This window comes from Juglans microcarpa x Juglans regia, chromosome 6D (genome assembly GCF_004785595.1).
Source record: "Juglans microcarpa x Juglans regia isolate MS1-56 chromosome 6D, Jm3101_v1.0, whole genome shotgun sequence".
NCBI lineage: Eukaryota > Viridiplantae > Streptophyta > Magnoliopsida > Fagales > Juglandaceae > Juglans > Juglans microcarpa x Juglans regia.
Window position 1 is genome coordinate 13,512,647 of NC_054604.1, and position 72,089 is coordinate 13,584,735.

Below are 72,089 nucleotides of genomic sequence, written 5' to 3' on the forward strand. Positions count from 1 at the left end.
GCTGCAATCTCAGCTAACATGGCATCTCTCCAATGAGAGTGCTTGACAGCTTGATGATAGAACTCAACCTCAGTATCGACAGAGATGGACGTGACAAAGGATTTATGTGAAGAAGAAAGATTAGCATAAGATAGAAAATTGAAAATATCATATTTAGGAGAGGAAGACAAAAGGGAAGAAGAACCTGATGAATCAGAAATTGTTGAAGGATCTGAAGTGGAGTGTGTAGAAGGGGAATTGCAATGAAAGTTCTGCAAATAACCAGGTACCTTTTTGATTCTAGAAAATCTTCTAGGAAGATCAGAAGGCATTGGTACAGTGACAGAAATTGGGGAAGAAGAAGACTGAACAGATGAATCATTTGAATGAGAAGGTGAAGAGGAGTTAAGAGTAAATCAATAGAAAGTGCTATTGAAGGCACAATTAAAGAATCTAAAGTTGAACATTCAACAGGAAAAATAGAAGGTATGATAGAAGAAAAATAAGTAGTATTTTGAGAAGTAAAAGGAAAAATATGTTCATGGAAAATAACATTTCTTTATATAAAAGATTGATTAGTTTTAGATCAAGAAGTTTGTAACCTTTTATGCCAAAATGATAACCAAGAAAAGTACAAGTTCGAGCCTTAGGATCAAATTTGGTTCGAGATCTTTGTAAAGTTGAAGCAAAACAAAGGCAACCAAAAGTTCTTAAATGATCATAAGAGGGAGAAGTTTTGAACAAAAGCTCAAAAGAAGATTTTTGTTTTAAAAGAGAAGTAGAAAACCTATTAATGAGAGAAGTTGTTGTTAAAACAACATCACCCCAAAAATGAATAGGCAGATGAGACTGAATCATCATTGTTATAGCTATATTAAGAATGTGCTGATGTTTTCTCTCCGCAAGATAGTTTTGTTGAGGAGTCTCTGCATAATTGTGCTGATGTATTATGCCTTTAGAATGCAAAAAAGGAGCAAATGAAAATTCTTTGTCATGATTAGTGTGAAGCGATTTTATTTTTAAATGAACTTGTGTTTCAACCATTTTATAAAAAACTCTAAAGATATGTGAAACTTCAAATTTATGCGTAAGAAGATAAAGCCATGTAGCATGAGTTGAATCATCAACAGTAGTCAAAAAATATTTGTAGCCTTCAACAGTAGGTACAAAATATGGACCCCAAATATCACAATGAACAAGATCAAAAGGAGCAATAGACAAATAAACATTATTAGGAAAAGGTAATTTCCTTTGTTTAGCTAAGGACAAATCATGCAAGGATTGCATGGAACAGTCAATTTAGGAATAAAATTATTCACAAACAGCATCTTGAAATTAGAAGAATGACCAAGTCTATTATGCCAAAACTAATAATTAGAGCATTTGGAAGAAATGGAGCAAACATGTGAAGATATTATATCAGGTAAACAAGCAGCATATGTACTAAAAAAAGAAGTAGGTTTAGAAATAGAAAGGCTTGACTGTTGCAGTATATAAAGGCCTCCCTGTAATCTACCCACTCCAATCAGCCTCCAACGAATCAGGTCTTGTATTAGACATATGTTAGAGGAAAACAGAAAACTATAAGTTAGTGATTGTGTTAACTTGCTAATGGAAATCAATTTGAATTTAAAAGTTGAAACATATAAAACATCATGTAAAACAAGATGTACAGAAATAGAAATAGAGCCAATATGTGTAACAGACATAGATTGACCATTATGAAGTTTCACAGAAGCATTAATAGAACTTGTAATGGAAGTAAAACAATCAATAGAAGGAACCATATGATTAGTGGCTCCAGTATCAAGAATCTAGGAATTTGAATAAAATGTAGCAGACTAAGCAACAGAAAAAACAAAGTGAGTATTATTACGAAGAAAAATAATACCAGAAAAAGAATTTGAAACAACTGCATTGACAGTAAAAGGAACTTCATCAACAGATTTAGAAGGATGAAGCATGGACAAAAGCTGCTGATACTAAGCCTTAGTCAAGGAAAAAGGAGAAACAACCGAGGAATTGTTATCACTAAGGACAACATTATTAGCCATAAACCGTTGCCTCTGTTTCGGTTTGTAGCCTTGGGAAAACCATGCAACTTGTACCATTTTTTAAGCACATGACCAGTAATTTCACAGTGTTTACATACTGTCTATCCTTCTTAGAGGATTTAACAGATTTGGTTCCATCAATTTGAGAAGCAAAAACATGTGAATCAACAGGGGGAAGAGAAACATAAGAGATTTCTCGTTGCTATTCCTCTTGTAAAACAAGAGAAAAAAACTTTATTAAGAGGAGGCAGTGTAACATCCAGACCTCAAAAGTGTGATTTTAATTATTATTTTTATTACGATTACCAATTTTAAGATATGTTTTAAAATAGTGATTTTATTTGAGTGAGTTTCTTCCACTATCTTCACCCGTAAGCCTTAGTGTTTATCTTCTAGTTGAATAAGTTTCCTAACGGGAGAACCAGCTCACGTCAAATCCTACCATAAATCCTCCCTTTTTTCCTCTCTATAAAACCCATGAGACCATTCAAAAACAAAGCCCAAGAAATCTCTCCTACACAGTGAAAGAAACCCACTCTCGCAATAAGCCCCTCGTTGTAGACAACACCACCGAGCCTTTCTCTTCATACCAGCCAACCCAGACCACTTACCTTGCCGAAAACACCACAGTGAGTCATCCATTCAGTTTCCTAGTTGCATAGTTTTCTAATTGGAAACAAACTTCCAATCTCCTTACGATCCACGATTCTCCCTTCTCATTGCTTATAAAATTCCCCTTAGAACTTTAGCATTAAAAAAAAAAAAAAAACCTGGAGAACACCTCTTTCACGCAGTGAAAGAAAACCCACTCTCGCAAGCACCGCCATAGCCTTCCTCCCAACAACCAACAACCACCTCGTTGAAGCACCTCCCACACCACCATAGAAAGTGGCGACCAACCCAACCTAGTCGCACACACTCCCGTAAGCCCACTGTTGTTGGCCACCATTTTCTCTCCCTAGTGTTTACCGGCTTGACAGCTTCCCTTTCTAACTCTCTCACTCTCTCTTGGGTCACACCACCATTCCGAGGAGCCTAGTTGCGTTGCCGGTCACTCTCAGCCATCCAGAGCCGCCGTCGTACTAAGCCCTCTCTCGGTGAGTTATCGCATAACTCTCTCCCACTCTCCCGAGCCCTCTGTTTATTTGCCAGATGAAACTACATTTTAGAATTTTAATGGGCCCTTGGGCCTTAAGCCCATCCGGCCAAGCGCTTCTGATTCCTATGTGAGCTGACTCCTCACATGGGTCTTGTGTAACGCTCGTCCTTGTGGTGGGTCTTTTTATAAAATATTTTGAGAAAAGACGACGGGAATTACCGTCCGATTTAAAACTTTTTGCTTCTTCCCAGGGTGTAAGACTCTACGTTTATAAAATAAAAATATGCTTTTACAATAAAAGAGGTTTACAGCTGAAAACATCAATTTTAATAATAAAAGGCCTCTCTTACATTTAAATGCTCGTGCCTAGACTTCCGTGGTCTTCCCCATGGGCCGTGTCTGTCCGACGCGTGCTTCATTTCCTTTCCTGTGGGGGGGGGGGGAGGGACATGCATAAAAACTAAAATGAGTCGAAGACTCGTAAGCATTACTTCGTGCAGTTAAAATATAACAACGTAGGTTTTCATTCATGCATTCATCATTCGTACATACTATACATAGATGCATGCGTGCATACGTGCGTTCGTTTGAAAACGTCACTGGACGGAGTTTTCCTTTCTTTTCGTAAAACGTGTCACCCGTTAGTGCCTTCATTTCTTAAAGTGCGTTCGTGCATGCGTACATACGTACATACATACATTCTTTCTTTTCACTTTCATAGGCCGGTACACACTGTTACGCCCCGTGTGTTAGGGTTAGCAGCCCTTTGACCTGGATTCTGCCCGTGGCCACAGGTTGGGAATTCCTTTTCATAGGGGGCAGCACTGGGTGCACTACCAGTACTACTTACCCGGCATTGCAATCTGCCCATTCATTGGTACCCTTTCATTCATTCATATGGCCGTTACGTATCTTCATACATTTCATGCTTTCATTCATTCTTTCATTCATTCATTCATGCCAGCTCTGAAGAGCTGGAGCTTCATTCATTCATGCCAGCTCTGAAGAGCTGGAGCTTTCATTCAGTTCTTTCTTTCATTTAACATGAGAAAACATTTCTTTTCGTGAGAAAACATTATTTTGTGAGCGTGGGCTCGAACGTCCTCTTTCATGACGTCCACGAGCATCACCTCGCGGCATTCACAAAAGTATCAGTTCGCACCGTCCATAAAACATAAAGCACGGGCTCAAACTTCTCCTTTTGCGGCATCCGCAAGCATCACCTTGAACGTCGGCCTTCGCGGCGTCCGCGAGCATCACCTCGCGGCGCTCGCGACGGTGTCGGTCCGTAGGATCCACGAAGGCGTCGGCTCAAGCTCGTCTTTCGTGCATTTTCATCAGTTCGTTTCTTTTGAAAATACGTACAATAGATATATCTTATAGTCATCCATTCGCATGCGTACAATTAATAACTTTGGGTGCGTAAAAAGGGGCTTTCATGGAGGGGCCGTACGTACTTATACGTTCGAAAGCATGGCATCTTCTTTCGTAAACATTTTCTTAAAGAGAAGAGCTTTTCGTTTTCGTTTTGTAATTTCTAGAAAACTCAAGAAGGGCATGAACGTAATACTTTCCTGGACTCCATGCTACTTTTATACCATGCAGTCCATTCATGCGCGTGTCAACTGGCAACCTACATGCATACATAACCTTAACGTCATTCTCTATTTAGTGCATAAGCAACTTAACTATAAATAGGACTACATTATACTTGGAACACTCTTCTTTTATCCCGTGCACTAACTTGCTCTTAACTACGTTAAAACCTTCGGAGACCCATTGCGGTCACCGCATCTTCCAACTCAGGTATTGCCTCGAGTGCTCATTCACTAAAGTGAACCCATGATTCACCTTAGGATTAAGACACTAAGACCTCTGTCTCATTCTTCTCATTAACCACGTTCCGACACATGACTCAGACCAACTAAGTCACGCATCCCTTCCTTAGACAGTACACTCGTCACTATCTTCATGCATCTTAGCCCATACTAATCCTCATTCCCATCCATACAAGCCACACGGCTCTAAGCTAACTCTAAGGCTTAATCACCGCGCAACTCTACTGTGGACAGATTACCCATTACATATGATGAATCCGTCTGGTACACGTGTCTCACCAGATTACACATGTACCTTACCCCTTTATCACCTAAGATCAACATATAACATGTTGATCACCTACTCGTAGGGATGAGGGCCATATTCTGATACCAACATTCCCTTAACTCGGCTAGCATGACTCTTCATGCTATCCGTCCCTTCTTACAGTTCATCCCAACACTTAACGCGACAAGACTCCGTTCACAACTACGCCTTGCGTCACGTCACATAGCTCGAGACTACTCTCAAGCTACACCGTGACCTGTCACGTCACCTGACATCCTGTTACGTCACTTCTACGCCAACTTCTTACTCATCACGAGTACGGTTCCTCACGTACTCCCATCACATCATGACATCTCGTCACGTTCCTGTTACGCCATTCCAAAGCTAACTCCTTATCCATCATAAGCATGACTGTCAATAACTACGTCACTTCGTGACGTTGCCCGATCATGCTTCCGCTGCGTACTCTTACACTTGTTCTGCTACTTCACGCATACTTCCAGCCGTAAGTCAATCACGGTGACACTTGTCACCTCAGACTACAGGCTGCACCATAACTACTTCGGGACATTGTTCCACAATTCCTGACACTATTCATCACGTTCTACATCCATCAACTGCACAACCATCCTTATCTCTGCGACACGCCACAAGGAGTGTCGCTGCCTCATGGAGTACACTCCACGTATACTCCCTTCACATATGCCACATCACCACTATGGCATACCCGCCGTATAGTATGTTACTCCGCCATATGGAGTACATTCCACATGTACTCCTTTCATACACACCACACCACATCACCATTATGGCGTATACGTCATATGGTACATCACTCCACCACATAGAGTACACTCCACATGTACTCCATTTACACAGATTATGCCACATCACCATTATGGCATACTCGCCACATGGTGCATTACTCCACCATATGGAGTACATTCCACATGTACTCCATTCATACACACCACACCACATCACCATTATGGCATATCCGCCACATGGTGCATTACTCCACCATATGGAGTACATTCCACATGTACTCCCTTCAGACACACCACGCCACATCACCATTATGGCGTATCCGTCACATGGTACATTACTCCACCATATGGAATACATTCCACATGTACTCCCTTCATACACACCACACCACATCACTATTATGGCATATCCGCCATATGGTGCATCACTCCACCACATGGAGTACACTCCACGTGTACTCATCCCGTTCCACAATACGCCAGAAGGGTATATTTTACATATACTCTCCTTATTTCACACTACACCACACACAGAGTACACTCAACGTGTACTATTCCCACTCCACATGCCACGACATCCATAAAGCACATGCCCCACAACTACACTGCACAGCACAACCACGCCATCATTACAACACAAACTCCACAATCATACTTCACCGCACACTTCACAACACAAAATGCCCAACACTTTACATTCACGGCACATCACATCACCACACTACACATATATGCCCAACACTTCACAGCGCACTACACAGCGCATCTCAATACAACCCAGTCATTCCCCTAATACTAACAACACAGTTCACAACCTAATCAACTAATCAATATCTAACATAATTAAAAGGGATGGAGAGTTATACCATCGACGGGATAACCAGTGCGTTGCTCGCTGATCGTCACAGCCGATGACGTTGGAGAGGTTGTACGTGGTGGCTAACCCACGTACGTTGACTGTTTGGGCATTTGGATAGCTAAGTGTGGTCTTGGAAGGGCTCGTGAAGGCCTTGTGATGGTGGCAAGGAGCGTAACACGGCAGATCTAGCCGTGTACAGTGGCGGTCAGTCACACGCAGTGACTGTCCATCACGTGCAGTGATTACCCACCACGTAAAGTGGTGGTTTGACCCTAGGGCTCGGCTAAGGGAGGTGCGGTGGAACTCGTGGTGGCGTCGAGGTGGCGCCACGGTGGCTCACGGCGGCGGATCTGGCTGCACAGTGGAGGAAAGGCCGTGGGAGAGTGAGAGAGAGTGTGCGTGCATGCGTGACAGATCGGGGCCGTGGGTGGTTGGGTTGGCTTGGTGGTGGCCTGAGGAGGCTGATGACGGTGGTTACCCACCGTGGGTGGTGGTGCAAGGTGTGCAACCCGTGCATGTGAGGGAGAGGGAGGGTTGCGTAACAGGGGCTGGCTTCGGTGGAGGATGATGGCTGGCAGGAGGAGAAGCTGCCGTGGGAGTGGTGGCGCCATTAGGCGGCGCACGGCGGTGCTACGTGCCACTTCCAGCGGAGAGGAGGAGAGAGCGTGAGAGGGAGAGGTTTCTACTGGGAAGCTCGCCGGAGGAAGGGGGAGCTGATGGTGCCTGCGGTGAGAGTGGGTGGCGCACAGCGGCGCCGGGCTGTGCGATGGAAGCTACGGGCGTGGAGGGGAGTTGAGTGCTGCGCACGCCGAAGGAGAGAGGGAGAGAGAGAGAGGGGAGGGAAAAGTGAGGGGAAAGAGAGAGTAGTCTGGGTATTTAACCCAGTCCTTTCGTCTTGGGGTCCTCAAAACGATCTGACGTTGAGATATTAAAATATTGATTTGAAAATGCGTAAACGTTAACTTAATTAAAAGCACTTAGAGGAATTAAGGTAAATATTATTTTAAACTAACTTTAGTTTATAAAATAATATTTCTTCATCATTAATAAATGATGAAGTCTTATTTAATATATTTAAAAGGATGAAACCATTTAATTTAATTAAAGCTTCCAACATAATTTAAATCCCAATAATATTTCAAATAACTGGAATCATTTTAATAATTAATATTAAAATGATCTCTGACAATTATAATATTTTGGAGCTCTTCAAAATATTATAATTGTCTATTTTAAAAACAAGTTTAACTCAACGATATTGGAAATATCTCATATAAATATTTCCAGTACATTTTAAACATTGGGCGTACTTTAGAAGTTACCTAATATCTCAAGAGTCACGTCATCATGGTTCGGCACACATGACGATGCTCGCAGTCACCAGAAAGAATGGCAGACTGTTACAAAATTTCGTCATCGAAATTTGCTTATGTCAGAAAGGAGGAGCCTTACGTAAGAAAAAGAGAAGCTTACGTAAGAAGAGAGGAGCGGGGGTTACACCTTGGGCCTTCCTATTTTATGAGAGGGATGATTTCATAAACTAGTAGTATATTGTTTTAAATGGGCTAACTTCATGTGGGCTTAATGTTTAAATTGGGCCAGGTTGCACTTTTACAAAAAGTATTCTAGTGATTTTAAATGGATTGTTTTCCTCAATTAGGGCTGGGCTGGAATTTAAATCAGGCCAAAGTTTTACTTAAAATAAATATGAGCCATAGACTGATAGAAAGTATTTAAGGGATTTAAATAAATATGAGCCCATAGACTTAAGTTATCTCTATATATTATTTTAAGTATTTAGAATGCTACGACACGTCTTTCTAGGAAAGTTAGTGATGATTAGTGCCTCGTATAGGTCACGAGCTGCCACGTGAGATTGTGGAAGCAACGCTAAGAGGTAATTAGTATGATCATATAATTGCATGTGTACGGTAAATGTTCTAATTGTATATGAAAATGAGATGTTTGTCTGCGTTACGCTACCAGCTAAGTCAAGATTAGATCCCTTTCACGATCTTTGATGAATTATAATGATATGCATGTAAGTGAGCTTATGTATGTTATGCTATTATGGATTACGATTTGATGGATGATATGTCATGAAAATCACATGTATGCCATGCAATGTAATGTCATGAAGTATTCAGATCATATAAGTCATGTAATGTTCATCTAGTTCTTAGATCATATATGCCATGGAATGGTTATGTTCAGATCACATTATACCATGTCATGTTATGTTTTGCTATGTACAAGTATATGCCATGCTAGAAAACTTCAAGAAGTCCAACAAACTTCTCATGCATTAAGAAAGATAAGATATTAAGGGTGAGAAAGGCTTAAGCGTGTTCACCAAAGGCTATGATAAGGGTGACACGGATTTACGCGTGTTCATGACAAGTTATGATAAGTGGTGCCACGGACCTAAGCATGGTTTATCATATGTTAAGTGAAATACGGACATAAGCGTATTTCACTTCATGATATGTTAAAGGGTGACACGGACCTAAGCGTATTCACCACAAGTTATGATAAGCGGTGCCATGGACTTATGCGTGGTTCACCATATGTTAAGTGAAACACGGACCTAAGCGTGCTTCACTCTATGATATGTTAAAGGGTGATACGGACCTAAGCATGTTCACCACAACTTATGATATGCGGTGCCACGGACCTAAGCGTGGCTCATCATATGTTAAGTGAAACACGGACCTAAGCGTGTTTCACTCCATGATATGTTAAAGAGTGACACGGACAGTGTGTTCACCACAAGTTATGATAAGCGGTGCCACGGACCTAAGCGTGTTTCATCATATGTTAAGTGAAACACGGACCTAAGCGTGTTTCACTCAATGATTTGTTAAAGAGTGACTCAGACCTAAGCGTGTTCACCACAAGTTATGATAAGCGGTGCCACAGACTTAAACGTGATTCACCATATGTTAGGTGAAACACGGACTCAAGCGTGTTTCACTCCATGTTATGACAAGTTATGCTGTGCCACAGACTCAAGCATGGGTCACCTTATGATAAGTGAAAGATAAGATAAACAAGGCATGTATGATTGTTAGAAAATGCATGAAGTCAGTCATTTATGCATTCACGTTACATGTTTACCATGATTATGTATGATTCCACTCATGTTAATGATGAATAGATATGCTATGTAAATCTGTGACGATATGTGTATGTATGTAAAGTTTTTCAGAAATTAAGCCTATGTTAAATTAAGTTATGTTTACGGTATGATTATGAATCTGTGATGATGTATGTATGTTATGAAGAGTCTTTTTAAAAATTAAGTCTATGCTAGGCTAAGATGTATTTTAGGGTATGATGTGCTATTTACTGAGTATTCGACTTATTTTTGTTTATTTTTCTGTTTTCTTCTATGTTTAACTGTCATAGATGATGAGTGTAAGGATGCAAAGCTGGAGGGTCAGGAATAGATCTAGTGTAAAGACTTAGAAAGGAATGTGTTATTTACACAAGAATTAGATTAGTTTATGTTTTTTTTTTTACGTTTTCAGTTTCACGTTAAAAAAAAGAACAATTATGTTTAGTTTAGTGATGTTTCAATAAATGAGGTATCTCAGAATATGAATCTCTTTACCAGGCACTATGCTATGAATGTTAGTAATATCTCTATCCTACATGAATGGGGTGTTACAATTGGTATTCGAGCCAAGTTGAGAGATTCTGTAGACTTTTAAAAAGAAAGGATTCTAGGATAGAAAATACCTAGAATGACTCCTGGCCAGCTTGAAATTCAAGAGGTTATTTACGATTATGTTTTATTTATTACGATGTTTTGGTTGATTGCATTATTGATGAACGATTGTATTAGTATATGCTCATAGCGTGAAAGGTGTTGTTAGAATGGTACCGGCTACTAGGCATAATGAGCACCCTGAAGGTTCCACATAACCACCACTGAACGAGTCGGAGGTGTTGACTGCTGCTGCTGCCAGACTTCTTCGATATTTTGCTGATGATCAAGGTTTAGGAGCTAGGACTCCTAGGTTCGGTTGCACCCTAAACCATTTTACACAACAACATCCTCTGACTTTTGACGGCAAGGCAAAAGCACTTGACGCGAAAAGTTGGATCAAAAGAATGGAAAAGGTCTTCAGGGCTCCTTTTTGTACTGATGAACAAAAAGTGGATTATGCCACTTATGAGTTGGCAAGCGAGGCGGATGAGTGGTGGACTTCCACATGGGAACTACTGCAGATCGAACTAGGTGAAAGTGTACCTATCACTTGGGATTGCTTCAAAAGGGCATTTTTAGATCGATTCTTTTCCCCACCACTCCGATAGGCAAAAGCTAGATAGTTTGTTGATCTAGCACAAGGAACCATGACGGTAGAACGCTACGCTGCAACGTTTGTGGCATTGTCGCGTTTTGCAAGTTATCTAATTCCGGATGAGGAAAAGAAATGTGAGAAGTTCGAGCGAGGACTACATCCACAGATTCGAAGTTGTCTTATACCCCTTAGGATCCTTGAATTCACTAACTTTGTTACTCGAGCCACTTGATGGAAGAAGACATGAGAACGAACATAGAGTTACTCAATCAAAAGAAACGCCAACAGACATTGCAAGAGCCTTACCGCAACAAAAAGTTTACTCCAAACGACTGTCCGAGACCATCTCAAGATAGTCAACCTTATCCTATTTGCGAGACATGTGGAAAAATGCATCAAGGAAGATGTTTGTAGGGTTAGAATGTTTGCTTCATTTGTGGAGAACCCAACCATATGGCCCGCAATTGCCCGAGAAAGAACACACTAGTTTCCACGAAAGGAAACAGGCAGAGAGCCACAACACTAGCTAGAGTGTTTGCTCTTACTACTGATGATGTGGTAGCAAGTGACGACCTTTGTGAGGATGGAACTGTAGGAAAAGATTGGAACAAGGGAGATGAGGCAAAGGCCTAGGCGTTTTGGAACATGCTTGTTTAGCTATATTTTCTATAAGCTATTTTATTTTACTTTATTTTTAAGTACGTGAGACTTGGTCGAATTTTTTAATAAGTGCTTTCACAAGTTTTCCTTTGGATTTCTTCTAGTATATTTTTTCATAAAGATCTGGTATTTTGAGTACACTTTACATCTCAAGGACGAGATTTCTTTTAAGGGGGTAGATTGTAACATCCAAACCCCAAAAGTGTGATTTTAATTATTATTTTTATTACTATTACTAATTTTAAGATATGTTTTAAAATAATGATTTCATTTGAGTGAGTTTCATCCACTATCTTCACCCGTGAGCCTCAGTGTTTATCTCCTAGTTGAATAAGTTTCCTAATCGAAGACCCAACTCATGTAAAAAATTCTACCATCCTCCCTTTTCCCTCTCTATAAAACCCACGAGACCCATCAGAAATAAAACCCAAGAAATATCTCCTACACATTGAAAGAAACCCACTCTCACAACAAGCCCCTCGTCGCAGACAACACCACCGAGCCTTTCTCTTCATACCAGCCAACCCAGACCACTTACCTCGCCGGAAACACCACAGTAAGTCATCCATTCAGTTTCCTAGTTGCATAGTTTTCTAATTGGAAACAAACTTCCAATCTCCTTATGATCCACGATTTGCAAGCACCATAGCAGCCTTCCTTCCAGCAACCAACAACCACCTCGTTGAACCACCTCCCATACCACCACAAAAAGTGCCGACCAACCCAACCTAGTCGCACCCAATCCTTTCCAATAAGCCCACTGCCGTTGGCCACCATTTTCTCTTCCTAGTGCTTATCGACTTGACAACTTCCCTCTCTAACTCTCTCACTCTCTCTTGGGTCGCACCACCATTCCGAGGAGCCTAGTTGTGTCGCCGGTCACTCCCAGCCATCTAGAGTCGTAGTTGAACTCAGCCCCTCTCTCGGTGAGTTATCACATGACTCTCTCCCACTCTCCCGAGCCCTCTGTTTATTTGCCTGATGAAACTACCTTTTAGAATTTTAATGGGCCTTAAGCCCATCTGACCTAGAGCTTTTGATTCCTAAGTGGGCAGACTCCTCACATGGGCCTTGGGCCTTCTTATTTTCTGAGAGGGCTGATTTTATAAACTAGTATATTGTTTTAAATGGGCTAACATCATGTGGGCTTAATATTTAAATTGGGCCAGGTTGCACTTTTACAAAAAGTATTCTAGTGATTTTAAATGGATTGTTTTCCTTAATTAGGGTTGGGCTGGAATTTAAATCAGTCCAAAGTTTTACGTAAACAAATATGAGCCCATCGACTTAAATTATTGTAGAATGTATTTAAGGGATTTAAAGTCTATTTTTTAAACTATTTTTGAGCCTATTATTTAGTTAATATTCCAATTGACTTTTAACTAGATTTTTGTAAAATTATTAAGTTATATTTTCAAATAGAAGTTAAGGAATATGTTATGAGTTTTGAATAATATTATTATGTATTAATCTTAGTGTAATTAAATTATCTCTATATATGATTTTAAGTATTTAGAATGCTATGACACGTTTTTATAGGAAAGCTAGCGACGATTAGTGCCTCGTATAGGTCACGAGCTACGACGTGAGATTGTGAAAGCAACGTTAAGAGGTAATTAATATGATCATATAATTGCATGTATACGGAAAATGTTGTAATTGTATATGAAAATGTGATGTTTGTCTACACTACACTACGAGCTAAGTCAAGGTTAGATCCCTTTCATGATCTTCGATGAATTACAATGATATGCATGTAAGTGAGCTTATGTATGTTATGCTGTTATGGATTACGATTTGATCGATGATATGTCATGAAAATCACATGTATGCCATGCAATGTAATGCCATGAAGTATTCAGATCATATAAGTCTTGTAATGTTCATCTAGCTCTCAGATCATGTATGCCATGGAATGGTTATGTTCTGATCATATTATGTCATGTCATGTTATGTTATGCTATGCTATGTACAAGTATATGCCATGCTAGAAACGTTCATGAAATCCAACAAACTTCTCATGCACTAAGAAAGATAAGATGTTAAGGGCGACAAGGACCTAAGCGTGTTCACCAAAGGCTATGATAAGGGTGACACGGACCTAAGCGTGTTCACCACAAGTTATGATAAGCAATGCCACGGACCTAAGCTTGGTTCACCATATGTTAAGTGAAACACAGACCTAAGCGTGTTTAACTCCATGATATGTTAAAGGGTGACAGAGACCCTAAGCATGTTCACCACAAATTATGATAAGTGGTGCCACGGACCTAAGTGTGGTTCACCATATGTTAAGTGAAACACAGACCTAAGCATGTTTCACACAATGATTTGTTAAAGGGTGACACAGACCTAAGTGTGTTCACCACAAGTTATGATAAGCGATGCCATGGACCTAAGCGTGGTTCACCATATGTTAGGTGAAAAACGAACTCAAGCATGGGTCATCCTATGACAAGTAAAAGATAAGATAAATAAGATATGTATGATTGTTAGAAAATGCATGAAGTCAGTCATTTATGCATTCACGTTACATGTTTGCCATGATTATGTATGACTCCGCTCATGTTAATGATGAATAGATATTTTTTTTTATAGAAGAGGACGGTGCAACAATTTTATTAATTGCCCTCGCTTATGGTGGTAGAATACCGTGGTAACAAGCATGACATTTGGGATTTATAGATATTCAAAACAAAAAAGAAAACATCCCATGCATCAAAACTAATATAATAAAAACAACCTATACAATAAGCTAAACCAGTAAAACAATCAACCAATCACAAGCCTATTATATAAACCAGAACCAACAAAAGAAAAAGATCAACAAAATAAAAACCAACAAACTCTAATAAAAACGTAATGAAGACAATCTTGAATAGTCCATACGAATTAAACCTCTCAACCTACGTGGTATATCCCCAAAACTGTGCCATGAAAAATTTGACCTTGCTGCCTCTTGCTTAGCCAACCAATCAACCACTTGATTTCCTTCTCTGAAAACATGATTCACAGAACAAGTCATAGAGTCCATGATGTCATTAATTTCCTCTTAGAAATCCTCTAAATACTACACCCCACATCTTCTTCGCTTCCACCAGGATACTACAGTTATAGAATCAAGTTCAATTTCAACAAAATTAATAACCAAAGAGTTGCAAACCTTGAGACCATGTAAAAGAGCAAATAGTTCGGCTTTATTGTTAGAACCAAAGTCGACATGTGAAGCAAAAGCATGAATCAATTGGCTACGATCATCTCTAATGATTCCACTAATACCAGAAGAGACTGAATTGCCAAGACTTCTACCATATGTATTCAGTTTGAACCAGACAGTAGGTGGTCTTTTCCAAGCAACTAATCTACACCGGCGAGCTACAGGGGTCACAACAAGAATATGCAACCATTGAAGCACCTGCATATCAAAATTAGACATTAGAGGCCAATCCAATGTTTAATAGAATGCAATATATCCGTGAAGGATTCAATAAGGCCCTCCATGCGCGGCAAACATTTTCTCGTCCAAAGTATCCAAGTGATAATCATAGGTAGAATCCTCATGATTAAACCCACTTGAGTAGAGGACTTTGCACGACGAAACCAAGTAGACACGGTCTTCTTCCAAGTTCGGCCAATGGGAACACCAAACAAGGCTCCAAAAATTGCCACACCTTATTCGGTATCTCTCTTTCAAACATCACATGATTTTGATCTTCATAATGCCCTACATCACAACAACAATCACAACGAGAAACAATCGGAATACCAATATGATGAAGACGATCATCAATGCTTAATGCCGAATACCATGCCTTCCACATAACAATAGACATTTTGAGAGGAAGCAATTTATGCCACACCCAAGAATGCCATTCAAAATTAGAGCCCCTGATATGAATACAGTCCCAAGTCGACTTAGTAGAAAAACAACCATTTTCACATTTTGTCAAAATTAATACATCCAGGCCATTCTTGCAATCTGCTAAAGTTTTCAAAATATCATCAACATTTTCCTGACCAAGTAGCCCCACTAGCAAGTCCACATCCCAACTGTTATTCAATTTACAATCCTTTACTTGAAGTAAAGATTGGCCCACTAATTGCATATAATCAGTTAATGGACCACGATCTCGCCATGTATCATACCAGAAAAAAACATTTCCTTCCTTAAGCCTCCACTTCGAATTATTCATGACTAGAGGAATACTTCTAACTATCATTTTCCAAAATATTGAACCCTTATTAGGATCAATAAGAGTCCAAGGCTTAGTGCCCACATATTTTTCTTTAAAGAAATTTACCCATAATGAATTACCTTGAATTAAATTCCAAGCAAACCTCATGTGCAAAGCTTGCTGCATATCATCAAGGTGTCTCAATCCAAGGCCTCCTTCCTCAATAGGCGTGAAAATGCTTCGCCATGATACCCATTTTTTTTTTTTTTTTACCTTTATCATTCACCTTCCCCCAGAAAAAGATACTCATCAAGTGATGTAATTCTTTAATAGTGGATTGAGGAACCTGCAAAACAACAAATAAGTGGAGAGCCATACTTGATAAAACATGCCGTAATAAAATAAGTCTACCACCCGCTTAAAGAAGCTTCATCCTCCATCCACTTATTTTATTACGCACTTTAGTCACCATTTCCTCTATGTGCACATGCTTGAGTCTACCCAATATAATAGGGACCCTCTAGATATTTGAAGGGGAAAGATCCCTCTGAAAAACCTGTTCGCAGTATAATCCCCCTCTTACGAGTCAAAGAAATATGATGAGAAAAAAACATGGTTGTTTTTTTATTTATTGATACATTGTCCTGACCATCTCTCATATTGATTCAACACTACTAGAAGCTCCCGAATTGATCTCATACTACCATTTGTGAAAATTACCACGTCATTAGCATACAGTGAGATATAATAGTCTTACCTCTGGCCTGTGAAAATTGACCAAACCTTTTGTCCACCACACTCTGCTTGATCAATCTAGAAAGCACCTATTGTAAAATGATAAACATATAAGGTGAGAGAGGATCCCATTGTCACAATCCGCGATCACCTTGAAAAAGTCCTTATGTTGTCCTATTGATCATTATTGAATACCAAGGAGTTGAGATACAAACCCAGATTTGAGCACAAAATTGTGGAGAGAATCCAAAACATCGAAGAACCTCCAACAAAAAATTCCAATCAACCCGGTCATATGCTTTAGCCATGTCAACTTTCAGCATAATATTCCTATCATGAGACTTCTTATTTAGGAAATGCACCATTTCCTGAGTGAGGTTGATCTTCTAAAAAATGCTCCTACCTGGAATAAATGCGCATTGTTCCAACGAAATCATCCTTGGAAGAAAACCTGTCAAACAGTTAACAATAATTTTGGAACATATTTTTATAGAAAACCGAACATAGGCTAATAGGTCTGAACTTGTCAAAACCCGTTGGTACATCAACCTTTGGGATTAAAATAAGAAATGATGCCGAAAAATATCTCGGGAGGTGTTTGGAGTTAAAAAACTTTGAAATAGCTTCCAAGACATCAAACTTCACCACCTCCCAACAGCTCTTGAAAAAGCCTGAACCAAATCCATCAGGCCCCAGAGCACTATTAGATGGAATAGAGGAAACTGCATCCAAAACTTCCTCTATAGAAGGAACTGAATAAAGTCGGCCACACTTTTTCTCCAATATTACAGGCGAAATAAGATGAGATAGATTAGGTAGCTCTCTGGCCATTCCCCTTGAAGGAAATTAGTAAAGAAATCTACTGCACCTTGATGAATATGTTCTGGTGACTAAAAAATAGCCCTGTTTGAAGACCTCATTTCTAGTACTCTTTTATGCCTTTTATTCACTAAGCATGCATGGAAAAATTTGGAATTTCGATCCCCATCCACCTGCCATTTCAACTTAGCCATTTGAGCTAGTCTGATATCTCTCTCCATCTCCAGGATGCCAATTCAACCAAGGAACGTGAAAGCTCCCTATCTGCCTCCTTATCCCAACCCATATGTAATTTGTTTTCCAATGCCTCAATCTGAAGTTCAAGAAAATCAAGCTTCTCATTTGTTTTGCCAAACACTACCTTGTTCCATTCATGAAGAGCCACCTTATTCTTCTTAACTTTAGCAATCAGTTTAAACAGACCCTTGCCAATCATTGGTTCAGACCAAACCATCCGAACACAATCCAAGAAATCTGGATGATCAACCCACATTTATTGAAAACGAAAAGGTGCCGGGCCATAAGAGAAAGGATCAGAATTAAATTCAAGTAGCAATGGAGAGTGATCTGAAGTAGACCTCAGAAGAATTAAGCACACAACATTAGGACACAAAAACATCAGGGAAGCATTTAACAATGCCCGATCCAGTTTCGCCCATGATCGAGCAAGACTAGACTATCCATTGCACCAGGTGAAGACGCTACCCTTGGACTTCATCTCAATCAAACCCCATTGATGTATCCAGTTATTAAAATCAGCCATTGCAGCTCTTGGTCTTGGTCTTCCACCCCTTCTTTCAGAATCGTACCGAATGATATTAAGTCCCTAACATATAAACAAGGTTCTGTACCCAACCCTTGGAGACTAATGTCTTCCCATAATGCTTGTCGATCATACATATTGCATTTAGCGTAAATAAATGTACACAAAAACTGGGATGTACCCTCACCTATATGTAACATCATAAATTGCATGCCCATACAAACAACCTGAACCTCAATATCCTTCTCCCAGAAAATACAAATTTTACCACTAGCAGTTTCATTAGCAACAACAGAATCCATATGTAAAGAACTCATCAAACCTTCTGCTCGATCAAAACTTTGAAAAGGTTCAAACAATGCAACAAGTTTTGGTTTAAACTTAGCAATCAGCTTCTTTAAATGACCCCTTGAAGTCCCAATACCCCTTATATTCCATGTAAAGATAGGTCCAATCATTGAGTCAAGGACGAGGATCGGGCGAGAACCCGAGTTGAGCATCTACTTTTCACAAACTGCTTTTTATTGTATTTTTTCTTCAGCAACGTACTTCCATTTTCATGTGATAGTCTTTATCTTGGGAAGGACCATAGGTTTTGTTTCATGTTCTGGCTCCAAGAGCATTCATCTTCCAGTAAAAAATCATCCTCATTCTGCATTTCACTATCCAAGCTCCTGTCATTCTCTTCTCGATCACCAGATTGATTCTCAACCGGAATTAAAGAATTATTATTAGGTAATCCAGGTTGATCCACAGGTACCAAAATTTTACTCTCTACCACCCTGGGCGCACAAACCACACCTTCCTCAGCCCCAATCTTCCTTTATGAATTTTCTACTAGAACAGGGGACGAAGAACTACCTATCATTTTCAACTGCTTCTCTGTTTCTAAATTTTCATTTGTTTTTCCATCTGATTCTATTTTTTTCAACTCAGAATTTTTCCTTGCATCACTGTCTTTTAGAATCACTTCTGTTGTTGCACCATCATTGTTTCTTTCCGATTGCACCTACTTTCGAACCCAAATTTTCTCACTAGACCCCTGAGTTTTTCTAGAACGACAGTTATTAGAATTATGTCCTTGCATCCTACATTTGTAGCAAAACGCAGGGAGAGTCTCATACACAATCTCTTGTTTCTGACTAGAAACTAACCCTAGCGCACCAATCCAAAAATGAGAGATAGGCTCCTTGGCTACATTCATCTCCACACATAGTCTTGCACCATTTGTCCGAGTCGCACACCGAGTAGGATTATCACGGCGAATAAATTGTCCTATTAGGGATGTAAGAATCCTTAAAAAAAACTCATGGTAAAAGTTGGGAGGCAAACCTGGTAAGGAGATCCATACAGGGACACACAACGGCTCTTCATCCTCCTAAAAGTCAGGGGTCCAATGAAAGACATGGTAGGGTACGCCATTTACTTCATTGGATTCTTGTGACAAAGCCTTCACAAATTCAGATTCTATGGAAAACCTAATAAAAACATTATGTGGATGCCTCATAGTAGAGACCACGGGCATGGCAGCCAAACCCCATCGACTGTGAATAAAAGCATGAATATTGTCCAAAGAAGAGCGTTGGCGAAGGAACTTCAAAACCATGGAGAATCGAAATGGTTCAGCAGATCGACTGATCTCTTCCTTAGAGACCTGAAAAAAGAGCTCCCCATCCATGCTCTTCAGCGCACGAGGTGCTACAATCATCTCTGGTAACGGTTGAGGGACCGCCACAACGAGGTTAGCGTAGGACTACCGACCAGGATTGCCATCCGCAGAATGGGGTGTTACAGGCAAAGGCTCCATAAGTAGAATCTGTGCACGAGTAGGTGTAAAAGATTCATTCAATCCCATCAAAAATTGTAAAACACGTTCGTGTTGAACATAGGAGTTCAACGTTCGTACAGCTCCACAGGAACAAGCAGGAACATGCTTGTAATTAGTAAGTTCATCCCAAAGGCTCTTAAGACAAGTAAAATAATTACTAATCGAAAAAGAATCCTGAGAAAGTGAGGAAATCTATTTTTCTGCAACTGAAAAATGTGTGGTCCATTTTTATGAGAAAATCATTCCTTAAGATCTGACCAGATCTCACAAGCAGTTGTAATATACAAGATACTAGAAGAAATTTTAGGAGAAATAGAGTTTAAAATCTAAGATATCACCATATTGTTACATTAGAGCCATGAAGAAAAGAGAGAATCCGTCGGATCCAAAGGTTTAGGAATAGATCCATCAACGAATCCAAGCTTGTTCTTCGCTGAGAGAGTCATTGACATTGAACGGGACCAAGCATGATAGTTCTCACCGAGAATAGGTTGAGTGACCAAAAGGACACCAGAACTATCATTAGGATGAAGAAAGTAAGGAGAACTAGCATCCTCGGAGAGGCATTTGTGAGACGACGCCATGGAAGCAATAAAAAAGGACATCTGATACCATGTAAAGTGCAAACCCTCGGAGAATACAAAGGGGCGAAACCCTAGCACAACAAAGGGATGAAACCCTAGCAGAGCAAAGGTCGAGAGAATCTTTTGGAGAAAAATATCTCAATTGAATTAAAAGCGTGCGTGTACAGTGACCAAAGCAAGTATTTATATCAGTACATAGGGAAATAAAATACATGTGACTAACACGTGATACAAAGAAGAATTAAAAGAATAAATTTAATTCATGATAACTACTCCTAAAATATTGAAATTATGTTTAAAATAAAATTAAAAAAGTACAAAAGATGGTAAAAATAGAAAAATAAGAAATGCTAAAAAAGATAAAAGTAAAAAAAAAAAAAAACACTTCCTTATCCTTGTATGGGGGGAGGGGGGGGCAGGAGCCTCTGGTGCTGTGCTTTTTTCTTTTATTAGTTTATAGTAATTAATATATAATCATTTTCTAAAATTTTAGTTTTATTTTTTTATTTCATCTAGTTGATGACCGAAATAGAGGGAGATACATTTTACACCATGATATTAAATAAGAAGAGAGACTTCAAGATTTGGCGTCGGATTTGGCAATGAGTTGGATTTGGCGTATCATAAAAGATTTACCTTTTCTCTTGATTCTTGCATATTGCTTACGAAACAATTCCTAAATGAGGTATTCAACTCCAACGAAAGAAATATTTATTGGTATACCTCCTACATTTTATGAAGAGAATGAATCATTTTTATAGAGGGATTAGAAAAAAAGGGTTCAGACCTTCTGGAATGATTTGGAGGATCCAAGCAAAAAACAAAATAGTGGTATTTGCTAGCAACAATATAATGGAGGCAATCAATAAATATAGATTTCTCTGAGACTTGATTCAAATCCAAAATAACACTTGTTGGTACATAATAAATAGAGCTTTGCTACTCATCAACTTCACAAACCACACTTATTTATTTATTTATTAATTTCGTTTAATTTGTTTTTATTTTATTCTTCCTAAACTAATTGAGTTCCTCTACTCATCATCCATACATTACACATTTGGTAAGAGAAAAAAATAAAAAAATAAAAAAATAAGTGTGGTGTGAGGATGATGAGTAGAATTTTTCTAATAGATATAATGAATAGATTCCTTTTTATGAATAGATTTGATCGCAACTTCGAATATAGAGTCCATAGGAATTAAATAGGAAATGATATTTTGAATCATAAAACAATAACGAAATATATGATCAACCAACATTTGAAAAAGACTCGCAAATATGGGTGTAAGAAAAATCGAAAAACCAGTTGAACCGACTGAACTAGTGGGTTCGGTCCACTACCTATTCTTAAGAACCGAAACTGATCCTAAAACGGTTCAATATTGGTTCTCATATTTTGAAAACCAGTTTGAACTGAACAGAGCCTGTATATGTGTATATATATATTTTAATTTTTTTATATTATATATTAAATACTTTTCTATGATTTTTTATATTATATTATATTATATGCTAAATTGCTAATTAATATAACATAAAATTTTAAGCTTTTTATTCCTGTTTATTAATCTTATAACTACTAAGTTCACTAATAAGTTAGAAACTACTCCTACTATAGTAGTATAATTAGATACTAATGAATTAGCAATTTTTAATATTAAATAATAAATTCTAATAATTAAATTTAGTGTTAAAAAAATTGTAATACTAAATTTATGTAGTGCCACACGTGTAAATGGTAGACCGAAAAATCGGACCAGACTGAAACTGAAAAAATCGAAAGTTTCAATTTCGGTTATGAATTGGTCCATATAGATTCTTAAATTCCAAGACTTGTGTATACCGGTTCAGTTTTAAAATTTGTCCAAAACCAGACTGAACGAGACCTGTTTCACCCTTAATTGCGAGTACAAATCAGGCCTTTCTAGAGGTGTTCATAGGAGGGGTCTTGTGCTTGCTTAGTGGCAAAGAGAGAGATCATTTGGTGCCCCGTTCATCAGTAAGGAGCCTAGTGAGGATTCATGGTGCCAACTGGTCGGCAAGACTTCAGATGTTTTGTCTAGTCTAGGGGCACATAATCATGAATCGAATACCCGACAAATAAAATAAGTCCCAGCATAATATTATACACCCCAACTGTTCATCGCTTACATCCAAGTACAGCGAACTGAACATAGTTTGTTGCCAGACTAAAATGTACATCTTAATAAAATATAAATAATTAAGAACAGAGACAGGCCTCTATTTCTACGATTCAGGTGGATCGATCCTTCTTTCTTAGGAAACTCCGCTTGGGCTATATTGCATCAAGATATAAGGCTTCAGTAAACGAAACCGCATGTAACAACCTGCTAGAAATTTAATGGTGAAATTTCTATAGGCTTTAGGAGCCTCATGAAAAGTTCATAAGTTTTCACGAATCGATCAATCACGTAGGTTTTAGTTTGTCAGTATAGTTAGTGTTACCACTCATTATGGTGCCAGAAGCACGATTTTATTTATTTGAGATAGTTAAAAGTGTCAGAATGCAAAATAGCCTATGCCACTAAACTCAGTTGATTATTTAGGATTTTGTGGTGCAATAAACATATTTTCAATTTTTGGACAAAACACTTGTTCGAAAACACATTTTGTTTATTTCGAGGCACTTTAGAGTTGAATTTCGATAAATGAAGTGCACAGTTAGTTTAATGTGTATGTTTAGGATTTTTATATTGCAAAGTTTATTTTCACTTTTCCCAGAGTGAATAGTAACCTCAATAGTAGAACCAAGTACAATGTTTTCAAAATCACAGTGTGGAATGTCCAAATTTGGTTAGAGAAGTTTTATTTGGACACTTGGAAAGATCTTAGCCACACTTTGTGAATAGTATTGGACACTTGGCATCAAGAGGAACCATGAGATGTAAATGAAAAGGAAATCAAGGGGTGAGATCATGCCACCTAAGCAAAACACTATTCCATTCAACTAACCAAATTGTGCCAAACCCAAATAGGGTTTCAACCCTAATAAAACCCTAAATGGTTGGAATCAAATTGAAACCCCAAAAACTTGGTTGAAACCGAAACCCTAAACGGTTTCCCCAAAAAACCCTATAGTTGGCCTTCAAACCCTATTTGATCCGATTTCTAGCATTGTGTTTAATTACTTAGTTAAATCACTTTTACATGCTATTAATTCCTCAAATTCATGTTATGATATCATTATCTAATCCTTTAAACCTTGAAAATTTGATTGGGCTTGATAACATCTCAAACCCTAACCAAACACTCTTTAAATCCCAAATGAAGCCCACTTGTTTAAGACCCATTAAGGCCCACTGATTTTGGCCACCTTGGCAATGCTTCTTGAGGAAGTTTCCACCCACTCAAAGTTGACCATCCACTACTCATGATAGCCCCAAATTTGTGCATGATTTGAAGGCCAAAGGCCACTTTACCACCACCATTATCTTTGAAGTTTCCTTGGCTGAAAACCACTCACTATTCGCACCTTTTTGTGATCTAATCACTATCCATCAAGTTGTCACTCATGCCCATACTTCCATTTTCAGAAGTGTATTAGGCGTGCAAGTGATTCTCTCACTCATCTCCCCCCCCTTTCATTTTTGTTCATGGAGAGAACACTTAGAAGCTCTCTCTGGCAATTTTCTGAGCCTTTTTGTATGACGTTTTTGAAACCCTTGTAAGTATTTTCTCATGATGATTCCTTCATGAAAGTGGTTCATCTTTGAGTCTAGTTTCTATTTATATCTTTCTTGTTTGATTGGTCAAAATTTGTTTTAACCATGGAAAGGTCAATCTGGGCGATAATCTGGATAGTGTGTTGTATGTTAGAGTTTTTGACCAAGCTAATGGACAAATCTTGGTTCACAATTTTTATGGAGTGTTGTCAACATGTTTATATTTATTCTTGTTGAGATTAGATGCATGATTAAAGCTTTTGATAAAATATTTTTCTTGGATCTAAAAGGTTAGAAACTGAAAGAGGAAAAATTGTTTCTGTTTTAAGAAAGTTTGGATCTTTTGTGGTCTATTCTTACTCCAATGGCTTTGATAAATTTATTTGATGATACTTAGCCTTTTATCTACATGTTAGGATGTTTTTTTTTTTTTTTTTTTTTTTTTTTTTTTTTTTTTATGATTTTAGATGTTTATTTGTGAAGATATGATTTTTATGCAAGGGAATACTTGGTTTGGTCAAAAGTTTGATGATTTCGATTAGATCTATGTTTTGGTTTATTTTTTGCCATGTGATTTTAAGTTTAATGCTTGGATCTACTTTTGGACACATTTTTAAATCATATGAGGTTTTGGTTTGAAAATCTCATCGTGGTATGCCTTGGATCAAGTGTTTGATCAAAGCAGAATTTAGAAAAAATTCTGTTTTTGACTAAATGTTGAAGCCGAGTACTTCAAGTGATATTTTGTGATTTTTGGTAACTTTTATGTGTTGATTCAAGGCATGTTAGTTCTTAGGAATGTGTTATGAGCATGTTATAAAAAAGATCTGAATTTTTTGAAGTTCTTGGAGATGTTTTGAGAAAAGCCAAGACCTTGAGATTCAGACCACATTTAGATGTTGAGCTGAGTTGCAATGAGTTGAGTTTTTTATGAATAGTAGTGAGTTAAGATGGTGTAGTGAGTTTTGTGGGGCTAACCTAAGATGAGTCAAGGGTTTGTGTTTTGGGTTAAATGTATGGATCTTTTGCCTAAAAAGTTTTGTGTTTATGAGAAGCATATTTTTATTGTATGTTTTAAGCATGTTTTTGAACTTAGGATATGAAGATCTTTGTTGCGATTTTTCAGTTTGATCATGAGTTTTGGAGTTGGAGGAAATTGCAACAAAAATGAAGAGATATGGCCTTTGAAAGTTTTGGCCGTATGATTTTTTTTATAGTTGTGATCGGTTCTAATTTTTCTAAGTTGATATTTGAGTTTAGGATAAATTTAGATGAAGAATATAAATTTTGGTGATTTTTGGAGTTAGGATGTGAAATCCTTAAGTTAGGGGTAAAATGATCATTTTTCCACATGTCGAGGGTAAAATTGTAATTTTACTCTAAGTTGGCATTTTTTCATGTTTTTAAGTCATTAGTGATAAAGTTTCTAACACTTAGAACTCCTACTTACAGTTTTTCGTGTTTCATGTTTTACCTAATAATACGCGATGATCATTGTTTGTTAATTTCTAACTTATTGCCATATTACTGTGTATGTATGTTGGTAAGGGGACTATTGGTCATATATTTATGTTATCAGCTATGCCATGCCATGTCACTACATATTTATCTGTTATACATATTATATTTTGTTAAAAAATATTCATTTGTTACACATATTATATTCAGCCACGAAATAGTTATCTGATATACGTTATGTTATGTCACATAATGCTATCTGTTAGACGTTATTCCATGTCACATAATCCAATCTGTTGCACATTATGCCATGTCATGTAATGTTATTTGCTACACGTTATGCCATGTCGCATAATGTTATATGTTACATGTTATGCCATGTTATATATTGTTTATCTGTTTCATGTTACGTCAATTCATGCATCTCATGTATATGTCATGTTATGTATATCATGTCATCTATCATTTCATTTCACTTCATGTCATGTCTCGAGTACGAAGTGTTTCTCTAAAACAATATTTTCTCAGTCAGATATGCCTGGGATACTCGTGATCTAATAACTATGATTGTCTGAGCAACTCCATTTCTAATTCACGTGAGGTACTTTCGGCGCAATCATTCTAATTGTCAGAGTATTGCTAGGTACTCCTGGCGTAATCATTCTGATTGTTAGGGTATCTCATTTAAAATACTCATGGTGTAATTATTCTGATTGTCTGAGTATCTCTGACGTAATATTTTTGGCAGAATCATTCTGATTGTTCACTATTTTTGAGGAAACAACTGGTGAAATCATTTTGATTGTAAGAGTTCATGTTCATGTTCATGTTTAAGTTCATGCTCAAGTTCAGTTTATTGAATGTTTCACGTTCAAGCTCATGCTATTCAAGTTCAAGTTCATATTACGTTAAGTTCAAGTTCATGTTATTCAAGCTTACACGTTCAATTAATGTTTCAAGTTCACGTTCAGTTATGTTTCAACTTCACGTTCAGTTCATGTTTCAATGCACGTTAAGTTCATATTCAGTTTCAGTTTCAGTTCAGTTTATGTTCACGTTCATGTTTTAAGTTCATATCCAAGTTAGTTCACATTCGAGTTCATGTCATGTCATGTCTCATTTAAGTTTATGTCATGTTAAGTTTAGTTTCAGTTAAGTCTATGCTCAAGTTCAAGTCATGTCAGTTCATGCCATGTTAAATTTCAAGTCATGTCAATCTTATTTATGATCATGTATGCATTCATGCTTTTACTGCCATGCATGCATCTTTGACCTGTATGTTAAGTTATTTGTTAACTTTTTGAGATTTGTAATAAAATCTCACCATAGTAGTCTCAACTATGATTTCCCCCGGAATGGTAGACCATGTGTCAGGATCAGAAGGTGCACTAGAGGTTGACCGATTGGAGACGGTCGAATAGATGGCGACAACACAATGCGGAGCTCATAGCCTCAATGCTCTGATTTATCGTTAGTATTATGACATCCTTGACAGAGTTGCACGAGTTACTCAATGGATTAGCCTAGTAGTTGCTTTAGTTCCTGCTTGTACTTAAGGAGCTTGACCTCCAGTACTTTTATGATTACATTACTTCTAGAATTGTGCTGTAATCATGGATGTTTAGCATTTCAATATATATGGATTATGTTTTAAGTATTTGGGATATCTTTAGTTTGGTGTACGAGTGGGCAGTAGGGGTGCTACCCGCACCATACTGTGCGGGGCCACCCCTTCCCCGCCCCTCGCCTTGAATGGGACAGGGGTGGGGTTTTTACCTCCAACACCCGCCCCCGTGGTGTGGGGGCAGGGTACCCTGTTCGTTTACTGGGGTGGATACCCTATCTGTCCGCCCCCCACCCCCCCCCCCCCCACCCCAAATGGGCCATGGGCCTAGAAGCTATTTTTGGACCCAAAATGGCTTAGCAATAAACAAATAATTAAATAGCAATAAACAATGCATTGAATTTTCAATAAAAAATACAAATTAAGAGAAAATGAAGTACTACTAATACTCCTATGTCCTAACTCCTAACCTATTACAATTTACAATAATACAATTTATAATAAAACTATAATAACTAAACTATTGCAATAATACAAATTAAGTGAAAAGAATTACAAAATTAGAAACATAAAAGGGACATTGTATAAGATTACAAAGAACTGAATATGTAAAATCTAAATACAATTAAACATAAATGATAAAAGTGAGCTGTTTGAACTTTGACATTTGGGGTGGATGACCAAGGGTGAAAATAGAATTTAGTGCTACCTATTGTGAGTTGTGAGAATAAAATCTAAAATATTAACAATTGAATAAGAATATAAATTAGAATTATAAACAAGAAATAAAAGTTAAAATTATAAAGAATCATTAGAAATGAAAGAAACTACAAATTAAAATCTGACTAACCAAGATGAGATGGGGATCAAAATGCGACATTGAGAATATATCATTTGGATTTCGGCTTGGAATTAGGATTGAGGCTTGAGGTGCGCATATGACAGTAAGATTATAAAACCAATTAGATACCAAAAATTATATAAATACGAAAAACAATTAAGGGACAATACAAATTGTACAAACCTATGACAAATGGTAATGGTGGGTCGGGCTCCAATATGGTTACAACAATTAATTTGAAATGAATATAAATAAAATAAATCAAAATAATAAAATGAAATCAACGATTACCATATCCAGACTAATCACCACCCTCCTCCTTGTCAGCCTCATTAAAGTAAAGAATATCCAGAACATGAGTTTGAGTCCCTTTGATCCAATTCTGCGTGCAAATCTATAACTCCACAGTAGTAGGGGACAAAGAACTCTAAAATGGATCTAATATGCGCCCTTCGGTACTAAAGGCTTACTCTGAGGCTACAATGCTAATAGGGATGGTCAAAATACTACGGGCTGTCTATCCAAGAACGGGATGCTTCACGACATTGGTCTTCCACCCATCTAATATATCAAACCCTTCCGTTTATGGGAGAAGATCCCTTACCAAATATTGGTCTACATCCGACTTCGCCTTTGTAAATTGACGGACTAGTTGGAGGTTCTGTGAGAGGCTTTGGGTCCACACCAACCTACGCTTTTCCCCCACCCCGACTTTTGGAGGAGGTGCTGAGGTAGGTGTAGGTGTAGGTGCGCTACCACCCTTGATCACGGTAAACTCATCAAACAATCTACCGAGGGTGTCTCTAACCATGCCCCCAATAACCTCAGCCCATGCAGCCCCTTGCACAAGTCCCAAACCATATATCATGCCATCAATCTTGAGCTGGGGGTCAAGAACACTAGCAAAATATAACAAAATATTTTACCTACTCAAATCCCCCTAATACTTGTCGTATTTGGCCCTCATCATCAATGTTATCTCCTGCATCCTAGTATGGTCACTCATGCACATCTCATCCAGTTCTTCTTTCACCCTACATCTTTGTTTAGTGAACTCATTGGATGTAGGATAAAAAAAACCAGATATTTTCAATGTCACATCGTAGAAAAGCCCGAAAAAATTTACAAAAATAGTAACCACCTCTCAATCATCATCAATAGGCTTTTCTAATCTCTCATGCTCATCAAAATATCTGACATATTGGATGTCTTCATCACCCAATAATTCAAAAAGCTGCCTTATATTCTTGTGTCGCCTCCAACATCAAGAAGGTTGAGTTCCATCTTATAGGAGCATCAGTACAAAAGCCATTCTTGGATGCTATACCCGCATTCCTGGTAGCAACTTTGAGTTTCTCTAATCTAGCAGGAGAGGATCTCACAAATCTCATAGCCATTTTGACTTGTGCAACCCAGTCATTAACATTTTATAAGCGATAAAAAACAATTAAATTTAAAATATGTGCAGCATATCTAACATGCAAACAATCACGACTCAAGAATGTCTTATTTGCCTCTCTAAGATAGGTCTTAAGATGTGATGCCCCCAACCTCTGCTTGGGATGGAAGGGAGATTTAGCGTCAGGACATGCAACATAAGGTTATATACCCTCATACATGATAGTTAATATTCAATGTATCCTAGTCTGCAACTAGCAGTATGCAATAATCACAACCGAAATAAAGGTGAAAGTATAACTTATGCCAAAATAACTAAAAAATCCCAACTTCATTAGTAATTATCAAGTTCAAAATACCAATGTAGCATAATCTAAAGTCAAATCATCCACTTCATACGTTCTAAAGCATACTGCTAAATCTAATCTCCTTTCAAGGTTTGGCTCTTCCTCAGTAAGTCGGATCCACGCTCCGTCTAGCTTGTCCTCCTCGAGTCCTGACACAACTTCTATCATTCCGAGTAGAATGAATGTGGTCCCATAAAGGGTGAGATTTGCTCGAAATATTAGTAACTTAAAACAACCAACTTGCATAAAGATAAATTTAACATGAAACATGATAAATATGCAATGCATGAGATGCAGAAAAATCAGTATGCATGTCTCCCATCCAAATTCCTTAACATTTTAAAAAAATGGAGACATAGGTTTTCATTTAGTAAACATTTTTGCCATCATTTTTGAAAACATAATTTCATCATAAACTTTCATCATTATTAGCAATTTACAATTAACATCATAACGCTTGGTAATGTCACAGTTTCCCATATGCACAGTGAGTACCTGCCGGTGACAGTAATACCACTCACGTTGAAATTACGTTGTCTATAGACTCGTTCTCAATGCATTGGTAATATAACATAACATCATCAAAATCGTAACGTGTACACCCACCAGCGTTAGGTGTCAAAACATGTTAATTTCATTCCGGCTTTCTTTAAAAGGAACCTACTCGAAACTTGTTGACTGTTCTTTATCAACCCAGAGGTTACCACTCAATTATTAAACACTCTAGAGTTGTAACAGCCCACTAGAAATTCACTGGTGGAATTTCTATTGACTTTAGGAACCTCATGAAAACCCACAAGTTTTTACGAATCGACCAATTGCTTAGGTTTTAATCTGTCAACATAGTCAGTGTTATTACTCACTATGGTGCTAGAATTATGAGTATAATTATTTGAGGTAGTTAGAAGTGTCAGAATGAGTTTTAGTCTACGCCATTAGACTCAGTTGATTATTTAGGATTTTATGACGCAATAGTCCATTTTCATAATTTCAGACGAAATGCCTGTTCGAAATTGTGAATTTATTTTTAGGGGCACTTCGGGGTTGAATTTCGGTAAACGATTTTCACTATAGGTTGATATGAATATTTAGAATTTTTCAGTACTAAATTTATTATGCATTTTTTTGGAGTGAATAGTAACCTCAATAAGTGCATCTAGTGCAGTGTTTTCAAAATCACAGTGTGGAATGTCTAAATTAGATTACAGAAGTTTTATTTGGACACTTGGCTAGATCTTAGCCACACTTAGTGAATGATATTAGACACTTGGCACAAAGATGAACCATTAGATAGATTTGTGAAGGAAATCTGGGTGTGAGATCTTGCCACCTAAGCAAAACTGTGTTTCATCTGTTCATCCAAATTGTGCCAGACCAAAGAAAGTTTCAACCCTAACAAAACCCTAAATGGTTGGAATCCAATTGAAACCCCAAAAGTTTGGTTGAAACTGAAACCCTAAACGATCTCCCAAACCCTAAAGTTGGCCTCCAAACCCTTTTCTAATCCGATTTCTAGCATTGTGTTTAATCTCTTGATTAAATCACTTCCAAATACTATTAATTAATCAAATCCTTGTTATGACATCATTATCCAATCTTTTAAACCTTGAAAATTTTGATTGGGCCAAGAAAAATTAGTTTTTGGTTTGATAGCATCTCAAACCCTAACCAAACCCCATTTTAACCTCAAATCAAAGCCCACTTGGTTGGGGCTCACCAAGGTCCACGAAATTGGCCACCTTGGCAAAATTTCTTGAAGAAGTTTACTCCCCCACATGGCAGACCATCCACTGCCATTGGCTGCACCCAATAGTGCCTTGATGTGAAGGAGAAATCCACTCCATCAACCTCCATCTCTCACAGCTACTGCAGGCAATCCTTTGCCCTCATTACTCTCCACTTTTTGTCACAGCCAACTCCAATCAAGGGTCTTTCAAGCCCATAACTTCCCCTCCAGGAGTCTAAAGTCGTGCAAGACACACTTCTCTCCATTTTATCACTTCTTTCTCCCGTTCTTAGAGAGAAACCCAAAAGAGCTCTCTCGGGCAGATTTCTGTGTCTTTTTACATGACCATTTTTGACCATTTGTAAGTATTTTCTCATGCTGACTCTTTCATAAAAGTTGTTTGTCTTTGAGTCTAGTTTCTATGGATATCTTATTAGTCTCATTCCATGCTCATTTGATCGGTAAAAGTATTTTTAGCCATGAAAATGTCATTTTGGGCGTGAAACTGGAGAATATGTTATGTTTTGGAATTTTTGACCAAGCTAATAGACATATCTTGGTCCGAAAATTTTATGGAGTGTTTTTATCATGTGTTTATGAATGTTCATTGAGGTTTTGTTGCATGAATAAAACTTTTGATGATAGATTTCCTTAGATTTAGAAACTTGAAAACTGGAAGTGGAAAAACAGTTTTTGTTTTGTGAAAGTTTGAATATTTCATGGTTTAATCTTATTCCAAAGGCTTTAATATTTTTATATGATGATCCTAAACCTCTTATATACATGTTAGGATGTTATTTCGAAGATATTTAGTATTATTTTTAAAGATATGATTTTCTATGCAAGAGGATTTCGATTGGGCTTAAGATTTGATGTTTTTGGGTTTAGATCCATGTTTTATTAAATTTTAACCATGTGATTTTAAGTTTGATGGTTGGATATTCTTTAGGACACATTTTTAAACCATGAGATGTTTTAGTTTGAAGATCACAGGTCTTTAAGCCATGGATCAAGAGATTGATCAAAATTAGTTTAGAGAAACTTTTCTGTTTTGGACTAAGTTTAAAACCAAAAACTCTAAGTTTGTTTTGTGATTTTGTTGACTTTTGTTTGATGTTTTAAAAGTATGGTTGATGTTATGATGATGTTATGAATATGTTAGCAATAAGATAAGATTTGATTTTTTTTGGAATTCATGGAGATGTTTTTATTATGGTCAAAACTTGTGTTTTTAAGGGTTTACTTTTTGTTAAAAAATTTGGATCTTTTTACAAAAATTTTGGTGTTGATGATTAGCTTTTCTTAATGGATATTTTAAGTGTATTTTAAACTTAAGATAGGAAGATCTTTGTTACAAAATTTTGGTTTAATCATGAGTTTTGAAATTCGAAAGAATTGAAACCAAAATCAAGAGAAATGACCTATGTATGTTTCGGCCATAGTGAGTTTTCCATAGTTGTGAATGGTTTTAAATTTTTCTGAGTTGATATTTGAGTTTAGAACAAAATTTACAATAGCAATATAAATTTTGGTAATTTTTGGAGTTAGGATGTGAAATCCTTAAGTTAGGAGTAAAATGGTCATTTTCCCACATGTAGAGGGTAAAATTATAATTTTACTCTAAGTTGTCTCTTTTCACATTTCTAATTGTTAGTAATTAATTTCTAACTTTTAGAAAACCCTCTTTCAGTTTCTCGTGTTTCGTGCTTTTTCTCGTAGAACGCGACTATCGAGGTAAGTTAGCTCTTAACTTATTATCAGGTTACTGTGTATGTGTGATGGGTAAGGGAACTACATTTTATGTTCGTATATTGTTTTATATGCTATGACATGCTATGTCATCTCATGTTTATCTTTTACATGAATTATTCTGTCACGAAATACTTATCTGTTACATAATATATATTCTGTCTCATGTTACTATCTGTTGCAAGTATGTCACATTACGTTGCCATCTGTTATATGTATGTCATGTCACGTAATATTCACTGTCACATGTTATGCTATGTTATGAAATGTTGTATGTTACATGTTAGTCCATGTTACAAAATTTTGTCTGTTACATGCATGTCATGTTATGAAATGTTGTCTGTTTCATTTATGTCTCGACGTAATTCATGTTTTTTGTCTTACGTTCATGTCACGTTACGCTTTGTCCAGACTTCTGTCTTTCTGTATTCATGTCATCCCGCCTCGAATACAGTTTGTGTATCTCGAGAACAGTCTTGTTAAGTTATTCATGTCAATCACGACCCTAAGCGCTAGGATAGGATAATATCCTAGTGGAACTCCTTTGTTCACGCTGGAGTGTCTAAATAGGTGTGAAATTATCTGGATTGACGAAATACAGTCAACAGGTTGTGAATGGGGCCTAACTAGCTGGTCACCGGAGCGCACCAGACACTAACGCCGATGGAGCCACTTTATTTTAGGTGTGTCCACAGCAAGTGTGGCACAAATAAATCATGGGGCCACAACAATTGTGGAGCATGAAGTATGGGGCCACAACAACTGTGGAGCATACATTACGTGAGACACAACAATTGTGACGCGTAGAATACGTGGGGCCACAGCAATTGTGGAGTACATATTAACGCACTCACAGCTGGTATAGATACCTGTGTTATGATGCTGTAATCGGTAGGGACACATGGCTCAAGGGGACCCGTGTAGCACTCGTATAATCACTTTATTAATTAAGTCTACTGAGCAAGATTCCAAGTTCATGTATTTCACGTTCAAGTCATGTTTCACGTTATGTTATGTTCAAGCTGACGTTCATGTCAAATTTCAAGTTTATGTCACGTCAAGCTAAGTTTCAGTTTCAGTTCAAGTTATGTTAGCTCATGCCATGTTATGTCAAGTCATGTCATGCTTATTATTTTATGCCATGTTATGTCAGGTTATGTTATGTTTACTATTGACTTTGATTGTGCATTCATGCCTTTATTGCCATGCACTTTATTGTCATGCATGCATCATTAACCTTTGTGAAGGTTTTTTCGTTAACTTGCTGAGATTTGTAATCAAATCTCACTGTGGTAGTCTCAATTACCATTCCCCCTGAATGATAGATCTTGTTACAGGATCTGAAGGAGAACCGAGAATCGACTAATTGGAAACGGTCGACTAAGTGTTGGTGCAACATAGATGTAGTTGCCTTAGAATACTACTTGTATTTTGTGGAGTTCAATCTCTAGCACTTTTTTGTTCACAACCATTTTGGACTAGTGTTGTGATCTCAGTTGTTTAGTATTTCTGTATGTTTTAAATATTTGGGATATTATAAGTTTAGTGCATAGTATTGCTCAAAAAAAAAAAAAAAATTATCCGCTGCGAATATTGCATAATGTTAGATGCATGTTAGGAACATTGCATCTTATATGTCATGAACGGGGACAGGTAACCTTGTATTGCATGTTCCGATGCCTCGGATGTCCGTCCGATCCCAAGCGGAATTTGTGGGCGTCACAAGAGTTGACAAAGGAGTTCTACTAGGATAATTCCCCATCCTAGCCTTTGGGGTCGTGACAAAAATTATTTTCATACTATGCATGAAAAAATATTTTTCATGACATGTACATATGTGGCAAGCTTTCATGCAAAAATGGTGAAAAATATCACGTCATGTAAGTATACCATTAATGTATCATATAACATAATATTTTATGCTTAAAATGATAATTGAAATATGAATGAAACATTTATCAATAATTTATAAATAATCTATCAAGGTGTAAGTTAGAGGTCAACTTACAAATTTCTTGAGTTTGGAAATATTGTAGCGGCTAAAATCAAATTCGTACTAAGTTAGGATTTGTACAACTATGGAAGACGTTTATAATCAAAGGTTTCAAAAAATGGATATTTACAAAAATACTCCTAAACTATCAAAAATTGCCACTAAAGCCCTAACTTTTCACTATTTGCAAACGAACTCCAAATTTAACCAAAATTCATGGACTTCATATTTTTGGCATTTTAAAACCATCTATGCCTTTGAATTTTCAAAAATCAAAGTAGAACTTGCCCAACAGTCCCAACTAGTGGCATGAAGCTAGTTGATGCCTAAGTATGTTTTCAACTATTGATCCCTATGAATGCATGCATATGAAATTTTATTTAATCACAAATGATAACTAACATATTTAATGACATAATAAAAGCTAATTCTTGGATAATCGAGTTCATCCCAGCACTTAATCATGGCTAAGATATCCTTAATCTCCAATTTATTCAAAACCAATTCATATTTAATGATCAAAACAAGATAGATTTAAAACCTATCATGACATGCTTTTAGTTACAAATTAAACCTTTCATAACCATTCTAAGACAATAATAAATCATATCAAGTCATGCTTATGACATGCCATAGCTAAATTTCCCACTTAAAAAAATTTAAACACTTAAACCATCCTTAATGAAACCGGTTTTGAATCAAACATGGTAACATTTTCTAAATTCATCCAAAAAATACTCCAACACTTAAAACCTCAAATTTACATGTAAACTAAGATCAAGTGCAAGAAAACTTACAAATTTTGTGGCCTTCCAAGCACTCAAGACAACCTTCCTCAAGAACATCCAAGAACTGACCAAAACTCACTCGGTTTCACTCTTTTGATCTCTAAGGGGGAGACGTGCTCTCAAGACTCAAGAGGAAGCTTGGAAAAGAGGTGTTGAGAAATGAGGAAGTGAGAGAGGTATTTATAGGCTTCAAGATGGGAGGGGGACGTTGGTTTTGGCTCCAAGGAAGTGAATGTGAGTGGTGTAGGTGGGAAGTGGAGTGTTGATTGCATTTTGCAGATTTCAGTCCATCATCTTGTGCAGACCAAAAAAGTACCTAAACCACCATGATTTCACTTCTGCAGTTGCTACATTGCTCCTATGGGGGCTGGTCAAGTCATGGTACAGAAGAAAAGAAAGCAAAACACAAAATCATACACAAGCCAAAGGGTTCAATGGTAGTATCCTTGGGCAGATTTCAGTTTTGTGCTCTCTTTGGCTGAAAAGAATGAGTCCAAAGCTCATGATGACCCTGAGGACCTCTTAGGGATTGGGTGGTGGCTGAACCAAGGGCAGATGGGTGGTTGAAACTCAACCAAATCAATTTGCAACGAACTAGCTTCCTAGGTACAATCGGTTTGGTGTTTTGGCTTGGTTCTTGAAACCAAACTCATCCAAGGCTTGGCCTGGATTCAAAGTAGTCTCATGAGGTGTTTAAGGACCATAATTCTCTTGAGAAAAAGGCACAAAAAGATTGGACTTAAGTGCAAAACAGTCCATGTACTCAAAGGGCACACATGTGTGCCAATTGGTGTAGTTTTGGGGTTTGATATGTCATTTCCTCTAATGACTTGTGTAGAGGTTTATATAGGGTTTTAGTATGATCTAAGAGTGATGAAATTGAGTAATAAAATAAGAAAATTTCAGATCAAAGGTTTAAAAAGATTAAGAAAGAAAATTAAGCTCTAAAACATGGTTTAAAGATCACTAATTATAGGTAAGTTGATTAATGGTCTTAACCCAATTTCAAAACTTAATTTAGGTACTTAGGGTATGCCATGGACTTGAGGAAACTATGGTATAGTGTATTGGACTCTCAAATTGAAGAATGAAATAGAACAAAACAAGGCTTTGGGCCTTGTGGGCTTAAAAGGGTAAGTGTGTAGGTTCATTGCTTATTGGCTCTTAGGCTTGAATGGGAGGGGCCTCATTTCCAGATTTTTAGGGTTGAAAAGAAACCTCAAGATCCACTAAGATGGGCTTGAAAAGGTTTGACTTGGCCCTAATTGGGCCATGGGTGTATTCTACACCAAGTTTGGCCCAAAGGCCTTAAACCTTCTATACCTTAGGCTTAACTTCTAAGGTTCTACATATATCCTTATAACTCTCAAATTGGTCTAGGGCTTATGGTACCTATTCTTAGCCCACCACATCCTTAGAGAATTAGAGGTCTAAAGTCTTATGTCCATCAAGTAGGGCCTAGTGTCCATCAAGAAAGACTTAAAGCTTAATATCTCCTAAGTTAGGCTTAAGGCTTTTTAACATCTTAACCTTAGCCCATTACATCCTTAGTACATTAGGGCCCTAAAGTCTTATTGCCTTTCCTGAGCCTTTATACCTAAAAGCTTGGGCCCTTAATAAACCAATCTCTTGGGCCTTCCTAAATCCATAAAAAATTTAACCCAAATTGCTTAACCCATTAAGGTGGCAAAATCTCCAATATGCCACTTGTCATTCTAACATTGACCTCTTTGCACCTTTCTTCAAAATTAATATTGCACTAGAATCTTCTAATAATTCTACTAAACCCAAAATATTTGGTCCTCTTGAAACCTCAAATATCCAAAATTATTCTTATTCTAGAATAGCTCAATTACTAATTAACTAGAATTAAGGCTACTAAGGTCAAGGCCTAAGGAGCTTTTTAGGCAGGGTGTTACATAAAATATCCTAATGCGACATCATTAGACGATGTATTATCAACTGTAACCGTCAAAATCCATGCCAACCCCCACTTTTTTATTGTGGCCTCCAAGGCCTTCCCAATCGTCTCACCCTTGTGATCGAAAATTTGACAAAACTTCACAATTTTCTTATGTAGTGTCCAATCATAATCAATGAAATACACAGTCAAAGACATGCAATTAAAATTCTAGACGGATGTCCAAGTATCGGTAGTGAGGCAAACAACTTGACCAGCCAATTGGCCCCTCAACAAATCCTTCTCCTTTTAATAATGATTTTTAATATTCTTTGTCACAGTGTGGCGAGAAGGAATAATAAACCTAGATTTCAAGCAATTGGAATATTCTTGGAACCCTCTCCCATTCACAAATTGAAAAGATAGCTCGTTCATGATAACCATACGAGCTAACTTTCTTCCATACTCATCAGGGTCATACTTAGTATACCCATTCAATGTAAAACCCCCCACTAGGGGTGTTCATCCGGGTTCCAACCCGGGAACCCGAGTCTACCCGGATCCGGAACCGGGTTTCAAACCCGGGCCAAAACCCGGACCGGGTTGGTCCGGATCAGACCCGGGCCGGAACCCTGGTTTTTCAAAACCCGGGTTCCGGGTTGAACCCGGATTTTTTTTTTTTAACAAAAGCTTCTTTATTATTAATTGTACTTCAAATATTTTGTCTCCATCTAGAATTTCAAATCATATTCTCAATAGAAAACCAATATAAATCTCTTTTAGTCTTGCTTCTTAATACAACATAAGCATATAAACAATTAATTAACTTTTTAACTAAATGCATGTAAAAAAAAACCAATATTCATCATGTAAAATGAATGCAACATACAAGATGCAATCAACTACATATTACATTGTTTGAACTAATTTACTAAGAATATTACAAAATACATACGTTGCTTTAATTAAACTCTAATACACAACAAATTGTTTGCAAAAAATCAGAAATTTTTCCATCAATTAGCTTTCTTCTTCCAACAATCACAGGATAGCTCTCTTGGCTGAATCAGAAACTAGTATTTGATGCTGTTGCATGCCATATGGGAAAGGAGCACTTGTTACAACCTGTACAAACTAGAAGCAATATAATCGGTCATTGTTAGGTGGCTGATTGTTACAACCTGCAGTGCTCTGGAACTAATCTCAGTATAATTTATATGCTGGAAACTACTCGTTCATGCATGAAGTTCATGATTAGGTGGCAGATTGGGAGAGTAAAGCTGCTAAAATTTAGTAGAGCCTTAAGGCTCATCCCATTTCATCATTTACCAACATTTCATCAATGGATTTCGAGTCTAAGAAACTGTTCATGGTAGCATTATTCCCAAAAAAATTTTAATTTTCTAAATTTAAAGTTTGCATGCATTCAACTTCATTGTGTACAATGAATTTTGCTACCCATATAAATACTTTAAGAAAGTAAGATTATGCAAGAAGAAAGCACTTACTCTAGATTTTTTTCAGCATGAATGGGAAGAGAGACTCACAGCAGCCTCTGTTGAAGATGAAGCTGGATAATCATCTAAAAAAATATTAAAAATGAATTAGATAGATAATAAACCAAGATAGATAGATATTAAAAAAATATTTCAAGTTTCAAACATACCTTCAAGATCCATCGACTGTACGTATTCTTCCAACTCCCGGATGTCGACAGGTTTGGTCCTTAACCAATTTTGAGTGCTAATGAGGGCTTCGACAGTCTCTGGAGACAATGAACTCCTAAAAGGATCCAAGATGCGTCCTGCAGTACTAAATGCGGACTCCGAGGCAACAGTGGAAATGGGGGTGGCTAACACATCACGTGCTACCTCAGCAAGGACAGGATAATTGGTGGTATTAACTCTCCACCAATCCAAAATATCAAAACTGGGTATTTTTGTGCACACCCCTCGGACAAATATCGATCTAGTTCTGATCTAAACTCCATAGACCCTTGCTCCTGAAGATATTTCTCTAACCTGATATCAAATTTAGTCAAGAAGGTAGTAGAAGTAGAAGTAGTGCTTGGCTTCCCTTGAGCCACATTAGAACTCCCCTCACTATCAACTGTGATGGTCAAGATCTTATTAATCTCCCAATCATGCAACCCCAAGTCTAACACCCTCCCAATAGTTTCGCCCCTATGGTTGGGAATTTGGCAAAACTTTATTATTTTTTTGCAATTTCCAGTTGCAATCAATAAAATGTGCAGTAATGCACATGTAGTTCATATTTTGCACCGATGTCCAGGTATCGGTGGTTAGAGAGATTCTTTGACCATCCAACAATTTTTTTAGCTGTATCTTCTCTTCGCTATACAGCTTAATATAATCCCTTTTTAAAGTGATTCGGGATGGTAAAGTAAATCGAGACTCTAAATCAGCCACATACTCAACAAACCCTTCGTTCTCCACAAGCCTAAAAGGCAATTCACACCTAATAAAAAACTTAGCAGTTGACACCCTAAGTTTTTCTGCATCATACTTCACTAGTCTTTGTGGGCTACACACTCTTCCCTCTGCATCCTTCTTAACACCAGATGATTGACTTTTTCCAACTCCTTTAAATCTAAGAGGGGAAGTTTTACATGCATTCTAAAGGTGGTATATCATAGATGACGTGCATTCTTGTAATGACAACTGTATAACTTAGCGCAATAATTGCATTGAGCTTTTGGGTTATCATGGTCAATAGGTTGCACTTTAGTAAAGTGTTCCCAAACCACCGATTGGTTACTAGGTGTTTTTTTTTATTGCTTGGGCAAAGGTGGGATGGAATGGGTAGGCTGTTGTGTATATGTGGTTGATAGGGTTGAAGACTCCCATGCTCCTCCACATCCACTGGAATAGATGAGGAGTCACCACCAACCCCTTGGGTTGTACCGACATTACAACTCATAGAATCTTCTTCCATATGTTATTGAGTAATAAAAATCACCAAAAACAATATAATAAGTAATTAAGCACTAATAATCAAATATAATAAAACATAACAACTACAACCCATTCACTATCCACACAAATATAACATCATACACGCAGCTTCAAATAATTTCAGGCAAAGTTTTTGAAATAGTTACGAACAAGCATTTCTGGTCGAAAACGGGTGAAGATGGTTCTATTTCTGGGTTAGAACCAGTAATCTTTCAGCTAATCCGGTTGTAGAGAAACATCCCGGCCTCAGTGCCTCACAACCCCATGAAGCCGCTCTAACATTCAATGTTTCTAAAGTTAAAACATATAAAAGATCCTTAAAATGAGTCTACTGTTTCATGTATAATAATAATTTAAACTTTTATGCACATTTTTTCCATTTAAACAACCATTTAAACTCTCTATATTTCAGGCACTTTTTCTACTCGCAAATGATAAAAACACGGACAATTTTCGCAGAATTAATACGAAATGGTGTAAAAAAAATTTACTGTTCTAAAGTATGACCATTTTTGCTTAAAAACAAAGAAATAACTATGACCATTCATCTTTTAGTGCAGAGATAACTTTGCCATCAGTTTTTCCAGGGTAGCATGCATCTTTCAGTGCAGAGTTAACTATGCCATCGACAAAAACGTAAGTAAAAAACTGACATTTCTTAATCAATTACCTACTAAAAGCCCCTGAAGTTAGGTATATATCTTCCCTTTGAATACACTAGGGAGCAGCCATGGAAAATATTATTAAAAAAAAAAAAAAAACAGAAAAAGGGCTAAAAAAGACCATCTAGATTAACATCATGTATAACTTTATTGATGGATCATGGGAGCATTAAAGAAACAAACAGAGAGAGCGTTTGAAGCCTTTTCTTTTTTCATGAAATGTTGAGCTCTTGATAAGTTTTTTTTTTCCCCTAATTAGTTATTACTAGTAGATAAAATCTATTTAGTAATTGAAAAATCAAACATTTTAATATATCAGAAAATGATTTTGATCTTGAAGTGATGATTCTGGATGAAATAATATTATTTAAACCAACCTAAAATTGAAAGCTAACAACTTCTCTAAACTTTGAAAGCCAAATCACACACCATAACCTAACTTAAACCCATTTCTCTAAACTAATCCCACATTAAATTTTAAAAAAACTGTCTCTATATTTACACATAGTTCTCATCCACATGTGGACCATACCTAAACAAGATGATGCCTCCCTCCCTACCCAAATGTGTTCAAAATGAGCTTTGATTGAACCCAAAACAAATAAAATCTCCAAAGTACTACTCATCCATCCAACAACCCTCACATCCGATATGAAACAAATCATAGGAGAAAAAAAAAAAAAAAAGGTGTGGAAGCCCTCCACACTTTTGCAAAAAAAAAAAGGATTTCAAACAAGGAACATCAAGAACATTCTAAGTAGTTTTCCAGATTCTTGTTAGCCAAAGCCTACATGCTCAAGCTCAAGTTCGCACGGAGAGATTTACAGAGACCCAAATTGAAATAAAAAGAAGAGAACAAACCTTGGATGACGGCGAAGACGATGGTGGGGTCACGAGGATGATGGGGTTTCTTCGATCGGCGGATTCGGCACTGAGGGAGGCTAGGGTTCCTTAACGAGAGAGAGAGAGAGAGAGAGAGAGAGAGAAGGCTGAAGGGGGGCGGGGGGTTTTTAACCCTTGTGTCAAAACGACGCCATTTTGATTCATCAAAACGGCATCGTTTTGACGCTGGGTTTGATTTTTAAAAAAAACCTGGAACCTGGGTTCTAAACCCGGTACCCGGCCCGGGTTGACCCGGGTTTTGCAACCCGGGTTCCGGCCCGTACATGATCCGGGCCGGAACCCGCAACCGGAACCCGGTTTTCCGGGTTCCGGACCGGGCCGGGAAAAAACCCGGCCCGGATGAACAGTGCTACCCCCCACTACTCCCATCCACCATTTTTTTAGTCCAACCTCTAGTCTAGATTGACTCCTCTTGTAAGGATTTTAATATTGGACTCTTCTTGCATTGTTCTTCTAAGTGCACCTTTAACTGTGATGTATTATGTTTTCGATAGTGACATCCATAGAGGTTACCATAGTGGTTACACTTTGCTTGGGGGTTATTGGGGGTCACTACCTTTTAGTTTGGTAAAGTAAGACCAAACTATGAAAACAGGTTTCTTGCTTTGTGTGGGCTTAGGGGCAGAGAAAGGTTCCGTGGGGTTAGGACTAAGGTCAGTAGGGTTAGTGCTGGGTGTAGGGTTAGGTGTTGGGGTAGACCCGCTAGGAATAGGACAGTTATCACTAAAATTTGAGGGAGCAAAGAAAGACATTCTCCAAAACAAGCAACAAATTTGAAATTAAAACAAAAACATGGCACTAACATCAACAATCAACACATAGGGATTAACAATCAAAACATGTCACTAATCTTTTCATTATTATAATTTGTTTTATAAAATAATCATGCACAATCAAAATAGACATCATATTATTAAACTCGTTGGTAATTGATTATATATGCATCTAGTGAATTAATTAGATTAATGGTCTAAAAAGAAGCTGCATGCGACTACTACTTAAAAAAATCTTGCCTAGGTTTATTAACTTTATTTGTAAATCAATATATATGAAGATGGCACTACTAGAACTCAAAGGTATCTATTCTAGAACTCAAATGTATCAATAAAATAGATACCTTTGAGTTCTATATAGCATATATAATGGCTACAGATGAGCATTCTTTGATAAGAAAATTAAAAAACTTGGCAAATCGTGTTCATGCAATATTAATCGACCCAAGTCATGTGACAACAAACTGACCTAATTAATTATATGCCAATTATTAAAACAAAAATTTAACCAAATCACTAGCACTATTTGATGTGTAGAAAGTAAATTAATGTCCCCTCCCCCTCCCAAAAAAAAAAAAAAAAAAAAAAAGAAAAAAAAAAAAACTAATTTAATCTCTATCTTGATCCAACATAATTTGTGCCTTTCTACTTTTTCTTTCTCCAGCTCTACATTTGGTTCCTTTATTTCTTTGACCAAAAAACTTTGACGGCTGGAGACGAAAATGACAGGAAACAAGAAAAAAGTGGAGAAAGGACCACCCAGCATTAAGAAATTATTATATGATTTTGATAGAAATGTTTGGTGATTTGGGTAGTTACACCATCCATGGCCAGAGAGCGCATTCAGTCTCTCTTAATTTCCTATCTAATTATTTGTGTTTCATTTCAAGTTCTATTTTTGTTCATCATTTTCTAATTTAACATTAAATACAGTAATCATTTAACAATATTGGTTGAATTATAAAAAGAAAAATAAATAAACATGGAAAAAAAGAAGAAGACAAAGGGTCGATTTTAAAAAGAAGTAATGATCAGGATCACAAGCTAGCTTAAGATGATCAGCTGGCTTGTTGTGTTCTACGATGCAACCAAAGAGAGAGGAGGAAAAGTTGAAAATGAAAATGATAAAGTTGGGAAAGATGCCACAGCGTAAATTGTTTGATAATATCCATATGTTTCCGACACAACTTTGTCGCCTTTTATCTTCTTTTTGAGACAAGAAGTTATAAATTGTGTCTCGTGGAGTTGAAATTTTGGATTGCTTTTTTTAAATATATGTGGTTTGATTATCGCCTTTGAACATTCAATGGGAGCTCAGGAAATATAGTTCAGCATACCTCACTACCTCAGTACTGTGATGACTATTGTGGTACCATTTTGGAAGTTTTTCCTCTAAGCTAAACAGTATTTTCCCCTTTTAATATATCGACATTAATGGAGGTCTTTTCTTTCTCATTAACTCAAATTTCACAAATATAGTATAAAGCCTTATAACTTCATGATCTTAGTGACATTTGAATCATCTTGAATCTGAAACCCTAAAGGATTGGAACCCTAAATTAAAATCAAAATACACACATACACACAAAATCACAACATCAAACACATGCACAATCAAATCTCCATAGCACACAGTTCACAAATCTCATCCTACATCTCCATTTAATCCCAAATTTCCTCCAATCTCCATAACTCAAAAAAAAAAAAAAAAAAAAAACATGAGATACTAAAAGGGCTTTTGGATTTGGGGCTTACTTTCGACGACGATGATGTAGACAACTACGACGACGACAACGACTGCGATGGACACAGAGAGCGACGGAGATGAGCGGACATAGTGATAGAGAGCGATGGAGAGAGATCTGAGAGAGAGAACTGAGAGTCGCGGGAGGGGGGGGGGGGACTTAACACCTTAGACCAAACGGTGCTGTTTTGTCTATAATGACAAAACAACGTCATTTGGTCTGAGTTGGTTTTTTTTTTTTAAAAAACCCAATAAACAAAACGACACCGTTTTGTTATAGACAAAATGACGTGGGGAATGGGGTGGGGTTTATATAATTATATATATATATATATATATGCGATGTAGGGTGGGGGTGTAACACCCCACTTATTCTTTCTGACGTAAGCAAATTCGATTGCGAGTCTCGTTATGCGTGTCGAATTTTGATGGCGTGTTTTTAAAGATATTATGTGATTTCTAAAGTAAGCCCAGTGTTTTAAAGCCCTCGAATATTTTAAATGCCTTAGAAATATTTATATGAGGTATTTTCAGTATTATTGAACTAAGCATGATTTTAAATAAGACAATTATAATATTTTTGAAGAGCTCCAAAAATATTATAATTATAGGAAATCATTTTAATATTATTTTATTAAAATGATTTTAGTTATTTAAAATTTTATGTGATTTAAATTATGTTGAAGAGTCTAATTAATTAAATGATTTTATTCTCTTAAAGATATTAAATAAGACTTCATCATTTTATTAATGATGAAAGAATATTATTTTATAAACTAAAGTTTAGTTTAAATAATATTCTATTTTAGTTCCTCTTAGTGTTTTTAAGTTAAATCGGTGTTTAATCTCTTACCGTTAAATCGTTTTGAAGTTCCCAAGGTAAAGGGTTTGGATTAAATACCCAAGCCCCTAGCCTTTCTCTCTCACTTTTCCTTTCCCTCTCTCTCTCCTCCCTCTCCCTTCAGCTTACGCCGCACGTCACCTCTCCCTCACCTGATCTCCTCTCTCAGCCCAGCCTAGCCACCACACACTACCACCTAGAGCGCCTTCACCGGCATCAGCTCCACCTCACCAGCCTCCTTCTCCTCCGTCGGACCTAGCCCATGAGTCTCTCTCTCCCACGCACCCCAGCAGCTCCTCACGAACGGCTTCACTGTGCATAGCTCCTAACACCACCATACGCAGTTACCCAGGCTATCAAGCACCACCACGAGCACCCCTGACCTCCCCCTTCCTCCTCCCTTGACCTTGAGCCGGTAGCCCCTCCCTCAGTAGCACACAGCTCCTCCAATGCACGGGTTCTCTATACCCACGGCCGAGCTCCGCCTCCCACGGCCACTGCACCACCACCAGGAGCCTCCTCCCTCACCAGCGACCTCCCTTAGCCACCCCCATGACCAGTCGAGCCTCCCTCCTCCTGTACGCCCTCTCACTCTCTCACGGGTATTCCTCCACCTTTTGGCCCAGATCCGCCACCGTAGGCCACTGTGCCTGCCACCTCCACCTCGCCACCATAGCTCCATCGTACCCCTTTCAAGCCCTCCATGGCCAGCCAATGACCATCTGAGCTGCCCCCTCCATTCCCCTATTTGAGACACACGAATCCCCCTTGGAAACCCACGGCTCCGTTGTGCTCCGCCACCCCAGCCACCATGAGATACCCTTAGCCTCCCTTGGCCTCCCCTAGCCTATCCCTAAGCCCAAACTGCCACTGTACACGGCTTTAGCCGCCACCCACGAACTCTCCACCATGTCGGCCACTCTCGCATAGCCCAGATCCACCCACTTGAATCCTAGATCTTGTCCCCAAGATAGTCCGTTGTAAGGTCACGGTAGCGACTGCTACCGCCCAAGCTAGTGGCTTCCAACGCCACTGGCCATGCTTGACAGCGAGCAACGCACAGGTTATCCATTCATTGGTATAACTCTCTTCCCTTACCCTCGTTATTATGTTAATTGGTTGGTTAGGTTGTGGACTGTGTTGTTAGTAATTGTGAAGTTCGCTGTGTGGTGAAGTGTTGGGCATATCTATGTAGTGTGCTTTGAAGTGTGTGTGCTGTAGTAGTGATGTGGCGAAGTGTGTGAAGGGAGTACACGTGGAGTGTACTCCATGTGGTGGAGTGATGCACCATATGGCGTGTATGCCATAGCGGTGATGTGGCACAGCTTGTGTGAAAGGGAGTACACATGGAATGTACTCCATGAAGTGCAGCGATACACCGTGTGGCGTGTCATCAAGATAAGGATTGTTGCATAGTTGATGAGCGTAGAGCGTGATGAGTAGTGTCGGGATCTGCGGAATAGTGTCCTGAAGTAGCTGTTATGTGGCCTGTAGTCTGAGGTGAAAGGTGTCACCGTGTAGTTGACTTATGGTTGGGAGTATGTACGAAGTGACAAAATAAGTGTAAGAGTAGCGCATCGGAAGCATGACGGGGCAATGTCACGAAGTGACATGGTTAAACAAGAAGTTGTGCTTGTGATGGGTGACGAGTTAGTGTAAGAATGGCACAGTGGGAACGTGACGAGATGTCACGATGTGACAGGAGTACGTGAGGGATCGTACTTGTGATGAGTTAGGAGTTGGCGTGAGAATGATATAGTGGGATGTCTGGTGACGTGACAAGGTCATGATGTAGCTTGGGAGTAGTTTCGAGTTATGATGTGACGTAAGGTGTAGTTATGAATGAAGTCTTGTCGTATTAAGTGTTGGGATGAACTGTCAAGAGGGACGGGTAGCATGAAGAGTCATGTTAGTCGGGTTAAGAGAATGTTGGTATCGGAATATGGGCTTGTTTACACAAGCAGGTGATCAATATGTTATATGTTGGTCTTAGGTGATAAGGGATAAGGTACGTGTGTAATCTGGTTAAACACATGTGCTGAATGGATTTACCATGTGTAATGGGTAATCTGTCTTAAGCACGGTTACACTGTGCTTAAGCCTCATAGTTGGCTTAAATTTGTGTGGCGTGTATGAATGGGAATGAGGATTTAGTGTGAGCTAAGATGCAAGAAGGTAGTGACGGGTGTATTGTCTAAGATTGGGGTGCATGACTTCGTCGGACGGAATCATGCGTCGGAATGTGGTCAATAAGAAGAATAAGATGAAGGTCTTAATGTCTTAACCCTAATGTGAATTATGGGTTCACTCTAGTGGAAAGACACTCTAGTGGAAAGGCAGTCGAAGTAGAACATCGAGTTTGGAAGAGGTAGTGAGCATAAGTGGTCCCCGAAAATTTTAGCATAGTTAGAGACATGTAAGAGCATAGGATAGAAGCAGGGTATTTCAAGTGAAGTGTAGTTCTAATCTAAGTTTAGTTGCTTATGCACTAGATAGAAAATGATGTCAAGGTTATGTGTATGCATGTAGGTTGCCATCTGACACGCACATGAATGGACTGCATGATATGAAACTAGCATGGAGTCCAGGTAAGTATTATGTTCATACTCTTCTAGAGTTTTCTAAATGATATGAAAATGAAGAAAAATAAATGTTTCTCTTTACGATGCCTTACGAAACAAAAGGAAACAATGTTTTATGAAAAACATGCTAAGTGTTTAAAGGTATATGTATGTATGGCCCTTCTTGGCAGCCTATTTTTACTCAACCAAAGTATTAATTGTATGCATATGAATAGATGACTATACGCAGTATTTATTGTATGTATTTTCACAAAATGAGATGTGAGGCCTATGCCTCGTGCTTTTAAGTAATGCTTCAAATTACGCGAAGAAAGTGTTTTAAACGTCCCTATGATCTGATGTTAAAATGCCCATATGAACTGATGCTTTTGCAGATGGCATGAAAGGTGATGTTTAAGCTCATGCTTTTAAATGACATTTTTTCATGAACGAACTGTTAAATGAAAAGGACTGAAAAGGAAACGATTGAATGAAAGGAAACGATTGAACTGAAAGAAAGGACTGAACGCTTAATGTATGAAAATACGTAACGACCACATGAATGAATGAAAAGGGTACCAAAGGACTGGACAGATGGCAATGCCGGGTAAGTAGTACTAGTAGTGCACCCAATGCTGCCCCCTAACTGAAAGAGATTCCCAACCCGTGGCTATGGGCAGAGTCCAGGTCCAAAGGAAGACCACTAACCCCAAACCATGGAGCGTAATAATGTGTACTGACCAAAGAAAGTGATAAGAAAAAATGTATGAATGCATTGAAACTCTTGAAGAAATGAAGGCACTGACGGGAGATACGTTTTACGAAAAGAAAATCATTTTTAAAGAAAAATCCAGTCTAGTGATGTTTTCAAAATGAATGCACGTATGCATGTACGTATAGTATGTATGGATGATGAATGCATGACTGAAAACCTATGTTATTATATTTTAACTGTATGAAGTAATGCTTATTGAATATTCGACTCATTTTAGTTTTTATGTGTGCCCCTCCCCCCACAAGAACTAAATGAGCAGTACGCTTCAGGACGGACACGGCCCAAGGGGAAGAATACGGAAGTCTAGGCACGAGAGTTTTAACTGTATGAGAGGCCTTTCTATTTTAAGATTGGTGTTTTCCACTATAAACATTTTTTATTCTCAAAACATATTTTATTATATAACGTAGAGTCTTGCACCCTGGGTATGGAAGTAAAAGGTTTTAAAACGAATGGTAATTCCCGTTGTCCTTTCTAAAATCATTTTATAAAAAGTCCCACCACAAGGACGGGCATTACAGGGTGAAACTCAGAGCGGGGCTGGGCCTCCTCCGTGCCCCGAATATGATGGGGGTCGCAGATGAGAGTGGGGCCACTTCCCCCCCCCCCCCCCCCCCCCACCCTGGGAATCTGTGGTGTGGATCCCCCCCACCCAGGAGGGGGCGAGGCGAACGGGGCGAGGCAGCCTGGGGTGGGGCAGACCCCTATCTGCCAGATGTGGGAGCTGGTGGCCTAGTCCGCATTTGGTGCCCCCCAGTGGGGGTGGGATGGGCTCAACCCCCGCCCCGTCCCCACATATAAATATAAATATATCAGTTTTAAAAAAAATACCCCAGTCATCATAATGACTTTGTTTTGTCAATGAGAAATCGACGTCGTTTTGATGACTGAGGTATTTTTTTTAAACATATCAAAATGACGTCAATGACAAAATGACATCATTTTGATATGGGTGTTAAGCTGCCCCTCTGCCCCCCTCCCGCGACCCCCACTTCCCTTTCAATTCCTATCTCTCTCTCTAACCCAGTAATCCTCGTAGTCGCCGATCTCTCTCCTGCTCCGTTCATCCATCGTACGCCGTCAGGACTTAAGCGATTCTCTGTTGCAGTTCATCCGGTGCAAGCCTAATGTATCGCCGAAGGTAAGTTCCCCATTCTTGATTCACATGCATCGTCTAATATATGTTATTTTTTGTTGAGTTATAGAGGATGTGATTAAATTGAGGAGTTGGAGGATGAGATTGTGAACTATGTGCTGTGGAGGATTGAATTGTGCATGTGTTTTTATGATTGTAATTTTTAAATTGTGAATTTGAAATTCTCTAGGGTTTCGGATTGGAATCCTAAATTAGTTTAGGGTTCCAATCCGAAACCCTTAATTATGTTATTGGGCTATTGGTCATGTGGCAAGTTTTTTAGACTCGAAAGATGAGGGGATTCATTGGTTGGTGTTGGCAGTAGATGCAAAAAACTTGAAGGTTTGACGTTGGTCTTGTGTGAGGTTTAGGGTTGGGTTGGGGGAGATTATCATTTTGATCCAATCTGTTATTGGATGTTTGGAGAACGTTTGATTCAATTGTATGTGATTTTGGTAATGTAGTGAATCAGTGAAGGCATTGAGAAATGATTTTTTTGTTGGAGACTATTTGGTCATTTTTAACTCACACATGTATTTTATACTTTAATGCTTGATATTGTTTTGGTGAGAAAGTGGCTATGTACACTTTGTGTATAAATAGAGCAATTTAAACTTCATTTTAATTTTACAATGATCATTTGAAAATATAAACCTAAGAAATCTCAAATTTGAAAACAACCAAATTTGGCCAAACGAGTTGTAAAAATCCAATATCCAGCACCTATTCCAAGAAAGGATAACATAGGTGGGTGTGATTTTAACTATGAACAAGATAATTCCATAAGTATAAAAATAAATAAAAAAACTAAATATGCTAGTATCATATTTTGAAAACTGAAAATGATAAAAACTGTCCTCACAAAATGTCAACCAAAAAAAAAAAAAAAAAAGACTTAGTTCAAGAATTTTTATTAGTGGAAACGAAAAGATAACATCGGTGGGTGTGATTGTTTTTTAATTTATTTTTTTGTTTTGAGAAGACATTAATTTATCTTGAAGGTCCTAAACGGGGTTTTGGTGACTTTGATAAAATAGGGTTGCGGTTTCCTATTTTGAAACATAGAATCCAAAGGTATTTTCTTAAGAGAATTTACATGTATTACTTTGTGTGTTTTGTGTCATCGTTTCCAATAAAACAGAGATTCTTATATAATTATTCGATTAAATTAGATGGTTCAATTGTGGTGTGGTGTTTTTCTCCCATCCAAACACAAGTTGAGAAATAAAGTATTTTCTTGGTGTGATGTTGGATCTTGGTGTGATTGTTGCATGGTTTTAATTGTTGAAACTTGGTGTGATGTTTTGAGTAATTGTTGCATGGCTTTAATTGTTGGAACTTGATGTGATGTTTGCTTCATTTAAGATTTTTGTCAGTTTTGGAGAATGGAAAATCCGTCAGACTTTAGTGCTAGCTCTCCTACCCCTATCTCTACCCCAACACCTAACCCTACTAGATCTACGAATGCAACCCCTACGGACCCTTGCCCTGCCCCTTGCTCTCACAAAGTAAGAAATTTGTTTCAATAATTAGGACTCACTTTACCAAATTAATGGATGGTGACCCCAATAACCCCTAAGCTAAGTGTAACCATTGTGGTAAAGTGTATGAAAGTCACTATAGGAGACATGGTACATCCCAATTAAATGTACATTTAAAAAAATAATGTAAAAAAAATCCAATATTAAAATCTTTACAAGAGGAGAGTCAATCTAGACTAGAGATTGTACTTAAAAAAATGGTGGATGAGAGTAGTGGGGGTGCAACGTTGAAGGGGTATACTAAGTATGACCCCGAGGAGTGTAGGAGACACCTAACTCTTATAGTCATAATGGTCAAGCTACATTTTCAGTTTGTGGAGGGGAAATAGTTCTAAGCATATTCTAAGTACTTGGAACTTAAGTTTAATATTCCTTCTTGCCACACACAGTGGCAAATGATATAAAAAAACATTATATGTCAGAAAAAGAATTGTTGAGGGGCCAATTGGTAGGTCAAATAGTTTGCCTTACGACCGATACTTGGGCATCCATCCAAAATTTTAATTATATATCTTGACTGTGCATTTTGTTAATTGTGATTGGAAATTAAACATTTTTTTTTAAAGTTTTATCAAATTTCAATCACAAGGGTGACACGGTTAGGAAGGCCTTGAAGGCCACAATAAAGGAGTCGGGGTTGGCACGAGTTCTAACAGTTCTCGTCTAATGATGTCGCATTGGGACATCTTAAGACCTATCTTAAAGAGGAAAACAAGATAATCTTGGGTGGTGAGTGTTTGCATGTGAGATGTGTTGCACATACTCTGAATCTAATTGTCACTGATGGATTGAAAGATCTTGATGACTCAAATGCCCGGGTCAGAACTGCTATGAGATTTGTGAGATCTTCTTCTGCTAGATTGGAGAAATTCAACGTTGCTAGGAGTTCTGCAGACATAACATCCAAGAAGGGCCTCTTGATGTATGAGGCGACCAACAAATATAAGTCGGCCTTTGCATTATTAGGTGATGAAGATATTCAATATGTCAGATATTTTGATCAGCATGGGGGATTGGCGAAGCCTATTGATGATGATTGAGAGGTTTTTTTTTTATACTTTTCTAGATTTTTTGAGGCTTTTGTACGAGGTCACAACAAAGCTATATGGTTCTTTGTACCCTACATCTCTCATTTTGTCAGCCAATACGTAGGGTAAAAGAAGAATTAGATGAAATGTATGCGAGTGACCACATTAGGACGTGAGAGATGGCGTTGATGATAAGGGTGAAGTATGACAAGTATTGGGGAGATTTCAATAGGTCTAATATTTTGTTATATGTGGTTGTTGCTCTTGATCCCCAATTTAAGACTGATGGCATGGTATATGAATTAGAAATTGTGCACGAGAATGCATGGGTGAAGCTTATTGTGACAAGGGTTAGGGAAACATTTGCTAGATTGTTTGATGAGTTTACCGTATTTAGAGGTCGTAATATTCTCGTACCTACACCTACCCTCCACCTCCTCCAGAAGTCGAGGTTGGGAAAAGGCGTAGGTTGGACTAGGGTGAGAGGTTGGAGCACAACCCCATAGTCCGTCATTCTATAAAGGCTCAGTCGAAGGTAGACAGATACTTGGCAGATGATCTTCAACCATTTGCATGAGACTTTGATATATTAGCTTGATGGAAGACCAGTGCCGTGAAGTATCCCGTCCTTGGAGAAATAACTCTCAGTATTTTGACAATCTCTATTAGCACCGTAGCCTCAGAGTCGGTTTTTAGTACCGGAGGGCGCATATTAGATCTATTCTGGAGTTCATTATCTGCTACCACTGTGGAGGAATTGACTTGCACGTAGAATTGGATCAAGGGACCCCAATTCATGTTCTAGATGCTCTTGACTTTAAGGAGGCCGACGAGGAGGAGGGTGGTGAACAGTCTAGATCTGGTAATCATGGATTTTATTTTATTATTTTAATTTATTTATATTCATTTAATAGGTATTAATTCCAAATTTAATTGTTGTAGTGATACATGAGACGACGTCTACGACTACCTTTGCTGTAGTATGACTACGCATGTATTGGACCCACCATTGCCATTTGTTTTTTGTATTTATATAATTTTTGGTTTCTAATTATTTTGCTTGTATTTTTTTAGCTTTTATAATCTTAATGTCATATGCCGAGTCCTAATTCTAAGGACTCAATGATCTATTCTCATCTTGACCCCAATGGTCCAATCTCATATGGGTTAGTACTTTTAATGTTTGTAATTTTTACATTTCTAATATATGTTTTTATTTTTAATTTTTGTTTCATGTTTATAATTCTAATTTTTTTTCCTTTTAAATTATTAATGTTTCAGGTTTTATGATCTCGATTCCCACAGTCTCACAGCAGTCAGCACAACTCACTGACTTTTCTACCACCATGGCCACCCCAAACTCCGTTGAAATGCTATTCTTTTGTTAATTTACTTAATTAGTTAATTGTAATGTTGCTACAATAGTACAATTTGTAATATTTTTAGATGAATTTGTAATAGTTTTTTCTTAATTGTATCATTGTAATAGCTTAGTTATGATTATTAGTTAATAGTTGCAACTTAGTAATATATAATTAATAATTTCGATTAGTGTAAATTATTTTTTGTTATTTTTAATTTTATATTTTTTTAGTTAAATTCTGGGCTCAAAATGGCCCACAAACAGGTTCTACACCAGTTTTGGCCCATTACACATGCTTTGGGCCCAGAATGGATCTATGCCTTTTGGGGGAGGGGGGAGGGGGGGGGGGGGATGGTGTGTCCCCTGCACCCCGATACCCGGACGGGGTACCCTGCCCCCATTTGCTGGGATGGGTTCCAGGAGAAAACCACCAAACCCCACCCATGCGGGGGCAGGGGGCGGTGAAGGGGCTACCCCGCCCCGTAGGGGACGGGTAGCACCCCTAGTTTGGTGCATAATATTGCTGAAGAAAAAAAAAATTATCCACTACAAATATTATATATTGTTAGATATATGCTAGGTGCATTGCTTCTTTTTTTGTCTTGAACTGGAGTAGGTAACCTTGTGTTATATGTTTTGATGCTTCAAATATCCATATAATCCTAAGTGGAAATCTGGGGGCGTCATAGGGTGATATTAGAGCAATACATCTTTGGGTTTAAATCCACATGTTCTTAGGAATTGCATTAAACATTAGGCTTGAAATTTTAGTCTTTGTTAGGCTTGAATTTCTTGAAGTATAAGTGCTAGTACGTGATTTTAATACGCATGCCTGTGTGTTTCAGGAAGTGACACATGATGTGTTGTAGGATATCTTGAAACCCTTAAGGAAATATCAATAAGGAAAATCAGATTCCCCCGATGGATGGAGGGCAATGATTTACTGAGGCTATATGTTTGCTGACTGATGTGCTTAGACATCAGCAACAATAGCAAGTGTAGGCACCTAGACCCGAAGTTAGGGGTTGTTCTTATGAGAAGTTCCTGATCCATAGATACTCAAACTTTTCTGGTAATTAAGGACCTCTGAGGGCAGAAAAATGGATTATAGATCTCGAAAGAACATAAGACATATGTGGATGCACTGAGGACCAAAAGGTCCTATACGTTGGATACCTATTCCAAGTAGAAGTTGGAATATGGTGGGATACCCGAAGACAGCTTCTGATAAGGGAACTAGGAACCCTCACTGCTTTGACATGGGAAAGGTTCAAAGAAGAGTTTGACAACTGAAGGCGCAGGAGTTCGCATCTTTGACTCAGGGTAGTTTAACTGTGGAAGAGTACGCTGCCAAGTTTATGGCATTGGGGAGGTTTGCACAAATCTTCTAAGCAAATCTCATGTATGCATAGTTATTATCAAGGTAAGGAACCACCCTATTATCAAAACACATAAAATCTATCATATCTCATCATATAAGTATCAAGTGGGGAATCATTCCACCTTTCGACGTGGGAAATCACTCTACCCGGCCAACATGCAAGCTGATTCATCAATTTCAAATCTTCCGACATGGAGAATCATTCAACCCGGTCAACATGCCCGTAGACAACACACATGATCAACTTGGAGAATCTCTCTACCTGCTCAACCAACTCGGAGAATCTCTCCACCTGTTTATCAAGTGAGGCTAATACGAAGATATTCCACCCCAATCATAATGGGGAATTACTCTATCTGTATGAAACTCGTGGCAACGTGCTGTAAGAATGGCGTGGGGACTCCTCAACCCGTTCATGATAATCGACACACGGTAAGACTCCATATACTTTGAAATCGCAATTATCACGACTTCGCATCATCTCAACTCATAATCTCAAATCACAACGTAAAGATAATTTGTAAAAATAATGAAGAAAATGTATTAATCTTCATGTAGAAAATGGGGGAGTTACAGAACATACAATGCCTAATCTTACAATATACTCACAAACATTTACCCTACATTCTCAGTATAGTCATAGGAATTAACCTACATGAATAGTATTTTTAACACTACAATAGCACTGCTGCCGCTTCTTTCATTGCACCATTTGAAGCAGCTTGCTTTCTTGAAGACTCAGACCGGATGCAAGAGTAAACACTTGATAGTCACCAAAGTGTGATTTTGGTTTTTATCCAATGCCATTTAAACTGAGGGACCGTCAGTTATACTTTTGATGTCCGTCTGACTCCAAACATGTTTAAATATGAGACCTTTAATGTCGCCCATCCATTTGCCCTCTAGCCTTGCAGAGTAGCAGAAAATGATGGGAATAAGGTGTGCAAGTCTTTTGCACTTTTCATTCAATCAAATCCCATAGTTTTTCTCCTAATAAGGGTCTCTGACGTGGTTCTAGACCATACCTCTGAGATAAGACGATATGGCTTGAAGGTTTGTAATCTATTTTCCGCAGGCTCACTCTAGTAGTGACAACTCTTATGGAGTATGGGCCTCTGTGTAGGCCACATGCCACCTCTGAGCATTTTCATGTTGTCTTGGAGAGCTCTTACATCCATATTAGTCTCGTCCTTGACCATTGCTCGCCCTTGTATTGCAGCCATCCTTTTCCAGAACTACTAGCTTCCTTAGCTCTTCATTCTTTCCCTAGTAGAGTCAGCACAATTCTTGCTCACCTATCATAGGTTGAAAAGTCCTTTACCACCCAGTGCGAGACCATATTAGTTAGGCTTTCTACATAATGCCGCTCACCCTTCTTTTGGACTAGCTACACTTTGCTTGCCACACTGTCTCATCTTACATAGTACCTTGCCCGTGGGAAGGGGTCTCTACCCTTGCTTCGGTGTGGTCCTCACATCCTCTCCTCCTTAACAAACAATTTCTCCCTCGAAATTCAGTGAGGACTATCTCTTGGAATGGAACTTTGAGGGATGTGCATGAGGTTGGGCATTATTTGGCGTTCTCTGTCGATGCCGATTAAGGAGATGCCCCATTCTTTCCTTGGTCCACCTTCCAACCTTCATCATCTATGATTGGGACAATAGTTCCCTCCTATTGTCTCTTTCGTTGGCTGCTTCAGCTCCAACCGTCTTTGTTACTAACTCGCATCCTAGCTCCCATGCTAGATTCGGCATCACAAGACATTGGCGAGACTTTGCCTCTGTCCTCTTTTTGACCATCACATTCTAGAATCCTCTACTTCTCTCCTCGCTGCCTCGTGGCTTCATCAACATGATCCATTGTCTCTGACAATGTTCCTCCTCGATTCACTGGCATTCTCTTTCTAGCCTTGCAGCTTCGCATCATCCTTCCATGAATTGACAGATTACTTCTAGAGGTACAATTGCCTTTTGTGCCATCCTCACCATGATAACAATTTTGGAGCTCTAGATGTGTAACCAAAGGGGCAGTCCGAAGACTTCTTACAGTCGCACTCCTGCCTTCGATACCTTTACTTGTTGCATTCCAGCTCATTTACTGTGGCTCAAATAACTAGGAAAACTGCTCTTGCATGACCCGCTCGCTTTCTTATGTAAACTCCTCATTTCCTGGGCTTTCCCGTTGCACCTTTATTAACAATATGGTTATCGACTGTAGTCTCTGTTCTTTCTAGTCTATGATTCATACCGACTTTTTCTTATATGTGAGATTTGCTTGCGATGGAACTAGATTTGGATTAATCATTCAGTGTTGTTGGTTCCCAAAACTCTTCCTCAATGAGGAAACTTGAAACACGTTATGAGTCCATTTGTATTCTTTTGGTAACACCACTTTATAAGCTACTGGGCCTACCTTCTCTAATACCTGATAGGGTCCAATGTACCTTGAGTTTAGCTCTTAGCTTGAACCTTTACTCCTTTCATAGGTGATACTTTGAGATACATCCAATCACCTTATTCAAATGTCAACTCTCTCATTCTTACATCTGCATAGCTCTTCTGCCTACTATGAGTCGTTGCAATTATTTTCCGTATGAGTTTAACTTGCTCTCTCATCTCCTGTATGATCTTTAGCCCAATTATCCTAGCCCCAACTTCATCCCAAAATAAAGGCGATCTACATTTCCTTCCTTACAAGGCCTTGTAAGGGCCATTTGAATAGTCATCTAGTAATTGTTGTTGTATGCAAACTCAATAAGTGGGATGTGGCTTTCCCATGAGCCTTTAAAGTCCAACACACATGCCCTTAATATGTCCTCCAACGTATGGATTGTCCACTCTAATTGTCCATTGGTTTGTGTTTTGTTTGAAAGTTTGAGAAAATTTTATTGGGTTTTGGATAATGATTAGATGAAAAACTTGAAGATTTGAAATTGAAAAGTATTTTGTGTTTGAATGATGTTTGAGAAGGAAATAATGAGCAGTTTTGAGAATATATGAGAATATCTCATTACCCAAACAAGGCCATAGCCTTAATGCTAAATAATCACTCATATAGTGGATTTCTACCTTATAAAAAGTGGATTTATAGCAGTGTCCAAACACTCGGATTGGTTTGTGATTTTAAAGAGTTCTTTTTAAAGAAGAATTTTATTTGTAAACTAGTGCAGAAGACATAGCTTCGGTCTCTACACCATTGACTAATTGAATCAAATCTCTTACAAATCAAAATTGCCATATAATGATGTTGAAGGTGTAGCAAATAAAATAACTAAAATTTTCATTTGCAATCAAAATCTTCATCTTTATTGTTTTTATTGATTTCTAAAATTTTGTTTCGATATTTGTGATTGTTTGAATAAATATGCCTATTGGGATTTTAAATTATGAAACACCTTTGGAAGGGATATTTGAGCCCCCACAATTTTAGCTAAGAGATAAAGTCAAGAAGGGACTCAGACTCCTAAAAGGAATGCTTCACAAGGTAAATTGAGCTCTATCACTCCAAGCAAATAACCTCTATAAATAGCCTACAAGAGGTAACAAAAACTCAACTTGATTCACTAGATTATTCTCATATTGTTACTGACTTAAGCATTAGAGTTTACACAGTGCGACCAACACCATCTCCTCATTGCTGCAGGTGTCATCCTTGTGATTGGTGGTGTGAAACTAGTCCTTAACAGTGGCACTGTCTGTGGGATCTTTACAGACTTCAACTTGATTTTCACATGCCAACTACCACGCGATCACATGCAAACTGCAATTTTTTAATGTCGGAAAGCAGAGTAGGGGAATTCTACGATTCACAAGATCGTCTCCAAAAACCATATAAGATCTCTTCAACTTTGTTATTTCCTATTATTTATTTTCCTAACGCTGCAGTGAATGGTAAAAAAAGGAAGAAGAAGAAGAAGACGAAGAAGAGACGGAGCTGCTTTGAAGAACTTATTCCATTATCTTTCTTTTAGCTGCATATTGCATTATAATCTAGCTGCATCCTTAATTATACATCACATATATGATCCATTTGAGTTCCCAAGCTTATACGTATGTGCTGCTTTCTCTCATATATATATATCGTCAAAGAACTTATCAAAATAATGTGTTATATAGGTTAAACTAAAAAACTTTGACTCCCCAATAAAGATCAATACCATGCATGTGATAGGGATAATATTAGGATTATGATCAATACTGCTAGTTGTAGCGTAAAGATCACTTCAAGTGAGGATAACAACAAAATGTAGGTTTAAGTATAGAAATCATTAATTATATAGCTATCAAACCCTGAAACCTAGTCTTAATGATTTGTTTTGGAAAAGCTGCTTTTAGATCGAGTGTCATGCAAATAAAGAGAGGCTTTTTGGCTTATACCCCATCATCATCTATATTATATGCTTCCCCTATTAGTACTTCCTCTTACCTAATCTTTTCATGGGTTTTTCTTTTTCCCTAGCTGTTTCATAATTTGATCGATCTTCACTCTCAAGCTTTTACTTTGAATAAAAAAGCTAAAATGTGTAGTTGTCCAAACGTATATGTATGATTGCATGTATATCTATATATATATATATATATATTGTATGTGTGTTCTTTGATCACGAACATATATGATTACATATCTGTTATAAATTGCTTGGAATCCAAGTGACTACACACCCTGAGAATATACTTCAATGGAAATCACCCGCAAGGCGTGGAACACCGACTACAAAGCCCCTTCCAGACACTGTGCAGACTTCTTAATCTGTTTGCATCAGAATAGACCGTCCAGCTAGAATCATAGGCATCTCGGCCTTTCCTCAAGGCTAGGGCATGGTTGCCTGCAAGCATCGCTCATGCCTCACCAGCTTTCACCACACTTCAGTAGGATGGCTCAGGTTTACAAATCTCAAACTTGTAACTTGTATTGCACTTACCTATTTTGTGTTAGTGAATACCTCTCAAGATGCAGTGCAATCAAGAAGGGCGTGGAGGTTAAAAAACCCGACGACCCTCTCAGCAATCAAGAATGGCGTGGAGGTCAAAGAACCCCACAACCTACTCAGTAACCAAAAGGGCGTGGATGTCAAAGAACCCCACGACCCACTCAGCAACAAGACCCGCGCCTCTCGGCAAGCAACAAAACCGACATCTTCACAATGCAACCAGACCAAGGTCTTCGTGGAAAGCATATGTAGTTCTGTCACTGCTCGTGGCAAGGTATGGCTACCCACGGGCATCGCCCCAATATCACCAGCCTTCACCACACTTTAGCGAGATGGCTCAGGTTCACAAATCTCAAACTTGTAATTTATATTACACTTATCTATTTTTTTTTTCATGAGAACTTCTTAGGATGCGGTGCAAACGATGGGCGTGGAGGTCAAAAAGATCACACCTCTCCAAAGATTGTCATCGAACGGAAGTGGAGGTTGGGAAGACCTCACGACCCTTTCCAAAGATCGCCATCAAACAGGCGTGGAGGTTAGAAAGACCACATGACCCTCTCCAAAGATCGCCATCAAACGAACGGATGTGGAGGTTGGAAAGACCACACGACCCTCTCCAAAGATTGCCATCGAATGGGCGTGGAGGTCGGAAAGACCACACGGCCCTCTCCAAACGAACGGGCGTGGAGGTCAGAAGACCACATGACCCTCTCCAAAGTTAGCCACCAAAAGTCGAGTTACACACTCGCGGTGCAAGTCAACAAACGGGAAAGGTTAGGGACCACCTGACCTCCCAAGCGCCTAACAGGCGGGCAACTCTCTAGACAACCCGACCTCTCTCTTGGACAGCAGTACAAGCACAACATATTCTCCAGCAAACGCAGAGTGTTTATACTTGAGCGGGTTACCTTTGGGAACGAGCCACCAAGCTCTACAACGGCTTCGAGCGGGTTACCTTCGAGAATGAGCCACTAGGCTCTACAACCGCCTCGAGCGGGTTACCTTTAGGAATGGGCTGACGGGCTTAGCAATTGCCTAAGATGAATCCAGGGGGTCGACGGGCACCCTGACCACTTAAGCGCAGGTTACTACAAATAAACAACAAAACGAGAACACCAGTAGAAATTTACACCAATGGGTAGAAAATCTACCACTACCAACAAACAACAAAACGAATATACCAACAACAATTTACACCAAGGAGGCAAAAAATCTATTACTACCAACCAAAGCAAAAACGATTACAAAAATGCACACAAAAAACCAATCATGGAAATATGCACTCTTCGCCAATAATAAACAATCTCTCATGCAAACATTCACACAAATAAACAAACTTAAAATCAATCTCCGCGCTCACACTTAATGTGGTTGAGTGCATCTCCCATCTATCTCTCCAAGCTGAGCCCCTTACCGCTTAGCACGAAACAAATCAAGGAATGGACAACAAACCAGGGACTGAACGGGAAGCCAGTGACCAATTTTCTAAATTTATTTTGTAGAATATTGACTTGAAGATTCTCAAGGCTTTCTAAGGCTTCACAAGGGCATGGAAACACCCATACACTAACTAGTATGGACCCTCAGCGGGGTAGGGGAAAACAAAAAAAAGCAAGCGCCCACAAGCTAGCGGGGTAAAAAGCAGGTACAGAGAATGCAAAGTATTTAATTTCCCATGTGCCAGGATAAAAAAAGATTAGCAAGGTAACTGGAAGGGATATTTGAGCCCCCACAATTTTGGCTAGGAGATAAAGTCAATAAGAGACTCAGACTCCAAGAAGAAGGGACTCGGACTCCTAAAAACAAAAAACTTCACAAGACTTAGACTTTTAAAAGGAAAATGCTTCACAAGACTTAGACTCCTAAAAGGAAAATGTTTCACAAGGTAAATTGAGCTCTATCACTCTAAGGAAATAACTTCTATAAATAGCCTACAATAGGTAACAAAAACTCAACTTGATTCGCTTGATCTCTATTTTTATATACTTATTCTCATATTGTTACTGACTTAAGCATTAGAGTTTACATAGGACGACCAACCCCATCTCTTCATTGCTACAAGTGTCATCTGTGTGATTGGTGGTGTGAAAAATGTCTTTAACAACCTTATTCACCTTAATTATTGGTTGCATTTAGGACGAGGCCATCTAGATTATTCAATCTATAAGAACACGTTCTGTAAATAGCACATTTGAAACCGATTGTTAATAAATTAACGTTACATTTGAGTAGTAAGGTATTTTAAAGTATTATGTGAATATTAATAAAAAAAAATATTAAATAGTGATAAATAATAGCAAAAGGTATATGAAAATTAATAATAAAATAATAAATAATATTAAAGAATATCTGAAAATATTTCGATACCCAAACTATACTTAAAGATTGGAATCACAAACCCTTCTTTTGAAGCCCCGGTCTAAGCTCATAGATAAGATCATCTAGTAGAAACTGTCATGAAAACTATAAAAAAGAGAGGAAGAGAAATAACGACCACATATTTTTAGAGAGTAGGAACAAATAACAATCGTGATCGTCATCATTGTCGCATTAATGAATGAAATTGGATTCTAATTAGAGTAAGTTAAACTTTCATTCTATCGCTAAAATTTGACATTTTTATTATGTTTAAATTATTCTTTTATTTTTTTGAAAAATAACTTAAAAATTGATAAACATTCTTAGTTTATTATAGTAAATAAAAAAGTGATACGTATAATTAAGTTGAAAATTTATATCAACCCGTTTCATCTTATAATAATTACAATTTTTTTAATTTTTACTTAAAATATAATAAATAATTTATTTTTTTTTTAAATTTTAAAATAATAATAATATTTTAATAATATTTTATTTAATTTATTAAAATTATTTCATCTCAACAATATGCATATGATTTCTGTTTTCAAGGAGGATTCACGCATTTCAATCCTGTGGCCATCACTACTCCACGTGTCCCGTGAAAGGATGAGGTCCGTCATGCCTCACACAGAACTGGCCAGAGTGCTTGGGATTTGGATAATGTTTTGCAAAACCATATCAAGATTTAGCCACACAAGATCTGCCACGTGTCACATGGCAATCGCTACTCTCTGGACAGTATTATTATGGGGATGATGGTATGAACTTTGGGCCAACGCGTGCAAGCAAAGCGGTGGAATATTAAGGCAAAGACCAAAAAACTTTAATTTAAGCTAAGAAGCAGAGAGCAGCAATGGCGGCATCAGTTATGGCTTCAGTGAGTCTAAAACCCACTCCTTTCGCGGTACAGAAGTCAGCAGTGAGAGGGCTTCCCTCTCTTGCAAGGACTAATTCGTCATTTAAAGTTGAGGCCAGTGGAGTGAAGAAGATCAAGACCGACAAGCCTTATGGTGCTTTTATTATATCTATATATACGTTAGATGCATGCATGCATGTGTGTGTGTGTGTGTGTGTGTATATATATATATTCATGTTAATGGTTGGTTTTTTCTAAAAATGCCTTGTTATTTAGGAATTAACGGTAGCTTGAACTATAAGGAGGGAGTAGACGCATCCGGGAGGAAGCAAAATGTACGTAATTGTTCTTAATTTGCAAACATGTTTTCTCATCTTGTATGGCCAATATTACTATCACTGGCCTGCAAGCATATATATTTTCCACAGCTTTTGATCAAGTAGCTTAATTTTGTAATTTTTATTTTATTTTTTTGGGTTCTAACAAATTGATTGAGTAAATCTCTGAATCTGATCTTTAACTTCCTTTTGATCTTTGCGATACTCTACACAAATGAAATTGATGATTCAGGGAAAGGGTGTATACCAATTTGTTGACAAATATGGCGCTAATGTCGATGGATACAGGTAATATAATATTATATCGTCTTTTAATTACTTTTGTTTTTGTTTTTATTCGATCTTTTTAAATTCCATGATGTCGTTGTTTTTATTTTATTTTCTCGTTGATTCATTGTGTAATTACTAGTAATGTTGTTTGTTCTAATTTCTTATCTCTAGCTCATAATTTTCAATTTAAAGCCTTGCCATGTTGTTGTCTTGGTTACCCACTTTGAACATCTGAAATCATGATTTCGAACTGATCTTTTGGAATCATTTCTCAATGCAAGAAAACCAAACAGATACTAGCTGATCAACTGATCATGAGAAACTTGTCCCAAAGGTGGCAGCAAGCAAAACAGACACCAAATTAGTTCTAATTGCAGTCTGAATTTGCAACCTTTGCGTGATGTCAATTCAAAATTTATAACTATCAATAAGTTAGGTCGACCGAGCTGAGTATCTTCAGATCGAAAATGTCGCCCTTCCACTCATTGAATAAAATTCTTTCTGATTTGAGTCGATTGATTGATGTGCAGTCCTATCTACAACACCGACGATTGGTCTCCATCTGGTGATGTCTATGTTGGCGGTAAGACAACCTATAGCTATCTAGTGCTGATAAATTTTATAACTTTGAGGTTGTATTTAGAACGATAAAATTAATTTTTTTTTGGGGTTGAAATTGCAGGTACCACCGGCTTGGCCATATGGGCTGTTACCCTAGCTGGTATTCTTGCAGGAGGTGCACTTCTTGTCTACAACACAAGTGCTTTGGTCCAGTAGAAATCCATTCAAGTTTATCTTATTCTGCAACTATAGTCTATCTGTCAAAAACCATACTGGGAAGTACAACCTTATTTGTAATGTTTTAGGCATGGACATGAATTGATGCCTGTGTTATGACTTTTAATGTGAATTATTCTGATACTATTCTTCTTTGTCTTTTCGGCCATTGTTTTGATGGAGTGAGACAATGGTCCACAAGTATTAACTGCACAAATTAAACCTTACTCACCCAGTCACTGAAAGTTGGTTTGTTATGCAAATCCTAGTTGCTCAATGACTTCTAGGAACATATAAACACTTCTTTACGCCCCATGCCTCCCTAATGGTAGCAGCTTTCCTGGTTGGTGTCCCATTCTTAGTTCATCGCAGAGACAAAATCTATCTCTAGCATGACCGAAAGCAGGACATTGAGCTTGATTTTTGTAGCTCTTCTTGCTTCTAGTTGTTTCACTCGGAGGCTTCCTATGGTATACCATGGCCTCAAGGTATGTATGGCCGTCCCCGTGCCAAATGGAGTCTTTCACATTTTGCCACTTTACTCTATTAGGCACTGTTTGGATGTTGGAAGTATATCAGTGCAATTCAATTTTAAACCTACTTCAACATCCAAATACACAGTCAAGGCTTTACTGTGCCTCACTCAAGTTAAGACCGACCAAACCCACGGAACCCACAATTGACAAAAGTAGCATACTTTTTCTAACTCATTGCGTGTTGTTCTATCTCTCTGTTTTTCTTTTTCGTAAAAAATCATCTCCTTCTCCAATCTCATTATCCTTAGTAGACCCGCATAAAATCGAAAAAAATATCATCATGAAACTATCAGGTTATTGTATACGCCAGTCTTCTCTCCTGTACCAACCCAAGTGTGGGTGAGTTTTTTTTTTTTTTTTTTTTTTCCCCTCTGCACAAAATTTTTTGTACTACTTATTAAATGATATGTACACAAATAATGGAATAAAAAGTGGGCATGATACTATTGTCTTTTTATTGATAATTATTTTATTTTATTTTTATAAATTTCGAGTAAGAAAAGATTTGCTTATAAAAAGTAATAAATTAATTATTTAATCATTAGTGGAACCCATACCTCTTTCAACTTCTCGTAAACAAATCTAAACTCATCTTAACATTCAAACATATATAAATTCATCTTAGGTGGCCTTCAAAAAACTCAGTCCATCATCTCAAGTCACTAATATTTATAAAGAACTCAACTCATATCAGTTCAATTTAACATCCGAACGCAGACTTAATGTTGCAACATATTGAGAGCAAAGTTTTAAACTTATGAAGTTGGAGTTTTTTGCTCGTGAGTTTCTTATAGTACTAGCATGGCCCTTTAGTATGTATGCCCCGTCCTCTATAATGATTCAAGTATGTTGAGAGAAAAGTTGCAAACTTATGAAATTGGAGTTTTTTACTCGATCGCTTCCTATTGTACTACCATAGGCTCAGGCATGTATGTTCCATCTCAATGTCAAACATGAACTAACTTATGACCTTAGAGAAAAGTAAAATGAGGCCCTTGGGTTGACAATCAAACTCGAACTCTTTTATTGCGAAAGTGACCATTGATACTTCTACCGAAATAAAGAAAAGCGGATTAGAGTTAGTCACATTTTTGCCAGGTCGCTCTATTAATGATTTTAACATGTTGGTAGCAAAGTTTCAAACTTAGGAGGTAGCTATTTTCCGCTTGGGGGTTTCCTATAGTTCTACCAAGGTTGTATGCATGGTATGATGTACGCCCCATTCTAGGGTCAAATGGAGTTGGGTAACATTTTTGTTACATTACCCTATTAATAATTTAAACATGATGATGAGCACAAAGGTGCAAACTTATGATGTAACGCCTCCAAATGGACCCTGGTTTGGAGGTTATCATACAACACATGATTTACGTTAAATAAAAAAGATTTAATTAATAGTACTCAATCTTTACTTGATTCAATTGATTGTTTCATAACATTGGAAGCTCAAAAAGGGTCCTAAAAGAAGTGATTTTGAAATATTCACAAAACATTATAGTTAAAAAATAGTACAACATTAAGTTGATCTTGTCTTTTGTTTCTCCCCGAGTTAGTGAAATCAATATATAGTAAAAACTGCATTGCTTAGCTCATTCTTCCTCGTACAACTACCACTACCCCACTATCTAATTGAGACTTCTATCACAACTATCTCCTACTTTGGAGTCATTCTTTAGGTTGTTCTTCATAACTAGCGGCATTTGGTATATTAATTGAAGGGGTGAGTTTAACAACTCACTAAGTGCATGGGATGACCCAATGCCGGTAGTGTGAAGGGTTGGCAGATTATATTGAGCAGATATTAATGCACAGATACCATTCATCAGATACTAGTGCACAGATAGTAATGAACTTGTAATAATGAGCATATAACCATTTAATATGTAGAAATGAACCTTCATCAATTAGTGTGGATAGCAACACATGGCAATTATCAGCAAACTCATTCTTATATTGAATTATAATGATCCATGATCCAAATAAATGTATATTAAATGCACATATTATTAACTGAGTTATACCAGAAATTGAATATGTATAAATGAGCCATTATCACATAAAGAGTACATCAAATAATGTAGCAATTATCAATAAGCTCACTTTCCATCTTTATCTTGCATTATCACAAATTCTTCCTTAATTCTTTCCCATGTAAGAGCAGCTATATTTCCAAGCTCTCGTATGAATGGTTGTCTCTTGGTGTCCCACCATATACCGGCTTCTCATTAAAGTAGATGCTCGGCGTTCTGGAGCTTTTGTTCCTCCATACACCCATTTATATAAAATGTCATCTCTAAGTTAATGAGCCACTTACTAGTCCTTAGTGCTCCTTCGGTACTCATGAAATTCAGATATCGATATAAAAGAAACTTCTCGAATGGACAACCACGACCTTCCATTCTTGGTGGTTCTTGGCGATTAGTTTGCCCTTGAGCTATTTGTTGTCGTACGACCTCCATCATTTGGTAGATTGCTTCGACTATAGCTTGTCCTCTTTCCAATGAAGGATTTCCTTCCTCCCGTTCTTTGGTCCCTGAGGAATTTTCATCACGTTTTCCCCCATGCCATGAGTTTTCTTCCCTGAAACGCATAAAGCTCACGATCATTAGTCTCTTCCTTTACACACAATAGCCTTGGTTCTGATCCTCGCCTATGAGCGTGGGTAACTTCAGCCTATAAGCTACAAAGATTCGAGCCTATAAACTGAGAGATTCAAGCCTAACTTTTGGTACCATTTCCCTAGGACAACTGTGGTTTTACCTAGAGATGTAATTGCTCAGATGCCCCCAAACCCTGCTTGGGTTTTGATGAAGACTAAAGTGTCAAGACATGTAACTCAAGGTCACATACCACTTGTTCTTGACAGTTAACACGCAATGCAACTAGCATGTTTCTAGCAATATGCAACAATTGCAATGGAAAAAATTCATTTCTAAACAAGGTTTGAGCAATTAAATATGGCACGTAATAAAACATCTCTAAAATTCCAAATGATTGTTTCAAAAGATTTCCCAATACAAAATAAGGATTTTAAACCATAAACCCTAGTACCAAAAGTACCATCAAAATGTATCAAAACATAATAATGTTCTAAACCCAAAATATCCAAAACATATTGTTCCTTCACATGTATCTGGAAGTCATCTTAATGGTCCTTGTTCTTATCCAAGAGCTTTTGGAGGTCCTAAAAAAGCTTTAGTGCTTCGCAAATGAAATTTTCAACAAACTCGAGCAGCTCTTTGGGGCTTCCTTAATTTTCGAGGGATCCTCTTGCTTGTGTTGCTCCATCGCTATCTACCAATTTTGTCACAATTTCTACCCTTTCAGGGGAAATGGTAGTAAAAACTACTACAATGAGAGTTCACAAAATCTCAGCAAGTTAAACAAAAAAACATACACAGAGATGAAATAAGCATGTATAAGGTAAACCATGAGTACGAATGTATGAGCATGAACATGTACTTTGACAAAAATCACACTTTTGTCCCATATGCATTCTCTTCTTCAAAAATCACTCATCTTATAACCATGTATCATAATAACAAAATAACTATGAACAAAGTATCATCTTTTTGTTTCGTATAAAAACTTAAACAATCTTGTTCCATATGAAAATATGGGTGGACACCTCATGGCTCCCCTAGGAACCATGGATTCTCTACTAGTCGCCGCATCTCATTGCCGCCCCTCTTGACTGAGTGTGAGTACGTTAGAGTCCGTATGATATCGTATTTCGTAATTTGCCTTCACCACATTTTACAATGTGTTGCACCCTCTAGTGTTAGGCACAACTACTTCGCTCTGGAATTCTTTAAAAAGAACCCATTCAAAATCCATTGATTGTATTTCGTGAACCTAGGGTTTACCACTCTAGTTTAAGCACTCCAGAGTGAACATAGGAGTTCCACCAGGATATTCTCTCATCCTAGCATTGAGGTCGTGACAAAACCATTTTATTTTAATGCGCAACTCGAAAACATGTGACTTGAGACAATACCATGTAACTTTCATACAACAATGTCATGTACTTATGCCATATACAAAGAGTACATCATGTGTATAGCTTGAAAGAATTAGAACATGTTGAAACATATACATGAATGTAACGTATGAAAGCTCAACAAAGTATACACCCTTTGTCCAAACTCCAAACATGTCATTTCAACTGACAATTTTAACAAGTATCATTGGAGAATAGAATACACATATAAGATACGAATTATAACATGTAACAAGTAGCAATTTAAGAATACAATCTAAGTGAGCAAAATGCAAAGCGTATATACTGTCATACCCGAGTCCTACTAGAAAAAAAAATTCTATTATTAATTTATTTAAATTAAATTCTTCTCTATGTATTTTAATATATATGGGTCTTTATTAATGTGATTTTAACGTGTAAATTTTCTATGTTTAAATGAGATTTATAAATGAATGGGAAGAAGGGTATACTTGTATTTTACATTGTGTATTATTAAGTTAATCTCTTTTAATCTTATCCCTTAGTTTGGTAGGTAGGAAGTATCTCTTCTTAGCTTGGTAGGTAGGAAATATCTCTTCCTGCACTTCATCCCCACCGTCCATTGTCTAGAGCACAAGAAAGAAAAACAAAAGAAAACCCCAAAGCCCCAGCCCGTGAGTCTCTCCCTCACTATCTCCTCCATTTCGTCTCTTCCATTCCCATTTCAGAGAAGCCCTAGCTCTCATCTCCTCAAGGAGAGGACCAACAAGGTAAGCTTTTGATTTTTGATTTCCCCTCTTCAAAAATCTGGTTCTATATGAAATGGCAGCCTAGGGTTGCTCTGAAAAATCTTGGTTGTGTTTCCAACCAAGAGCCCATGTGCCGCCCCCAGCCCCCACTTGGGATTTGGAGGAAACTAAAATGCTGGGATATGCAACACAATGTTACTTACCATTTGTACATGACAAATAAAATGCAATGCACCTAATAATAACTAGTAATATGCAGTAAATTCCAGCGGAAAGTCAACTTAAGTCAAATAATGAAATAATAATCATGGTACCGAAGAACATAAAATCCCAAATTCATATTTCATAAGAGTCATCAAAAGTGTTTAAGTTTCCAAAAGAGACTCCCAAAACATGGGACCAAAACCTCCAACTTAAACAAAGAGTCATTTCCCAAAAGTGAAATGGGTTAGAACCAAGGTCTCATCTTCAAGCAAACTCAAAAACACTCCCCTAGACATTCGGGGGTCTATATCTAATCTCAACTCCGTGGCAACTTCCTTAGCTTCTACAACAGAGTTTTTGGCTTGCTCCAGATAACTTGACACAAACTTCTTATAAAGCTTAAACCTTAACATCCTTTGAGGATCCAAGGATGAAACTCCAACATTGGACTCATTTAGATTTGCCAAAATCTTCTTGAGTCATTGAGCCGAAATCCTAAGCATTTCTAAGGTGAATTGACGACGAGCCTCCACTATGAACTCATCCTCAATTATCTCACAGATCTCGTCCAAAACTAATGGTCTTGCATACATGGCACAACTTCTATCATTGTGAATAGAGGAGTGATAGTGAAAAATATAATAGTGAGATTTCAAGAAATCTCAGTAAGTAAACAAATAACATGTAAAAGATATCAGAAGCATATGGACGCAAACTTAACAATGAATGTGTGGACATGAGATTTTACTTATGCACTTGACCTTTCAAAAAGACATCATATAAAACATGACTTTCATGATATTTTCTTTCATAAACATTCTTGCTTCATTTCATACTTGTGAGCTTGGTTCTTGATCATATAACATAGTTTTGTGCTTGAGGCCTTTCTTAACTTATGAATGGATATCTCAAGGTTCCCCTATGCACCGTATGTTCCCCCACTAGTTACCGCATTGACCATTGGCCACTTTGACTAAGGTGATTACGTCTTACTTTAAACTTTCATATTATGGCAACTCGTTTCGCCTTCACTGTAGTGCACCCACTAGTTTTAGGTGCGATCTTGCTTCGGTATCATTTTCTTTTAGGAACCATTCGAGTCTCGTCGACTGTACTTTGTCGACCTAGGGTTTACCACTCCATTTTAAACACTCCTGAGTGGACAGAAGAGTTCCACTAGGATATTTTCCCGTCCTAGCATTTGGGGTTGTGATGAAAAATTTTAAAAAGACTATTT

General features: G+C 37.8%; 1 protein-coding gene and 1 long non-coding RNA gene across 2 annotated transcripts; one reads left to right on the forward strand and one right to left on the reverse strand.

Moving 5' to 3' along the window:
* Positions 1–18,331: 18,331 nt before the first annotated feature.
* On the reverse strand, positions 18,332–39,470 carry LOC121235193. Its single transcript, XR_005934529.1, has 3 exons — positions 39,367–39,470; positions 34,359–34,360; positions 18,332–18,342 (listed from the first exon to the last, which is right to left on the reverse strand). It is a non-coding gene; the product is annotated as an uncharacterized LOC121235193 (long non-coding RNA).
* Positions 39,471–63,791: 24,321 nt separating this feature from the next.
* Positions 63,792–65,549, forward strand: LOC121235844 (photosystem II 10 kDa polypeptide, chloroplastic). Its single transcript, XM_041132268.1, has 5 exons — positions 63,792–64,171; positions 64,294–64,352; positions 64,588–64,643; positions 65,156–65,208; positions 65,308–65,549. The coding sequence occupies exons 1-5, from the start codon at positions 64,015–64,017 to the stop codon at positions 65,400–65,402; spliced, it is 420 nt and encodes a 139-aa protein (XP_040988202.1). The 5' UTR covers positions 63,792–64,014; the 3' UTR covers positions 65,403–65,549.
* Positions 65,550–72,089: the final 6,540 nt, after the last annotated feature.

What these genes read in the sequence shown, in the direction of transcription:
- LOC121235844 (XM_041132268.1), top strand. Translation starts at nt 64,015, where the DNA reads ATGGCGGCATCAGTTATGGCTTCAGTGAGTCTAAAACCCACTCCTTTC. An exon ending in CATCCGGGAGGAAGCAAAAT is followed by an intron (nt 64,353 to 64,587) that starts GTACGTAATTGT and finishes TTGATGATTCAG; the next exon opens with GGAAAGGGTGTATACCAATT. An exon ending in GCTAATGTCGATGGATACAG is followed by an intron (nt 64,644 to 65,155) that starts GTAATATAATAT and finishes ATTGATGTGCAG; the next exon opens with TCCTATCTACAACACCGACG.